The following is a 59,551-nucleotide window of genomic DNA, read 5'->3' as shown; positions in this document are numbered from 1 at the left end:
TGAATTGTTAAACTCATTTACAAGAAGCACAATTACAGAATGTAGAACAAGTATAGACAATTTTGATCATAGTTTCACTGTTATCTCTTTACCTACAATACAGATTGTCATGGGATTCTGAACAAAATCATATCTAACAATAAAAATCTTCTCAGATTTGGGTCAGAGAGACAAAATCTCATCAATTGGGGGTCCATGGCCCTAATGTGGACTAAGTTAGGGGTCCTTGAAATGGAAAAGGTTGAGAATCACTGGCTTATGAAATGGTGTACAGTGTTTTAATCCATGAGCCATGATGTTTGCGTCATAGAAATGTCACCCTGGAAACTAATAGGCTAATACCACTATTTGACTGGTACTTTTATTAAAAACATACAAATTCCTGTAATGTAGCGGCAAGAAATATCTTGAAAAGTGATCTCCATCATTTGTGAATATTTGAAAGTGGGAGCCAAACAGTTGAGCTTGCTGCCTGCCTGTTCAGAAGCAGGGCGCTGTGCCATGCTGCGTTACCATAAAGGACATGAAAGGACGGATCCTGACGACAGTGAGTGTGACTGCAACACACCTACAGCTAGAGCTTTACATCTGACTGGACAAATGCTGCATTATTCTCTTTGATACAATTGTCAGCATTGTGTTTCATAACTACGTTCTTCACATTACATTCTCTTTTATCTAAGGTACATTTTTCTTCTAGATAGTGGTTAACACTGCTTTAAGAGGACAAAAGATTAAATAGATTGCTGGAAGAAAGAGTCAAGGGTTGAGGAATGTATTTGTTACATCGTCGAGCTGCTAAGTAAAAACACTTAACAGTTTCAATTCGATTCGATTTAATGCGCTGATTGTGAACCTGAGCTGTGTGACTGGCCCTCGCAGGTGAGAGGCTGTTTCATGCTGAGGGAGACCGAGCGGGGGCCGGTTCCCAGCAGACCCTCAGCTCTGTTCTTCAAGCAGATCTGAGCGGCCCGGTGGAAAACGGCAGGAAGTGGAGTTCTGGAAAACACATCTGAGATCCAGGAGGCAGCTAAAGTGGCTGTGGCCGGGCTTCAAAACAGCTTTGTACTCCTGTGGAAACTCCGCTTGCCGCACGCTCCAAAAGGCTTTTTGCTGATATTGAGGCCAAAGCAAGTAGACAGTCATTCCTTGATGAAGATGCCAAAAAAAGAAACAACTCTGGAGAGCTTCAGCTCCAGGGTGAAGCGGATCTATTTTGTGTTTATTATCTTTCCATCAACCCAGGTGCATTCCAGAAAGGAGTATATAAGCAGTCATGTGCCTCCACTGTCTTCTCTGGTCCTTTCCATGGGTCCAGGTGACTGAGGATAGGTGGCACACACATCACTCTGAGATAAAGACAGATAAAAGACTCTTTTAGACCTCGGTAAATGTATGAGCTCCCAGATCTATACTTGGCAGAGCTCTGGCCGTCCAACATTCATCCAACATTTTTAGTCCAGTACATTGTGAATCTGACTGCTTTCTACATTACCTAGCAGGTAGTAGATCACCAGTCGACAATAAAGAGAAAGTGCTCCTCTGACAGAGAACTGCACTGACCAAGCCTCTCCCTCCGCTGGTTTGAATCAACAGAGAATTGGTCAAGGACCTTGTGATGGAGTTCATGCTGCAGCTGCACCCACTGGGCAAACATGATTATAGCTCAGTCAGCAGGGGGATGTCTTCACTGTGTGCAATCATGACTTCACGCTGTTGAAAAAGATGTGTGTCTTCGGATGACAAGGCACAAGGTCCCCGGTGTTACACTGGACCCATACTGCTGCGCTGCCACAGCACCTGGATGGAAAAGTTTTGGGCTCCACACACTCTAATTGAAGGAATCTTGTATATATATTAAGTGATGAGAATTCACCGCAGCCTGACTGCTTTCTGGCCGCAGTTTCCCCCGATATGGATGCGAAAACTGCAGCGACGACCTTGACAAGGTGCAAGATGAGCAAACTCAGGACGCAGATGATTATTCCTTCTGTGAGCGTGTCATCTGTCCACCACCAAGGCCAGAGAGAAGGCTTTGTAAAATAGAAGTGTCTTCCATGTCTGAGAGGATGCCATCGATCAAAGAGGAGGCTAAAGAACAACAAGAGGACAATCCTAATGTCGTCGTCACACAACATGAGTCATTTGAGGAGGAGCCAAAAAGGAAAAAGAAGAAAGTTTGGAGCTTGTTCCACCCTAAAAAAATGGCTTTAGAAACATGAAAACCTGCCACAATGTATTTTACATTACCACCAATTAACACCACCCAACCCCATTTATTTCAAACAGTAGATTCAAAATTATATGGTGTTTATATCTAATATAATTTAATGTCTTTAATTTTATGTCAGTGTTGATTTTACTGTTATTTGATGTTATAGTTGTTACTATTTACTGTTACTGTTGTTGACATAAAGCATAATTATGTTATTTATTTCATATATTGACTTAGTATTTGTTATTCATACCATGGTATTTCTAAAGTCTTATTTAAAAGGACAGCAGTAGCAATTATTTCACTTGAGTTTATTTGTAACAAATGAAACTTGTGTCGACAAAGAACAGAATTCCATACAGACCTCTTTTTTCGGTTTCACACACTCCGAGAACCAATGTAAGAAAATAAAAAGCACTTGTTCACTCGGAGCAGAAAACAAACAAACAAAAAAAAAATAAAGTTTACATTTACAGACCAATTGGAGGTAACTGATCCATGTAACACACCATATTTTTGTTTTTATACAATTTATAAACTCCAGTTTTATCCATCTACATGATACATCGGGGGAAAATATAACACTTTCTTGTGAAAATTTCTCTTTTGTGGTACAACAAATCCACGATGTGATGTATTGCACGTACGGCTGTGCCATAATCTGTGATTTCAGGTGCATCCTCTTATTATACCACTCCGTATATCTGATAGACTTTTATTTACTCTTCACCTTCTTCGTTCATTTCTTTATGCATTTCTCCGTTTTAGAATATTCTCGGTGTTTTGTGTTATTTACATATACACAACCATGTGAGCATTACAGGGTCCGTCTTTACTGAGTTCAAGTAAAAATTATTTTTTTGGGAGGAGGGGGGGCTATCAGAGATAATAGGATGTTAGTATTAGTGCATAGTACAAAGAGAGAAAGTGCAAGTCTTCCTGTAACAGGTGTGACCAAGGGGGGGGGGGGGGGGCATCTCAAAAGTGGTACCATGCATATAAAAACGACAACAGGGTTACTGTAAGATGGTGGACAACTGTGAACGATCCCTTACACGGTGAAGCATTAATGAAGATACAAAAAAAACAAAAACAAATGATGCTGTAGGTTCTGCGTCATTGGAGATGTAGCACCTGAACTTCTCTCATCCTTTGTCAGTAAAAGAAAACTAGATAGACATCAGGACAAGGAACACAGATGAGCAGTTTCACTGATTTGCAGGTGAAAGCCAGGGCTTCAGGTGGGGAAAACGTAACCATATCTACATGGTTTGTCATTTTGCTTTTCTTCAAACCGGCCAGGAAAGCCACCGCCGTTCAGCTTTATATAGAAGTCTACATAGCTGAGTAAGTAGGACTTGTCTGAGCCAGTTCACAGTCGGCGCCAAAGTCGTCAGTGTGGCCAAAACTTCATGGCAGGCGAGCTGAAGTCTCCATGAAAAAAGTATATACACAAAGCTTGTGCGAGAGTCCCAGGAAGAAAAAGACGACAAAAAAAAACAAAAAAACAAAACAAAACGTCAACATTGAAATGTTCCTGTCCAAAAAAGATTGTTCAGACCATCTTGCTAACAACCTACTTTTGAAACCGCTATTTTTCTCTCTAGCTGAAGTCTCGTGTAAGATTGGATTTTGGATTAAAACAGATATGATGAGCTTGTTGCTGGGTTGAAAGTGATGAGAACAACTGTCCAGCCTACACAGAGCCTTTCCATACGAAACTTCACAGCCAAGAACAGAACACACGAGATACCTTCACATACTGTCAACGTAACAAAATCATATGCACGACACACACAGACAGTCGGTTCACACACGTACAAGCATACATACATACATACATAAAATACGCAAAAAACCCTTTAAAGTAACTTTATCAAAATAGGCGTGTAATATAAGGCACTAGAAATCTAAAATCAAAATACTTATTAGATGCTGTTGAAATATGAGTCTTGAGCATTCGTCGGTTGCTGTGACACACAGGATGACATCATCTACTGGCATCGTGACATGATAAAAGATCTACTTCCCTATAAGGTCAGAGGTCATCCCTCCGGTTTTGGACACATTAAAATGGTGGCAGGTACCATATCAATCATAACATCCTTGTGTCTGGAAAAAAAAACGATACACCATCATCATCGTCATGGCATATAACTGCAGTTAGTGACTTGACACAAAAATATATAATAATACATCTACTTATTGCACACTGAATCAGACAGAGAGAAAAGTCATATAGGTGAGCATTCCAGTGAGAAAAATTATTTCACCCTCCCTCCCTCCCTCCCTCCATCCATCCCTCCAATTTTCTACAACCCTTTCTCCCTCCCTGCTTGAGAAATCTTTGTGAAGCTTATTTGGACACATAAATAGGTTTTTTTTTTTCATAGAACTATTTCGCTTTCTGTGCATACTCTGTTGTAGTTGTGGCTCGCTCTCAACCTGTGTGCAGAACTGCATGATGGGATGCGTCCTGGGGGGGGGGGGGGGCTGTTTGGTAGCAGCAGGTTTCATACTGTACTGTGGTCCCTTCTGTGGTCCCTGGCAATTCAAAATGGCCGCCCTCAGGTCTCTGCCATGAGGTCGAGAGTCTTGTAATATCTGTGTGTGTGTGTGTGTGTGTGTGTGTGTGTGTGTGTGTGTGTGTGTTAAAAAGAGAGTGTTAGAAAGAGAAGAAGGGAATACAGGAGAGTGACACTCGATGGCGGTGTTGTTCGGAGAACTGTGAACGTTTTCACACTGGATCTGATTGTACACTTTAAAACAGTACCGTATCGCTTCAAAAAAAACAAAAAAAACAACAACCTCGCTACAACTCAATGGAATATAAAAAGAAACATTTTGCGACCTTGCTTGCGTGTGGTCAGAGGGGACAAAGTCACAAGTCAGTAAAAAAAAAAAAAAAAAAGAACAATGTGAAATAAGGAATACCCGGTTTTTAAAAAACAAGATAGTCACAGATCTATATTTTCTTCTAAAAAACTAAAGTAATGTTTTTATTTCGTGGTATGCTTTTTAAACCTCTCCCAAATTTTCCCTTATCTTAAATTGTGAAGCATAAGGTTGAACTGGTGTTTCTTTTTATTACTGTATGGTAGAAATATCTACTTTTTCATTCATCGGAAACGAGAGTCTGTTTCCACAACAAAAACACTTCTTGGTGTCTTTCTTTTTTTTTGGGATGTGTGTCCTTCGTCTTTAATACTGTGTGCTCTGTGTTTCCAGCCTCCTGTTGGCAATGTCTGGTCCTCAAAGGTCCCTTGGCAGGTCACCAGGTCTCTCAGTCCACCAGGCTTCCGTAGGATGGATCTGTAGACGTTTCTAGACAGTCTCGAGATAGAAAAATCTAAACTTCCCGTGATAGTTAAATACTGTAGCCGAGTCCTGTGTTTAGGTTGGTGATGCTACACTGGTGGTGGATGAGGTGAGTTCCGCACCCAAACAATGTAAAGCAATCTGGGTGCTCACAAAAGCACTGAAAACACATAAAATCTATATTTGATCAAGTATTTTGATTGGAACAGCGGTTGAAGTTGCTTCTTCAGACTGACCAATGGGTGAGTTTGGGCTGAGGGTGCAAGGAAAAACACCCTTATCAAGCAGGTTGCTATGGCTCAGGTAGAGGTGCTCTTTCTGGGTACGGGAGAAGCCGATGGTCCCCTTTCACTCTGGATGTGGTGGCAAAGATCTCCAAAGACACCCTGCTCCCTGGTGCACTAATTGAGGCCACAGGTGACCAAAGAGAAGTGCACTAGGTAGGATGTGGTATCGGAGATGGCTGTTGGGTTTATGTTGCATAGTGGTCGAAGCTCCCCAGGTACTCCAGACTGGCCCGGTAGCAGAACTGATACTGGTCCTGGAGGGAGACAGGACAATGACAAGTCCATGAGAGACGGAGGAGACACAGAAAGAGAAAGAGACTAGAAAACAGAGACAGACACAGAATGTGCGAGTGTTTCGGTCAGAGAGGGAAAGAGGAGACAGAAAGCAACTGAAACAGAGACAGACAGAATGTGTGAGTGAGTATTTATGTGAGAGAAAGAGGAGACAGAAAGAGAAAGCAAACAGAGTGGTGATTGTGTGTGAGAGAGAGCGACAGAGTGTAAGTGCATGTGAGAGTGTGTGTGTGTGTGTGTGTGTGTGTGTGTGAGAGAGAAAAACACAGAAAGCCTGCTCACCTCTGTCTGAACGGTGGCAGGTCTCTGGGTGCGCAGCATCTTGACGGTCTGGAAGATGTCCACCACTCCCTCATACCGCATCCTCTCCAGCACGATGCTGAGGGTGATGAACACCCCGGTCCTCCCTACTCCAGCACTGGTGGTGCACAGGTGGGAACAAAAACATATTTAGAGCCTTAGCTGTAGCATTGGTGGTCAGGTTCACATTCAGATTCTTAAAGGACCACACTGTCTTTTTGGGAGTTTGGCCCATTGGTCACCTTATCCAATATGTGACGAGAGGATTGGCAGTGAAATAATCTGTGTCTCTGGTAGATAATGCTAAAGCGATATAGCATACAGTATGACTAGCATTATCCTAAAAGTGAGAAATTGTAGCAGCTCTAAGACTGGATGGTTAGTTAATTTTATTGATGTATTTAAACCTGCCAGGCTTGTTTAAGGGATTGGTAAAATAGACAAAAAATGTCCTTATTGGAACTACTTTCAATGGCAGAAAATCTCTATTCCAGCAGGAAGTGAGCGAAGTTAGCCACACAGCTTAAGTTTTTGTGCTGTTGATTCATAATGACTTCAATAATGATGAAGATTTAGACTTTGTTTTCAGAAGTTATGAATCTGCAGGCCATAGAATACCAATTTTGGATTACTAAAAGGTTTATCTTTATACTTTGGATAGTGCTAATCGCCTACAGTTACTTAACATTCTGTATGCTAAAGCGTTAGCATGCACACAGACAGCTATCTACCAGAGACAGACATGATTTTGGTGCCAATCCTCTCTTCACATATTGGGTGAGGGGACCAATGAGCCAAACTCCCCAAAAAGTCAGTGTGGTCCTTTAACAGGCATGTACACAGAATGATGTGCTTGTCCTTGTTTATACTAGTGCAGTGACTCAGTGATCACTGCATGTTAGTTAGGGGGAAGGACACTCTTACCTGCAGTGCACGGTTATTGGCCCGTCCTGGCCAAACTGCTCTTTAGTTTTGTGCACCTGGCCAATGAAATCAATGAATCCCTCCCCTGACTTTGGCACTCCTTGCTCTGGCCAATCAGTGAACTGGAACTGACGAACTGTCCGTGATTGGCCATCCTGGGGGAATAGAACGTGTGACTTATTCTTTTGTTTTTCAATTCCAGAAATAATCAATGCAAAGGACTCTCTCTCTCTCTCTCTCTCTCTCTCTCACACACACACACACACACACACACACACACACGATGACTTACCCTGGCGTCGGTGACTTTGAACTCTCTGAGGATGTATTGGGGCATGTTGTACTCGGCCATGGGGTCCACCACAAAGTACTGGTACCTGGCTGAGCGCTCTGCAGGCCAGTACTGGTGACACTTCTCCTGCAGGGGGACAGCGCACACACTCCGTTAACACCTCGGACAGATTAAATGTGCAGGGGGAACAATGTCTGGCCACTTAGTCATGAAAGTGTCACACTGACTTGTGAATTTTGCTATCCAGATGTAGTCAGCCTCGTGCCAGATGAAATATGAGGCTCATTAGAAATAACTCATATCACTGTCTCTCTGGCTTGCTCACTCTCTCGCTGTGCTCTGTGCTATACTGTATCATAGTATATTATGCAATGATACTGTTAGAATACATTTATAGTAGAGATTTTGTTGTAATTAGGGTTAAACCAATATGTATCTGGCTGATATTGGCCTTTTAATAAAAATGGGATATTGTCCAGTCAGTGTTATCTACTGTCGATATGATGGAGGTGAGGTTGTGATTTTTCTCAACGGTATCTTGGGTGTCAGTCTATAAAACCTGTAATGAAACCTGCATCGTCCTTCCTTAAGAAGCTGCAACCCACATAAGGTAATTTCATTAGATATTGAATACTGACACAAACTATCAGCTATCACCAGCTTCGATCCAAATATATCAATATTGGTATTGGCCTTAAAAATCCATATTGGTGTGCTTACAGTGTGCTTACTTCTGTCCAGCGGTCTGCTGTAGCACATATTCCTAACAGGTTCAGTTCCCAGTGGGGCCATTCATACTAACAGGTACGCCCTAAAAGTATGACGACTATGCTGCATGTGTGTCCGTACCCGTCCCATTTCTCTCAGTTTGGTTAGCATGACTACGATGGTAGAGTTGTGTTCCCACAGCATCCTCCAGTAGTCCTCTGTGGTCTCAGCCAGTGGGCCTTGGGTTGCTATGTAGGCCTTCTGCTGCCTACACACACACACACACACACACACACACACACACACACACACACACACACACGGTTTATCCATATCAATGTATCTTCCAGAGTACACAGTAAAGTCACATTCATGTGAAACATTTTGACAATTTATTCTGCTTGAGTACACATAACAGAATATTAAAATGTTTGATGTCATACATTAAGGCCACTAATGAGTGTGGCAAGCACTGCATAATCCACCTATCTCAAAGTTGACTATGGTAATAGTAGCTGAGAGGGAGTTATAATTTACCATAATTAAGGGTACAATGGTTATGTAATAGGTATGAACAGCAGCTGGGTACATTTGGCAGCATCAAAGTGTATTATGCCTTTTTATACACCAGTGGTAGTTATCAATGGATGTGTACTGACTGAAAAGTTTTCTTCAAAATTATGTACTTAACAAAACAGGAGAAAACAAGAAATATTGCGAAGCAGCTGGTTACCTGGGAAGCTTTGACCAATCAGATTGTATGAATTACATCTCCACATACAAATGAAAATTAAACTAAAGGGAAAAAAAAAACAGGAACACACAAAAACAATAGTGAACATGTTTAAATAAAATTTTTGCTTACCTGTATCCATCAATGAAGCTGGCGTTGATATAGTCGGATCCCTCCACCCCTCTGATTGGCTGCAGACAGACACGTGTCGTCTCGTACGGCATGATGTTCACCAGCCGGTTCTTGAACTTGTTACATGGCAGGTTGGCGCTCACAAACCGTGATGTGTGGGCCTTGGCACTGGCCAGACGCTAGGATGGGGAAGAAATAAAAGGATATATATTATGATATTGACCGACATGATGTGGTAGGCCTTAGTACTTGTGAGAGCAGACAATACAGCAAGGAAGGAAGGAAGGAAGGAAGGAAGGAAGGAAGGGAGGAAGGAAGGAAGGAAGGAAAGAAGGAAGGAAGGGGATGGGAAAGGAAGGTGTGATATAGATAAAAAGTAGTTCAGACAAACTCATGAACATTTAAATATGGACCTTGGATTTTGATGTAACCAAGACTTTCTGTGTGTATGTTATTGAGATGAACATTCCTTGAACGCATTCAAATGTATTTAGCACAAGACTTGGTTTTCCTCAGACATACTGGACAAGAGACAACCAGACAATCCACTTGACTGGGCAGACCTCAGGATATTTAGCCAAATGACTGAGACGTCTTCAATTGAATAAACGCAGGCAGAAGGGAAGGGGCTGGAAGGAGGGAAGGGGTAGAGAACAGTGGGGGAAATGGTGAGAATAGGGCAGCAGTGGGGATTGAAGGAGGGAGTATAATAAGCTGAACGAAAGGAGGAAGAGGAAACTGGAAGGGGGTGGGGGGGGTGAGAGGGGGGCACAGGAAACCACAAGGCCCCACGCTGTCTCAACGCACATATGTGAACTGCAGTTGATCCTGCATCGGCGAACCCCCCCCCCAGAACACACACATTCATATCCATACATGCAGACAGACAGACAGACACGCGCGCATACACTCTCTCACACATAACACCCTCTGACCATCGGCTGACACGGGTTACAGAGAGAGACAGAACAACACAGGATAGGCGGGGGGAAACCGCAGACTCCGGGGGAACAATGGGGTCTCACGAACCAAGCCGAGACCAGCGGCGGCTACCGGAGCGCTGTGGGAGAAACAAGAGTCCCTTATTTTCTTACAGACAGACCGAGCTGGAAAATCCCACACTAACCACAAGTTCGCCAGTTCATTTGAGTACTCTGAATCCAGTATCCAATGTCAACAATAGTAATTCTTCATGTCATTTGGTTTGAATTTTACTTCGGTCTTATCAAGAAAGTCTGGCATGCACAAACTCGTTCATTGTTTCGATACACGCCGTCCTTCTCATCATCTGTTATACTTGGATAAAATCATGCCCTGTTGGCAACCTCTTTGAACTCGACAAGTGAACTTTCTCTACAAGGAAACAATAACATGTGTCCTAATAGAATGTTGGGTTGCCAAAAGCTGCCAGAACGGCTTCACTTCTTCTCGTCACACACACACGCTTCAACTTTCTGTAACTCCGTTGGAGGGACGCAACACCGCTCTATGAGAAATTCCATCCTTTGGTGTTTTGTTGATGTTGGTGGAAAGTGCCGTTTCGGATGGCGCTCCAGAATGTCCCATAAGTGTTCAATTGAGACAAGATCTGGTGGCGGAGACAACCCTGGCATATGGTTTACATCAACGTAAGGCTGAACAAACAGTTCAGTGAGCACTCGGGGCATTGTCATTCTGGAGGAGACCGCTCCCATTAGGATAGGAATGCTGTAGCATGGGATGAAGGTGATTGCTTAGAATGGCTTTGTGTTTACCTTGCCCTCTGAGCGTCTGAGCAAACACAAACCAGGCCAGGAAAATGTAGGCCACCTGCTTTCAATATATACCTGTATATCTTTAACTCAATCTCTATTTAACTAGCCGGGTCAGTTGAGAACAAATTCGTATTTACAATGACGGCCTGGCAAGAGGCAAATATAGAAAAAAAACAAAAAAAACAAAAAAACTGAAGAAAATGAAAAATAAACACATTTTGAATCCCTTATTTACTTGCACTTGCCTGTGTATTCATGCCTACCTTCAATGATCTCCCTTTGAATTCTGAACAGCTCCCTAAAACCCTTCAAAACGCCCAAGTGACCTTTCCCCGAGCCTTTCTAAATTGCAACTTTCTGGCCGATATTACTTTGCCCTTACAGCTTTATGCTGCATATGCCCTTAGAACTTTCAGAACTACAGTGCTATCTAAAACGCTCAGCAGAACCCTCTTACCTTGAACTCAAAGGTCCAATCCTTTAATCCCCTAGAATCCACCTATTCATCCTGACTATATGAATCTTACAGTGGGACTGGAACTTCAAGAACCTCTAAGAACCATGAGTAAAACAGCAGGTGATTATCAAGGCCAAGAATTCCAAGTTGATCCTTGTGTCCTTGTGGAGAACGTTCTTCCCAAGTTGTGTTGGAGAGACCAAGCTTCTCAAGAATGTCAGCACAGAGAACATCTCTCCAGTTTGAGATGTTCTCTGTTTTCGTCATGCAAGCAGTTAAGACAAACAGATGTCCAGGTGTCCTGATGTTTCAACTGGCTCTGTACTGTAGACTATGATACTGTCAACTTGTTTGGACAAAATGTGTCGTTCTCGCAATGAATCTTAGGGCTCCTTGTTCGTTCTCGTCAGCCATTTCACTATCTGATGCTTCCTTGATATTTAGGGGTCCTTCGGCCATTAGATATTTAGCCTAATTCGCCTGTGACTTTCCAGAGTCTATATATTCTGATGCTACATTGGTTTTTAACAGTGGGTCGAGAACTTTTGGACTTTTACAACCTCACAGAAGTTTCTGAGGATCTCTCCTCACCTAGACCTGCAGCTCTAAGCCTGTGATGTTCTAGATACCATACATTCTGACCCTATACTCTCTTTAGGGTGGCCTAATGGTTAGAAAGACCATCCTTTGACGCTGATTCATGCTGCTGAAGTGCTCCTCCATGAGCAAGACACTGAATCCCTACCAGCTCCAGGGACACTGTTCTGAAGCTGACCCTCCACTTGTGTGGAGAGGAGAAAGGAAAAAGGTGAATTTCCCTGTGGAGATCAATAACGTTTCACATTATCACATTATCATCATCTAATTGGTTTCTACCGGTGGGTCTAGAACCTTTGGTACTTTCAAAACCCTTCGGGGACCCTCAGTGGAACCTTCCTCACCTTGAACTCCAGCTCCATGCCGGTGACGTTCTCTCCTGGTTCAATCTGCGTCAGCCTCTGGATGTAGGAGTACAGGTTCCTGGCGGGGACCTCGGTGTTCCCGCAGGCCACGGCCTCCAGCAGGGCATCGTGGATGAAGACATACTGGTCCTCCGTCTGGACCATGTAGTTCCTCTGGGAGCGCATCAGCGTCACATGGCCGTAGATGTCGATGGTCTTCTCGTGCTTGATGCGCTCCGTCATGGCGTCAATCACGATGAAGCAGCCTGTGCGGCCCACTCCGGCGCTGAGGCAAAATGGGAAGGAAAAGGGGCGGCAGAAATTGTAATGTGAGCTTCTCATATAACCTGGGGTATGCATTATTGAACAAATATTATTCTTGTGTGTGTGTGTGTGTGTGTGTGTGTGTGAGAGTGCGTGAGTGTGTGTGTGTGTGTGTGTGTGTGCGTGTGTGTGTGTGGGTGTTGTGTGTGTCTTACAACCAAGATTTGGTACAAATGCTAATCTAGTCCTGTTGCAATTTGCAAAAGCACTGAGACGAGATATTACAATAATCCTATACCTATTGTGCCTAAACCAACTAAGTATCATAAAGATGCCAGCCAGCAATATTTTGAACAAAGGACATAATAATTGACATTAGCAATGAGTCAGCAACACCGTCTCGCTGGCATTAGGAAGATGTCCTCTCCTATCGACACACAATCCAGAAATATAATACATTTTGCTGCCCACCCAAACACTTCACATTTTTGCTGTGCTGGTACCTAAATGGTGGAACACCCTGACCAAGCAGGTTTCTGCAAGTGAATAAAAACCTCTTTATATGGTTAAATTAATATCAGTGTGTATGTGTGTGTGTGTATGTGCGCTCACGGGTGTGTGTTGTTCAGGTGGAATGAGATTCAGTCCATTGAGTGATACAGAGGCTGGTAGATATGTTAAGGCACATTATGATGGAGCCTTGCCGGGATAATTTAATTTGACTGATAATCCTGTTAGATACTCCATCTGACTGCTAGGAAGATTAGGAAGATCTCCTCTCCTGCCAACCTTTACTCCCCCCCAGCTCCCATCTCTCTGCCTTTTCCATCCTCTCTCTAAGCCCCCGACGAACACTCTCACACTCAGCCACATCGCTTTTTCACTCTCACATTTGCAAGAGTGCTTTTTTTTTTAGACTCCATTTTCTCTCCCCCTTTTCCTTTTCTTTAATTCATCATTTCTATTCGCCACATCACGGATTTGACCTCACCTTCTCTCCCATTCTGCACGTACCTCCTCCCCTAACTCCCCGTCTCTTACCGACTCCCCCTCTCAATCATTGTCTCAATCCCTTCGATTCCCTACCCTCTCTTCCTCCACATCCATACCTCACTAATTCTGTCACTCTATAGTGTCCGTTCCATATTCCCTCTACCTTCTTCCCTTCTGTCCCTGGAGGAGAGCAGACAGCGGCTCCATTCCAGCTCCTGGGGCTCAGTGTGCCAGGATTGTAATGACAAGTTTCCAGAATCTTCCTCCAACCAACGCATCAGCCTCCTGCTGCTCAGACTGCAGCTTATTTGAATATAAACTTGTGAACCCAGATCTATCACCCGCTTAAACGGTAAATAGTCAACAGTTAAAGCTACTTATGGAAAATGGGGTCGGCGCAGTGGCTGCTGTTGTTGTAAAACCTAAGCGGTGATGGAGGTTGTTTAGGGAGGAATGTGAGTGTCTAAGCCAGTGAGAATGGTTTTGGGGTTTGCATAATGGCAGGTCAATCTCATTTCAGTTCTGGACCAATGAATGATTTTATACGGGAGTTCTTGGACTCCCGGCGAGTTTCAGTTTCAGGGACTCTAAGGTTTATGAAAATTACATTGCCAAGTAAAACCCAAAATAACATAAGTGTTTTCGTGCATGCACACAAACACACACAATCAAGGACCAAATCTTTTTTTTCCAATCAGGGAGCACGTTGGATTGTCTTCCTTGATATTTTTAAGAAAATATTATGCAGTGAACTATGAGAATTGTCTAAACTAAACCAAAAAAAAGAACATGGATGAGGTGCGAACATATACACAGACACACACCTGCAGTGGACCACCATGGGTCCTGCGTCTGGAGGATTGCAGGCCTTGACCCTGCGTAGGAAGGCCAGGAAGGGGGTGGGGTGTTCGGGCACCCCATGGTCCGGCCAGGCCGTGAACTGGAACTGACGAACCTCGCGCTTCTCATTGGAGCCACTCTGGAGGAGGAGACAGACAGAGTGTTAAAAGGCTGTTCGCTTGGCCACATATTGATCGTACAGTATGAACATATATGTGACCACATGCCACGAACCCATTTAACTTTACAGGGGATCCATTTTACCTCAGATACAGTTTGATCATAATGCACTTTTTCGAGTCAAAATAATAATAATAACTCAAAATAATTGATTGGCCCCTATTATGTAGAATACCAGTTTAAACCTCCATTTAAACCTCTCAATAACGATAAAAAACTAAAAATATCTTGACAATGTGCCTAGTTCCCATGTTGGTTCACATTTATGAGTAATTGCACAAGCATGCCAGACAACAACATGGACACAGACGCAAAAACACAGACTAGTATCCGTAAATAGCTGGACAGATTGATGCACACACACACATACACACACACATCACACTGCCGCCCACTCTGCCGCACACACGCCATGCTACCTTGTAGAGGGCGAAGGTCCTGACAGAGTAGGTGGCCAGCTCCACTGTGTCCAGCAGAGTGACCTGGATCAGGCCGTAGGTCTCCGTGCCCCGCGTCGGCCAGTACTGATCGCACTTCACCTACAGAGGAGGAGGGGAGAGGCTGTGAGAGATGCAGAGCAGTTTCTGTATGTGTGTGTGTGCGCATGTGTGTGTGTGGGAGTGAAAGAAAGAGAGAGAGAGAGAGAAAGAGAGAGAGAGAAAGAGAGAGAGAAAGGGTCGACTTGGGTGCGTGTGCACGTGTACAAAGGCCAAAACCGAGGGAAGTGTTGAAGCAGATTTGTGAGACAGTGGTGTGGTAAAAAAAAACGTGCATATAGAGGCAACCCTGCAGGTAAAAGGTGTTGTGTGTGTGCCAGAGCCTGTGTGTGTGAGAGAGAGAGAGAGGGAGAGACAGAGAGAGAGAGAGCAAGAGAGAGAGAGAGAGAGTGAGAGAGAGAGAGAGAGTTCTAGGTACCTGAGTTGTTTCAAACGCTATCAATCATATGACAAGAAAGGAAAGCGCCATAGGATCCGACACAGAGCTCTCAAAGGCCAATTAATACCTAATGTTCATTCCTCACATATTTGATGCTGTATGTTGCCCTATATTCCAACCCCACAAATCCCTACAAAACTGCACACAGCACACCAAATCCCAGCATGCTTAACCATCGCGACGCACTGAATTCCCCCCGCACCAAGCAGACATATTTGTAGTTCTTTAGCTCAGCCTCAGAGACCACAGAGGAGGGGGAAAAAATCCCAGTGGAGAGGAAGGGGGAGGAGGGCCTTGGCAGAATCAGGCCAAACCAAACGTTATGTGCTGATCCCTCCAGTCCTCACATCAAAGACAGCAGGGAGCTCAGCTCAGGCTCGCTCTGCATTCCACTGCTCCAGACTGGGGATTATGCGTTTTGGCCCGGGACGTTCGGGCTGTAATTACAGCTTTTCAACTGTCGTTTTCCCATCAGGCCTTGAGACACTGTGGGGCTAGTGGGGACTGGAATGGTTGTCCACGTAGGGGGGCCAGACCACTGCCAGCGACTCAACGGGATCGCAGTAAATGCCTGGTGTGAAGAATATAGTATGCATTGATATATCGGCTAACAGCATAAGTTGGCCTCGGTCTTGTGTGGTTTGATTGAGAAGAAGCGTATTGGTTTGAGTTCCACGCTGGGACCATGTACTTATCATCTGTGTTTAGAATGGGTAAATGCATAATTACATAATGTGAAGTAGTGTTAAATGAGATTAAATAATTTTCTCCAACATAAAGCCCACTACCTTCACATACATTAGAGGTAGTAGGCTGATGGATAAAGAACTTAGGGCAGCACTCCAATGTAATGTTGTCATTGTTGTGCAGTGTTATAGCTGTGAAGAATTATATTCATCATTGAATTGGGAGAATGTAGCTCAGCTGGCATTCATAAAGGAGAGATTCATCATTTTATGAGACAGCAGTCTACTGGTTACGGTTACAGTAGGTGTTCTGCAAAGCATTGTATCCTTTGAGTGGAAGCTATTGTAGAACCTGCATTAAGACTGCAGGATTTTCCATACAATTCCTCACGATGACGCAGCAAGCATGTAAAAATAGGTATTTCTACAATGGCTACATCTATACTGTATAGCCACAAGAGAGAGAAAGAGAAAGACAGTTGACAGCGTGATCATGCAAACTGTGGACACTAACGTGCCCTGTTTCTGAACTGGTGTGGTTACAATGAAAACCATTTCAGACCAAGTTAACTGTAAGTGCCTTGCGGTGAGTTGAAAACAATTCAGCATTCTCACTCAACGCACTGGCTTTTGTACAGAACGAAAAGGGAGTAAAGCAGAAAAAAGGCACTGAATAGGGAGAGAGGTAAGGAGAAAACCATGTGAGGAGAGGTTGCGTTTCACAAGGGATTAGCAAAGGAGAGAAAGAGAGGTCTTGCCTTAGAGAAGAAATAAGAGGGCATCTGAGGGTCAAACAGACACAACAGAGACAGTTGGAAAAGTTGGAAAAGAGACAGAGCTTTAACACAAAGCACAGGTTATTAGGAAAAGGAGCACAGATGAGAGGAAAGGATAATTTTCTGTACAGGGCTCTAGACATAATTGGTTAGCACTTAATCATGATTCATACCTCAAGCAATACTTGTTCATTTTATTCGGACATGACATTCTCATTACATTGAATATTTACTCAAGCGCATATTCTGTTAACTATAGCAAAATGCCTTGAAGCAAAAAGATTTTCTAATTCATTACCACCCCCCAGTTAAGCTGTACTTGTAATTCCCCGGTCTCCCTCACTATCCTATCCTGTTCTATTTGATCCCACTGATCTATTCTACTCATCAGTGCTGCTCTCTCCTGCCCCATCCTACACCCTTCTGACTTCCCCCAGTCTCGTCAGTGCTGTCTCTGTCCCCTCCTGTTCCCCCCTCTCTTAGCCATGACTCCTTTTAGCTTGGTCAACATCATGTTGATGTTGGCTGCGGTTTAGTTTATGCTGTACATCATCCTGACCTATCCTGTCCAGTCCTGTTCTGCCCTCTTCCATCTCATTCCTTCTTGTCCTGTTGAATTCAACTGGACCCGTCCTGTCCCACCACATCCATCCCAACCTAATTTGTTCTGTTTTGTTCTGTCCTACCCTATCCTACTCAACCCTACTCAGCTAACCCTACACTAGTGTCCTACCCTACCGTACTCTACCCCACTAACCCTATTCTACTGTACACTTCCCTACTCTATCCTACCCTACTAACTCTACCCTACCTTACCATACCCTTTCCTTATTTATTTTACCCTACGCTACCCCTCTAACCCTGCCATATACTACCCTACTCTACCATACTCCATCTTATCCTACCTTTGCCTTCCCTACCCTACTCTACCCTATCCTACTCTACTGTACGATAGCCTATCCAATCCTACTCTATCCTACCATACCCAATCTTACCCTCCACTGCACTACTCTATCCTATCCTACAGTACCCTATCCTACTCTACCCTACTATATCCTACCCTACCCTACACTATGCTAACCTACACCATCCTACCCTACTCTATTCTACCCTACTCTATCTTATTCTATTCTACAATACCCTGTCTAACCCTACCTAACTTTGTCCTACACTACGTTACTCTATCCTACTGTGTCATACTTTCTCCTACCCTACTCTATTCCACCCTAACCTACTAGATCCTACCCTACCCTACTCTATGCTATCCTACACTATCCTACCCTATCCTAGTCTTTCCTAATGTATTCTACTCTACACTATCCTACCCTACCCTACTCTGTCCTACCCTATCCTATTCTCTTCTACTCTGCAGTACCTTAGTACTCTGTCCTATACTAGAGTATCCTATGCTACCATACTCTATCCTATCCTATCCTACTTTGTCCTACCACAGGGTTTTTCCTGCATCAAGATTCTTTTTGGCGGCTGCCTAAGCGTAATTAGTGAGCGCCAAAGCTGCTAGAATGGAAAAATGTTAATTTGGTGCAGTTAAATGTGCTTTAGAAGTGTTTTTCCCATGCTTTGTTTTTGGTTGTTATAGGGTACAACCATGATGATGATGAGCGCTGTTGTGCCCACTCTTGCTATACAGAAGAATTCAGCAAGATGTGCGAAACTACTGCTTGAAAAAGAGATGCAAGCGACAGAACAGCAGACTCCTTTGTCAAATAATGTTCTTACTCCAAGAAGAAATGCTATTTATGCTATTGCTATTTATCAGCTAACTGGTAGGCAAAATTTCCTTAACACCTGCAGAGCCTGTGTGTGTGTGTGTGTGTGAGTGTGTGTGGTGGGTGGATGTGTGAGAGAGAGAGAGTGACTGGTGAGTCAACAACCTCTAACAGTTGCTAGGCTCAGGTGTGAATTATTAGTAATTTGTATCCAGGGTTAGAACACTAAATGCAAACAACCAAATATTTATCCAAACATGGTATTTTCCATATCTTAATGTTGTGAAATGTTTGAAGATATACAGACCTACCTCATATTCTATATTGCCTTAAGGTAGAATGTGTATTTCTGTTACTAGTATGTTTTGGTTCCTTTCAGGCAATTGTTCAGAACTGAAAAGCCTGTTAAATCACATAAAAATTGCTGCAAAAATGTAATCATACAGTTAAACAACAAACACTTAGATCAATAGCATACAGTCAAAATTATTAAGAAATTGTTTTATGCATTTAATTGAAAGTTGTTGTTTTTTTTAATCTTTTGTCAACCACCTGCTAACTATTTTCCTATAATCAGCTAAATAAGATCAAGCCACTTCTGCATTGAAAGTCAATTGGTGGTCCAAAATAACAAGGGTCCAAGTTCATGCATATAGAGTGTTCATTGATTGCATTCACTGGCCCACACAAGCCTTTTTCTGAGCCAGGAAAAACCCTGTTAACCCTACACTATCCTACCCTATCCTATTCCATGCTACCTTATATGGTGAGAGTCTTACCAACACCCAGTCCTCACCCTATCCCAAACAGACCGATCTTATCCTACTTCTTGCTGTCCTGTCCAATTCCAATTTATCATCAGGATAGCGTTGGATGTGTGCTGCTCCTATCCTGTGCTACCTGTCCTGTTCCAATCTTCCCCCTTCCCCCATCTCGTTCCGTCCCCGCTGTCTTACCCGTGACTTCTCCTCCAGCTTGGTCATCATGATGATGTTGGCTGTGTGCTGTTCCCAGACCAGCCTCCAGAAGTCACAGAAGGTCTCGGGCAGGGAGCCCTGCGTGGCGATGTAGGCGTTCTGACGGCGGTAGCCATCGATGTAGTTGGCGTTGATGTAGTCGCTGCCCGGGACACCTGCAGCGTCAGGAGGGAGCGAAGGTTAGGGAGGGTGGAGGGCAAGAAAGAAGAGTGGAAGGTGAAGGGGAGAATGAATTGTGGGGGGGGTGAATTGAATTGAATGTGCATGATGAATGACATTACGGCTGTATGTCTCTGCACTAAACACATTTCCTTGTGCAATTTACTTGAACCTGATTCTTCGTATTCTGATTCACAATGAAATCATCTATATGGATTATTCCAAATCTATTACCATGAAAGCAGGTTTATGTCCCGGTAATAAAGGGTGAGGATCATTTGAGGTCGGGCTCGGGAGCTTAATGTTTTCACAGGGCCCAGTGTCCTTTGGTGTTGGATTGTTCAGCCGTCTTGTTTTATAATACATGCTAAGACGATCATGGGCCTAATCTGAATATACTCTGGATGTGTCGCTTTGAATGGCAATATGACTGTAAGGCCGTCTCTGTGTAAGACTCGGCTGACACTGCTTGTCCTGGAAGGGATTGTGTGTATGTGTGTGTGTGTGTGTTTGTGTGTGTGTATACAGGCGTGTGTGTGTGAGTGTCTGTGTGTGTTTGATTTAGGATCAGTCCTGCTCATCTGGGGCCTAATACCATAATCCCAAAAATCACTGAGTCACAGCTCAAACACGCACACACATACACCCAAACACCCAAACACACACACACACACACACACACGCATACATACACACACATACACACACATACGCTCAGAGTTCAGCCATGACCTGATTCTGCCGAAGTGGGACACAAACCACTCTTGAGTCTTCTGAGGACAGTTTACATTTAAGAGATAGAAAAGTCAATGTACAAACAGAAGAATCACATGAAGAAGAAACTCTTTCAGCAGATTCAGACTCTAGCGGCTCATTTTACTCGAACGGCTACAACTCAGCCCCATCCAATCCTAAAACCCCAACTCCTAAAACCCTGACTGACCATCATACACACACAGACACACACACACACGGTTAAATGACAGAGGAGTATGGGATGTTTATACATCTTATGTTAAATGGGGTGGGGACAGACGGTAAGGAGAGCTTCTAACATATGTTTATCAGCCCCAGTCTTTAAAAGACAGCTTGACTGAAAGCTTTGATGTGTTGCAACTTAATTGCAAGGGAGTACGGTCGAGGCACTGTGCAGTTAGTAGATAAAACAAATACACACACACACACACACACACACATACACAAGATGAGTTCCCATCACTTGGTGGCTACACAGGCTTGGCAGTGAGAGTGTGTGCATGAATGTGTGTGTGCAAGAGAGTGGGAGCAAAAGTGCATATCTGTTTGTGTTTGTGTGCATTTTGTGTGTTTGATCTTAAGTGTATGTATGCTACGCTTTATAAGTGTGTGTGTGTATGTGTGTGTGTGTGTGCCCCTAAGTGTGTTTGGACATGCTCAAGTGTATATGTGTTTTCTGAGCTGAAAGAAAGACAGACAGCCAGGGCTCCAGGACAGGCGGGGGTGGAAGGGCTGCTCACACATGCTCTGCCCAGATAAGGCTCATCTGTTCGGGCTTGGCCTCCCACTGCCTCCCTCTCTCCACGTCGGAGCTGCCAGTTTCTCTGCCTCAGGTCTTTCTCAGCTGAGGTGGGTGAGCGAGCTTCAAAATGCACACTGAGAGCAGGACTGGGAAACACGCCGCTTTCTCTCCTCATTTTAGACCAGCCAGAAGGAGCCAATCCAGTGTGATGGGCGTACCATGAAAATATATCAGTAAAGAGTGTGTAAATAAAGTGTGAGTATTTACCTCCACAGACTTTTGCATTAGAATGGCCAAGTGAGAGACCATAGCAATTCTGTGACTGGGTCCCACAATGGGTGGAAACAGCAGCTTGAAATGCTGTGTAACCATTGCAGGCACTACTGACTTTACAAATTAGAACTTGGAAACACTGAAATAATAAATGTTTTTGCGGCTAACCTATCTGATGCAGGCACAGCACTTTGTCGTACAGCAACCGGCCATGAAACTTTGTACTACTAATATCCCATTCCTCATAGCAGCAGCTGTTTTGAGATGGCTCATCACACACTTACACATTCACACACACACATACACACACACGCTGCGCTGAGTGTCTTACCTTCGATGCTGGAGAGTATGACCCTGGAGTGGTCGTAGGCGATGACGTTTGCGTAGCGGTTCTTTGGCTTGTTGACCTCCAAGTTGGAGTTCTCCCATGTGAACTGTTGACCAGGGTCAACGGACTACAAGACACAAAGGTCAAAGGTCAATGGAACACACCGCACAGAGGCCAAAGACCAAAGATCATATAAAGACTATAAACGATAAAAATAGCCTTGCAGGGTTATTATAGTTTTATGATTCTGGATAGTTTTGGATGTTGTTTGCATGTTTTAGTTTTCATTTGTTTAATTTTTCAGTTTTGGTTTTAGTTTTTTTTCTTTTAAATTAAAGTTTAGTTTAAGTACTAATATTCAAATGGTCATACCTGCACCTATTTTGTACACATACTAACAAAGTAAATGTCTCGATGGCCATAGTATTCATTACCAGATGTGTAAGGGCAACTCTTTTTTGTTTTAAATGCAAATCATGAAATGTGAATATCATCTGTCAAAAAGACTGAGAACCAAAAATGACTGCATACCACTTTTAGTGTTGTAAGTACTGTACTGCTGCTTTACGTACTGTCTAATTCTCCAGTACTGTTCTCAACATTACAGCAGAGATAAAATGTTACCACTTAAAACTGAGACAGATGTAGCCTGGCGTGGATGTTATTAGCTCTTAAAATCTGCCCCAAAGTCAGTGCAGAAATTGCTCCCTAAAAAGTCAAGCACTGGACAATACTATAGATCCGAGCTTACAGGCCTTGTTCAGTCTTGTTGTAGCAAAACAACAAAATTAGAAAACAGACAGAAATTGCTAATTAACAAGGCGGTATTAAACTGAACCACAATTTGGACAAATACCATATCCTATTTCAAGAAAGCACAATCACGGAGGGACTTTTTGCCTTCAACAGAAAGCCTGGCTAGCAGGGCAAGATGATAAAAACGTGATAAATTCCTCTGGGAGAGAAAGGATGGTTGTGTTAGACCAACACATTAAGTTCCTGGAGGGTAATTACAGTGTAACCAGTGCTGTTAGCCGGGAGAGGCAGACATGAGGTCATTATGGGGCTGTCAATGGAGAGGGACGGAGAGGGAGAAAGCCAGAGCAATTTAGCAATTCTGAATATTTTACGACACATAATTATGGTTAGGTTGGGGAAAAAATGGACAGGAATGGGACTGGATGAGTGCACGTGTCCGTGTGTGTGTGTGTGTGTGTGTGTGTGTGTGTGTACTGCTTTCTGTTCGCTGCTCCGCCATCATGTGTGTCTGATTATTACACCGCAATCATTTCTGGCCTCTCTCTCTCTTTCTCTCTCTCTCTCTCTCTCCCTCCCTCGATCCCTCCTCCATCCATCTCTCTCACTCCCTCGTTAAGGGTTCAGCACTGAACAAAGCACACAGTCATGCAGAGAGAATGTGTGGCTCGACAGAGTGGTTCCAACTCGCACCACAATTACATACGGCTCCCCCCCCCCCCCCCCCCTTTATTCTCTCTCCCATTGCTTTCTCCCTAAAACATCCTAACTCTATTTTTCTACTCTCTTCATAATACGTCTCTCTCTTCCTCTGTATACGTATCTCTGTTGCACACAACCTCCGTCTCTCCCTCTCTTCTGGTAGCCAATTAGAGCCTTACGTCTTGCCCATATATTCTTTACCCAGAGGCCGCTGGTCTAAACAGATTTTTGCAGTGGGAGAAAAAAAAACAACATTTTTTTTACCCCTTTAATAGCTCTCTGTGGAGCTCATTGTAATGGTAGCACTGTTTGCTACACAGCAGTGCATGTTGGAAAATATTTCTACTGATGTTTTGTTTTGGTAGAGCTATTTAGCTCCACAGTTCAGCACACCGTGTTCTGGCACATCATTATCTCCAAGCAGATGTGTTTTTTCTTCTTCCCTGTTTCGCATTAAATACACTGCAAGTTTAAGGAAACTAATCAAAAAGCGGAGAACACTTACTTCCTCTATCTCTTGGTAACTCTCCGTCTCTCCCTCTTTATTTCTATCTCCGTTTCTGCTCTACGATTCTCTTTCTCCACCAGAGCGTAGAAACGAGGGCTTGATAACCATCTGGCTGTAAGCAAACTCTCTTTGAGCTTGCAATTTCAATTTCCCTGACTGGGAGTCTTCATTCAGTAGAGACACTCTTACATTTGCAGCGATAAGGACATGACAGTAGAGAGGGGAAGAGAGTCGAAAATGCGCTTTATCTTGTATCCGTCTATGAAGACAAATCAAAATACAGCTTAACTAAACCGAACTTGCATACAGACCGAAAACTCAAGCGTCAGACTTGTTCGGGACCCACCGATCTACAACGTGTCAGTCAGCCGTCGAAATCGAAATTGGAACAAAAAAGGAGGAATCAACAACGATCACGGCTGGAGAAAACCTCGTCAGAAGCCGGATGCATGTCTCGAGTTTAAAGATTTTCCGGGAAAGATAAATCTGCAGTCCTACCTCATACTCTTGAGAGAACTTGAGATTGTCGTTTGCCTTCAGGCGCTCGATGTGATCTGCCAGCTCGGAGATGGGGACGGGCGGGTGACTCGCCATGCCTGCCGAGCACAGAAATAGAAGAAAGGGGCATTTTTGATACACGTACAACTAAACCGTTTTGGAGGGAAACGTTAAGAGTTAGGATTCTCAGAGGAGGTGTTGTTTAGTGTTCTGTCCATGGTCAGCAGAGGAAGCAAATGGAAAAGTGTTTTTTTTTTTGTTAAGTGACCGTTTTCTCTCCAGGCAGAGAGAAGGAACAATGTGCGTGTTCTGAAAGTTACTGAGGCACAATAACATGTCCTCAGAGTATATGCACATTGCTGGTGTGGGTAAAAAAAGACTGTGACACAGGCGGTTAAAAATTCAGCATGAAAAAAAAAAAAAAAAAAAAAAAATTGGGATGTTTAAAGGCATATTTTGTGATCCCAGAAGTGTTTTGATGTGAGGTTATGTTGTCATTCGGAGCAGCTTTATCCTAAATGGGATGAAATGTTAGTTAGCCTGATAGCCTGGCAGTGTGAAGAAGAGATTGAAACAGAGAGAAGAAAGAAAGAAAGAAAGAAAGAAAGAAAGAAAGAAAGAAAGAAAGAAAGAAAGAAAGAAATGTGGTAGAATCTGATAGAAGAGAGGATGTAGGACCAACTAACTTGACAAACGGCGATAACCGCGGTACACTGATACACGGTAGGCTGAAAAGGGAAACAACATCGACAGTCTGATCAGTGTAAAGACAACTACAGTAATATTTAGGAAATCAAACCACCAACTACATACTGTGTGTGTGTGTGTATGTAGTCTACCTGGAGTCTGGAAGTTGATTCTGCGGAGCTCCACAGGGTCAGTGGGATGGTGGGAGGACATGGCTTTGCTACAGGGAAAACTGCCCTTCCTGCCTTCAGCCTCAGCTCTTTTCCTGGAGGAACACAACAGCACACAACCGTTACACCTCTCCACACACCTGATGACTGATGCTATGTTATGGATGCATTGTTTCAGTCAAAGGATGAGCGTTATATACAGTAGATCAGTGATTCTCAACCTTTTTCATATCAAGGACCCCTAATTTAGTACAGATTAGAGCCACGGACCCCTTTGATTTTTGTCTCTCTGACCCAAATCTGAGAGTATTTTTATTGTCAGATATGATTTTGTCCAGAATTCCATAACTATCTATATTGTAGATAGAGAGATAACAGTGGATCTATGGCCAAAATAGTCATTCTTCTACATTCTACATTCTTGTAAATGAAATAATGCTGAAGTTTAACAATTCATCAATTAGCTGTGGACCCTCTGGAACCCCCTCAAGGAACCCCGGTGGTCCCCAGACCCCACGTTGAGAACCACTGCAGTAGATTACCATGCAGTCTTCAAAGACATATGAGAGCAATGCTAAGCCTATTGGGATCTATTATCTATCTATTATGGTATTAGCTTTAGAAAGGCATTACTGGCAGAGGCGTTTGAGTGAATGCTTAGCCAAGCTATTGTACAGCCCCTGCAGGGCAGAGGGGATGATAATAGGTAGAGTTTGTTTACCTGTCAGGTTTGCTGGATCCAAACAGAGATCGGAGCAGATAGAAGAAGAGACGAAGATGAATAACATTAATGGCCAATCACAAAAGCATCAGAGATAAAAGCAAGTGCTAAGTCTTTCATTCTATTTCTCTCAGTCAAATTAATCCAGCGGTCCTCAATTCCGGTCCTGGAGGGCCGCTGTCTGGCAGACTTTTGTTCCTCCCTGATAGTTAATGAGGCACACCTGGGGCCAGATGTATAAATGATGCGTCCACACAAAAAGAACGCATACGCCACTTTCAGCACAGAAATTGGTATTTATAAAAAAAGACCGTGCCGGAGTATGCTTTATATCGTGTGTACACAGACTTTTATGAGTCAGCTGAGCTAAGTGGGATGCAGCAATATGTCAAACGGAAGGAATTTGGGCAACATTTTATTTGAAGCCTTAATCTTTTCAGCACTCCACAGCAGCCTATTAGGTCTCAATAGAGTCACATGTAATGTAACAGAAGAAGAATAAATTATGATCATAAATCATAAATCATAAATTAGACCTACTCATGAGTTATCAATCGATAGGCTATTATGGCTCACAATATACAGTAGTTGTGTGTAGGTCTACCTACCTACCAGGTGAGGCTCATTAACTATCAGGGAGGAAGAAAAACCTGCAGGACATCGGCCCTCGAGGAACAGAATAGAGTGCCTAGGAATTAATCAATGATTTATATTTAAAGGTATACTATGTAAGATTTGCGCAAAATAGCACCCCCTATAGGCGGAAAGATGAATGATGAATCTCAATCAAAACAAATTCAAAACCCCGTTTCCAAACAGCGCTGCATTCACACTCCCCCTCACCAAGCGAAAAAATTCTCCGACAGTTCAACAATGACAACACAAGTCAGTTAGAAGTAGTATATTTATGACAGGACCTGCAGAAATTACTCATGACCTTGTGACATGACTTCTACAATAACGTTCTATAATAACAGAGCTACAAGTGAAACAGTAATGGCTGGGGATCAGCATGGGTCACACTGTAGGCTATGACACATCAAAACAGACCACACTGAGCGATTGATGATGTGTGTTAACAAGGCTTTTGGCAAACGACCAGATTATTATCATAGAGCTGATGGGCAATGATGTTATCTCTCCTCTGTGCGCTGCGTTAGGTAACCTTGCTCTCTGTACATATATTTAGAGAACAGAATACAGAAGACAGGCGACGATTCAGAATTTTTCGGTGAACCGATGAGCTAAACTTAGCCACAGTTAGCATAACAGACGAACAGATGATAATAATAGCGGTATCCCTGACCCTAGTGCTGCATGTAATGGAAACACACAACAAACCAACTGCTTTGCTTTTATCAGGCTCTGCCCTGCACTGCTCCACACAGCCTGGTTCTGACAAATGGACCTGAGGTATTAGATCTAGTTAGAAGGACTCGACTAGCTTCCCCGAAAAGCAACAGTCCAGATAACAAATGCACTGTAAATTGGAGAAAAACAGCCAACTCATCAACAACAATACCAATGTATATTCTTGTTTATGACCTTGCTCTAACAAAGGCAATGTGGGAGGCATATTGTGCAACTGTTTTTGGGGTGGCAGAGCTGCTTGAGCCTGGACAGTTATAAGGGGTGGGAGGGGCTGCAAATAGGGGAGGAGCTTATTTGCAGCCTGTAAAAAATACTCTCAGCTGAATACAGCAGACAACAAACAAAACAAATGGAGAATGGATAGATTAGTAGTTCATTCCTCCACCCTATTTTTTGATTTACTGAGAAGACTGTAGGCTAGATTAAAATGAAAATCTTACATAGAGTGCCTTTAAATTATTTTTCTCTTTGAACAATTATGCTTCCCACTTCCCCTTGCCTCCATCGTCCTGTCCTTACCTCTTGAAGAGGAGAATGGCGATGACGATGCAGACGATGAAGATGACGGCCAGCACAGGCCCCACCACCCACAGCAGCCCCTCCTCCTCGTCCACGATTGGCTGAGGGTCCACATCCGATGAGGTCACGGGGTCAGAATAGGGGCTAGTGGCGTACATGGTCTAGAGGAAGACAAGGATAGGTCACACGAGGTAAATCAAGTATTCAGAGGCTCTGTGTGTGTGTGTGTGTGTGTGTGTACATGTGTGTGTGTGTGTGTGTCTGCACTCACATTCTCAGACAGGTCCAGCAGCGCGAGCACGAAGAACACGTACTCCTGTCCGTTCTGCAGCGGACGGTTGCGGAAGTCGCCGTAGTTTCGGCCGTCGCCTAGCGTGAACTCCAGGGGGAGGGTCTTAAAGTGAGCGGTGACGTAGGCCCTGGGATCTGATTGGCCGGCCTGTCTGCGTACGCGGAGGGCCCGGCTGACGCTGGTCCTGTTGATCTCTTTCAGGAGCTGGAGGGGAAGGGAACGGAAGGGGAGGATGGAGAGGGATGAAGGGAGGACGGATGGAATGAAAAGAGAAAGGTAGCAGAGAGGGGAGGGAGAGACAGCGGATAGAGAGAAAAAGAGAGGGAGAGAGAGAGAGAGGGACAGAGAAAGGGGGGAAAGGAGAGAGAGGTCAGTGGATCATCATCCTAATGTATGCTAAGTTCAAACAAAGTGCAACATCAAACTCTAGAAAGGTCAAAACTGAAATGAAGTTGTCTAATATTGTAAAAGCAATGTACTCATCCTTCCTCAACTTTTCCTAAATAAATTCCTGAGTTTGCACAATTCCAAAAAATGGACTTCGCTAAATAAAGACAGCTTTGACAGTTTTCTCCACACAAAAACCCTCATTAGCGCCGGAACAATGGGCTATAGAGCGTTTGTACCCAAGTGTGAATGTCTCTATCAACAACTGAATGGCCGCCACATTTATCCATTGAGACAGTGAGCGCCATAAAAACTCTACTGAAACTAATCTCCCACATATTATTGTGCCTTCAGAACAGTGTAATGAAGGTGATGAAGTCTTTAGAATAAGGGGGAAGTGGAATTAGACGGGAAATGGCATGTGAAAGCACCGGATTGACCAGGTACACTACCTCCGCCGGATATTCTCACAGATACAACAGCTTCGACTCATTATACAAGAACAAACACTGCCAGTGGGCTCAACACTTTTCTTTGTCTGTGTGACTTAATGTTGACACACATTGTGCTCCCATCAATCCAGGGAAGAAGACACAGTGTCTGGGTGTCTGGACAGATACACCAGGAATAAGGTGATGGACCACTGCGGGAAATCCAACCCTCCAAAACAAGCCTTCGGAATTGTGTGTGTGTGTGTGGGTCTGAGGAATAATGCAAGAGTTCATTATGATTGTTTTTTTTAAACATTTAGTTAATATCAATCATTTAACTTATTGCCTATTTGTGCTTTGTGTTTTTTTGAGCTCTTTATTGATTTTACATCATATAGTTTCACAACATATGAGGCTGCAGTGGATGCAGCAGAGTATGTATCATGCACAATATATGTCATAATTCAAACTGAGCCTGATTGAACAACACTCAGACTATTGAAATTGTCATGAAATTGCCTTTATCTGATTTTCTTTATCGAGGTAAGGTCAAAATCAGAGTGAGCATAATCCAGTTAACACCTAGATTTCTACCCAATCTTTCAATTTATTGGGGCATGTAAACTTAGAGCCCATTCACATCTAGAACAATAACAATAAAGATAACTATGAACTATAACGATACATTGTTGCTCAAGCATTCACACTACAATGATGCCTGTGATCAGTTCCTCAGCAGAGAAAGCCATCACACCCCCTTCTTTTTCAGAACTTTAATTTGACTGGTTGAAAATGTTTCAGCATCGTCTCTGCATCCACAAAATCGCTCTGAGATTGATGAAATGATTCCACGTCAACCGGGTTATTCGAGAAATCAAATTACTTGGAAGCATGTAAACACTAGAATCGAAATATTGCCTCAAGCTGATTACTCCCAGTAAATGGGTTATTGGTGCGCATGTAAACATACTCATTATCTGATCCGTATGGCCGGGACTCTGTTTACTGTTTTATCTCATTGTTCTATCCGTTTTACTGATCTGTGTCAATTGTTCATTTTTATTTTCCTTGCTTATGTAGCACTTTGTAACTTTGCTTTTGAAAAGTGCTGTATAAATAAAGTATTGTTATTGTTATTATACCCTTTCATTATAGTAGGCATCTATTTGCATATCTGTATCATATTTTATACTGTCATCATTTTCATCCTCACCCACACTATAATAAACCCCAACCAGTTTACTTCAGCCTTTTTTTTATTATTCATACGTTACTACTTCCCATTAACTACAGCCATTTAGTCATCATCATCATCACCATCATCATCATCATCATTATCACTATTCACTATCCTTTACCATTTATTAGCCACTTATTGGTATCATGACCAATCTGCTGCATGTCTCACCTCATCCAGGTTCATCTGGTCAGGCTCCTCCCAGGGATTCAGGAACTTCCCTGCTCTCTGCTTCTTCAGTGGCACCACCACCACATAGTAACCCCTAACAACACAACACACACTGGGGTGAAGACAGGAAATATGCCACAGTCTGGACACTTGAATTGTTTCGTTATTTCAGTCTCTGGAGTAAAATCAGTCAATCGAAATCAGACAACGGAGGTTCTACTTTAAAGATTGCCTATGGAGAATTATGTCATTAATATATTTGTTGTATAATAGTTGTGATGCCACAATCTAACGCTTGAAAAAGAGCGAGGCTGTTGCTGTTAGGACAGGTAGGTGAAATGTCTTTGAAGCCAAGTGCAAAAAAAAAAAAAAAAAAAATCAGAGTGGGGGAGTTTTTCAGTAGTGGTCAGACTACAAGCACCGAATTTAGAGGAATACACAGAGTTTTTGGGAGTGTGGCCCGTTATTCAGCATATCTGTCAAGTGACATAGACATAGACAGCAAAATCATCCATGTGTCCCCAGTAGATCATTCGCTCCGGTGCTGCAAGAGGCAACTAGCATTATTTCAAAAGTGAGAAAATGAGAACTTGTAGCAGCGCTATAGCTGAATGGTACGTAATTCACAATATGTGGCTAAGTCTGGTAGTTTTGTGTAGGAGATACGCTCCTAAACATAGTGTATGCTAAAGTCTATGCTCTTTTGGTGTCTATGTTCTCATCACTTTAAGTTGACCAATGGGCAAATCTCCCAAAAACTCAAACTTCATAACACAATTTAAAAAATTTGTTTAGAATATATAGATTTGATCCAATTTGGATTTGAACTTTTATTGTCTCAAATAAACTTTCAAAGTCCAGCAGACTACAATTCACTGATTCATTGATTTTTGCTGCTATCTTGGACCAAGTCAGCTGAGCTGGTGTGGTCTCTTGCATTAATACATTACTTCTGAATGTCAAAGAAGACTACAAGGTTTTTGGGACTTGAAAACCCCAAATGCCACCGATGTGATGGAGACTAGAGCAGAATGCCTGTGAGAACACGTTAGTGCTCCAGACTGCGTTTTAGGGATGAATGCTAAGGACTGCATCTATTTGTTATCTATATTTGACCATGGTTACGAACAGCAGCTGAGATTACCAGCTTTGGGCTTTCATTTGGCCTAGTGTCTGAGTTCTCAGACTTGCTTTGCTGCCAGCTCAGAGAAATCCCTCCTGATAGACTAATAAATGAAAAGCAGCAGGGAGGGGAAATAGAGAAAGCATCTCACAGGGTCTATAGAACAATTCATTCCACGATGATCTATTTCGAGAACGTCCCGCAGGAGTTAGCGCTGAATAAAAAATGTGTCAAGGAAGTTCTCACAACTCCAAAAAAAACAATAATCTATTCATTAAAATAAACTAATAACTCAACCTTATGACCAACATGTAATTTCTCTCCATCCCTCCCTCTCTCCCTCTATCCATCCGTCTGTCTCTCCATCCCCACCTGACTTTAGCTGTGGTCTGTACAGTCGGCAGCTGCACAGTCACCATGCCGTCGGCGTTGGTCTTCCCCACCAGGGTGGGTTTGGTCTTCAGGATGTCCGGGGCGGTGGTGGCGGTGACGCGGTGCTGCAGGCCCCCGGCGCTGTTGGCCCGGTTGGTGAGCAGAAAGGAGTACTGGGTGTCCGGCTCCAGGCCGGTGATCAGCTTCTGGGTTTGCTTCCCGTCCACTTCCACAGACTGGCCCTTACCGTACAGGATCTGGACAGGGCGTGGGGGGGAAAGGACAAGATAAGAGTGGGTTACATCATTTGAGAGTTAAAGGCACACTGTGCCTTTGAAAAATAACTTATTCGCCTTTTTAGCTCATTCTATCATACGATATACATTATATATTATATATTGTCAATTTATGACCAAAATGACCAAAAAATATTTATTGCATTTTTATATCAAATTCTCATTACTTTTCCTTCCTGGAAAATGGAAAATCTTTAGTGGTGACCTCATCGTGTACCAGGAAGCCTAAATACAAATTCCCAACCAATAAAACCATCACAGATTTTTGAACAATTCGGCCCCTCCCATAAAAAAAACAAAAAAACTGCCTTTCTCTCCCTAACTGATATCCCATTGATTTACACTTTAGAATGATCCATCCTTGCATTATGTCCGCCCCAATATCCTGTTTCACCAGGAAAAACATCATATTATCATATTACGGAATCCAGATGCTCTCAAAATGCGAATTTACTGTGACTTTAAATTGTACACCTAGGGTAAGACACACAATATGGCACTACAGGAACTACAAAATGCACTTACAGTGAAGGGCTGGGCGGGGTTCTTGTCTCGGATCTCCCAGGACAGGAGAACAGAGTTCTTCATGGCAGCCTTCACTCTGAAGTTGGTGGCAAACACTGAGGCACAAATAAAAAAACAAAACAAAAACAAAAACACATTAAAATGACTCCACAGTCCCCTTCAGTCTCACTATAGAACCAAACATGATGATCTTACCTGTGTATCATCCTCTAGTACCAGTCTCAGACTGGTTTAGTGCTAGTCTAGTACTGGTCTGATCAACACTCAGAGTGACTGGATAGGGATACTTGCCCAAGACTGTTCTCTTACCTTGGTTTGGGAAAAGGACTGGGACTCTAAGACTACAGTGACAAGACAACAACAAAGGACACTTAGGATGTTGTAGCCAGATTGTCTGTTTGTGTTTCTGTGAGTGTGTTTGTATGTGTGTGTGGGACTGAGTGTGCACACGGACACACATGTATACACGTATGTTAAGCTTGAAGACAGAGAATACACACGTACAAACATAAACCAGTGATTCTATGAACTGAGCGTCCTGAGCAATGAAGATGGATTGTTGGAATGTGTGTGTGTGTGTGTATGTATGTTAGCGTGTGTCCTACCTTGGTCTAGCGGCTGCGTCCTAAACTGGACACTGGGGCTGTACGGCCCGGGGCCGACAGCCGTGAACGCGCACACCCTGACATCATACACTGTGTCGGCACTCAGGCCCTCCAACAAAACACTGGACCCTGGAGCTGCCACCACAACCTCCGAGGCGTTCCCTCTACTGTTTATATCCTTGTACAGCACCGAGTACTTCACGATTTTCCCGTTTTGCTCAATCAGGGGCACCGATTTCCACGCGAGCCGGATGGAGGCGGCGGAGGCCCCCTCGGAGATGATGTTCTCCGGGTATCCCCCGGGGGCGTCTTCCGGCGTGGTCACCTCCTTCACCGCCTCCTCTCCGTAGCCCATCTTGTTGCGGGCGGAGAGTCGGAATACGTAGTCGGCCCCCTTGTGAACATCCTGGGCCGTGTAGCGGTTCTCCTTGGTGGGGAACTCCACCACCGTGAAGGGGAGTACGTCGACGCGGCCGAAGGTGAGGCGGTAGCCCAGGAGTGGGGTGGGGGGGTCGGGGGGCGGGTGCCACTGGAGCAGAGCGGTGCCTGCGTCAGTGGCGCTCACCACCAGCTTGGGCTTCTCAGGCACTGTGGAGAGGGAGAGACAGAGAGAGAGGGAGAGAGAAAGTGACGGTAAGAAAATGATAATTAGACGATAATTACAAAGCACATTATTGATGACCTCAGGCAAAATTGCAAAATATGATTAATACCACGGTGCCAATAGATAGGGATTTTCTAAACCTATTGGCCTCTTACTGGCATGACAAGGTGAGATAGAATGAGACAGAGCCCATTCAGTGATTTAATGGCCTCTAATGATCATTAGTGATGCTATATTCTCACAGATCATTACTAGGGATTAATTTTTTTTTAATATGTGTGTGCGCATGGGTTGGCCTGTGCCCTTCGGTGTTGACACTTACGCGGCAGGGCGGTGCAGACCGTCTGGGGTTTGCTGCGAGCACCGTCCCCCTTGGCAGTGTAAGCCCCCACTGACACAGAGTAGGCAGTGTCCGCCTTCAGGTCGCCAAGAACCACCTCCTGCAAGACACAACACCATGGTCACCTGCACTGCTGCACAAAGCCAACTGCTTTTGGTGCGTTTAATACACTCCGAAAAAATGGATCAAACTCTCAAGAAACAACTCTACCTAAACAACTCTACCTACCAACACTATTAAATGTTATTCTGCTCTCTTCTGTACCAACAATACTTTTTGTTGGAACAGGAGATAAACTTTTAAGTTATTTTTCTCTTTTTTATTGCTCATGCAGTTGCTGCTCTTGGGTTTGTAAGCCAATATACTATATGGGAATATCTCCAAAATGCTCAGAACTCAAAACAACTACAATATCGAATCATCTCGCAACACAAAATGTATCAATTAACTACATGGAGCTATTCCTATATAGCTCAAAACTCATTCAGACCTGCTTCCACTAAAACACACCACATTTTCTTGATTCCTGGAATGTGAAAACCATAAATAATACCAGTATTTTTTAATAACAGACCACAGCAATATCCACGGGTGACTCATGTCATCAGTCATCTATGTATCTTTCCAGGCTCCTTTATTAAAAAAATCCTGGAGTACACAGAACGCCAAAATGAGAGAGCGACCTCCTGCTGGGTGTTAAGCTCTAGCCCCAGCCTTATGAGGTTTTAATGCTACCATCTAATAAATATGACTCATCTACTCTCCATGCTTCATTATTGTTATTGTTAAATAATAGGTTTAAAAAATAGGTTTACTCACATATTGAGTTGAGTCATCGTATTCCCACTGAGTGATGGAACAGTAGGGAGGAAAGAGAAAACAAAGAGGAGAGAAACACACAATACTGAATATTTGGGGTATGATTTAAAATACATCTTCATTCTTATCTGTGCTATACTCAAGTGGCAAGTAACATCTAATATCTTGTTATTGAAACAAATATGGAGCTACAGAAGTATCACTTTGTACGTCAGTGGGTATGTTTAGATAGGTAGAAACATACTTTATTTATCCTGGAGGGAAATTTGCTAAAGTTTACATGCATATTAAAATCTGATCTCAACCAGTTTAAGGCAATATTCAGACTACAGCAGTTGTCACATACAGGCCTTAGTCTATTAAACAGTGTAAAAACAGAATCAGTAAAAGCATAATCTGGTTATGCACACCTAGATTTTTTCTCAATCTTTACACAATTTAGCCTGAGTTTATTCAGTTTCTTAAATGTGTGCATGTGTCAAAAAACAGTCACAGACGGATTGTTTGTTGGACTGTTTGTTGCATTGTGTGTTGCGTTGTTGTAAGCGCATCAACAGCAAAGACACCAAAACAATCAGACGAAAATGTTATAACATTTTTAATCTGATACCTAGATGGCCGCAGATTGGCTCTGATTGTGTCACAACCTTCTATCAAAACAAATCTATCAAATAAACCCATATAAACCCAGGATACTGGGGATAATCATGTTATTTCTTTACTGTTTTAGTCCAACTATCACCTTAATCTGATTATTCACTATCACCTTAATCTGATTATTCACTATTACCTTCATCTGATTATTCACTATAATCTTAATCTGATTATTCACTATCACCTTAATCTGATTATTCAGTATCACCTTAATCTGATTATTCATGATCGCCTTAATCTGATTATTCAATATCACCATAATCTGATTATTCAGTATCACCTTAATCTGATTATTCAGTATATCACCTTAAATTGATTATTCAAGATCATTTTAACCTGATTATTCACTATCATCTTAATCTGATTATTCACTATCACTTTAATCTGAATGTTCACTATCACCTTAATCTGATTATTCACAGTAACCAGAGTATTATGCACCCCCTGTGAGAAAGCATAATTAGGCTTTTTTTAGCAATTGATTACACAGTTCAGTTGGTAGAGTATAAGGTGGTGTCACCTGGGAGTCCTCTATGAGGATGTCCTTGATGAGGGGCTGGCCCTGAGGCTCGCCGTAGTTCATCCTCACATAGTGGACTTGGTAGCCTCGGATCTGACCGTGCTGCCGCTCGGGCGCCGGCGCCCGCCATGTCACCCTAACGGCCGAGGCGTTCACGGTCTCCGCCTCCACCCCTCGCGGAGGACCGCTGGGAACTAGAAATGCATTGTGGGATAGAGGTCAAGGGTCACAGATGATGGATACTCATAAACCTCTGGGGTAAAGGCCCTCTCTTTAGCGAAACAAGTTTTTATCAAAAATGGATTTTTGGGGGGGCAGATAAAAAAATGCTCGGAAGATGGAAAAATTTAAAAATACAACCCTACAAAAAAAGTCTAAAAGCTGCCCTGATGTCTGGAGGGAAAAAAAAAAAGTCAAAATAGTAAAAAAAAAAAAATGAGAGTGCTTGAGGAAAAAACATGGAGGAAAAAAGCAGTGGAGGATAAGAAGCAAATGTAGAGAAAGATAAGAATGGCAGATAGAAAAGGATTTGTTGCCCGGGGCAGATAAACAGTGGCAGGCAGTCAAAGAGAAAATACTGTTATCAAGAAAAACCTCTCTCATGCTGCCAAGAACTACACTTCACCCAAAAAAAATACTGTGAGAAAAACTCAAGCCACCTCTTGCAATCTGATTGACCCACGGATAAACACTCTAAACAAAGCTGGAGTCAGAAAAAGTATATTTCTTATTTGGATCGCTGAAAGTATAGGGAGTATCTTGCAGGAATATCAAAAGTACAGCTGAATATATTGCATATTACAACATATTGTATTGATTGAAGTTAGTTATGTATTCAAACAGATTGTCAGTAGGAAAAGCCAAGGTAAGGGGAAGCCCAAGGTGCAGCTACAGGTTAATACAACACTCCTTATACAGAAGTGCTTCCAGCCAAAGGATTTGTCTTGGTATTGTTAGTGGGGCTGTGGGTGGGTGGGGGGGGGGCATACTGTTCGCCCACATTTGGGATTTTCACAAGAGGATCTTTAAAGAGAGGTAATCCAACCATCCCTTTTCTCAAAAAGAGGGGGTTTTTTTTAGAAGAAAAAGCAAAATGTGGAAAAAGGTGCCAGTAAAAAAGAGGATAAAAACAGCTGCTGGAGAAAAAAAGGGTTGCTGTTGACAAGAGAAAAAGCAGCGGTGAGGGACTAGCAGGGGGAGATCTCCGGATGTTGGAGGTTCTAACAGTTTTGCGAGGGAAAAAAGAGGAAAGGTTTTCAGAATCGGAGGGTTTAACAGCGGTTTCCCTAAAATTCACCGTCCTTTTGGGTCGCAGCTCAAGACTGGGCGTGCGTTTATTGGCCGGTAGAAGCAGCTTGCTGTTAGTTTAGGATGCTTTGAGCTCATTAGGAGGTTATGTTAGAGGGTCTGAGGAAGCCATTGTTAGTAGTGCGGATCATCCTAAGACAGGCACGGGGGGGGTGGTGGTGGTTTGGGAACGTACCATCTTCCTCGGTGCGGATAAGCAGCTGTAAACTTTCCGGCCCCTCTCCGGCTTCCGTCTGCGCCCGTACCGTTACGCCGTACTCCGTCCACTTCTCTAGGTTTTCCAGCAGGTATGGAGAACTTTCCGGTGGAATCCCATCGACTCTTTTTGAGGTTTTGTTGCCCTCGGTGGTGGAGTACTGGATGGAGTATCCCGTAATGACGCCGTTCTGAAACTCCACAGGGGGCGGAGCCCAACTTACCAGGATGCTGGTAGAACTGGGACTGGTGCATGCAACCTCCTGGGGAGGTGCTGAAGGAACTGATTGGCCAGTTTGGAGGAGGCAGGGGTTGTTTGGGTAAATGTTATTGGTTGTGTGTGCAATTCGTTGTTGGGTGGGTGGAGAGGTGAGGGAGTGAGGTTTGCAGTGGAGGAATGGGGATGACGATGAGCAGACGAGAGACAGAGAACAAAAAACAAAGAAACATAAAATGAAAACAAAACACTGGCGACCCGAGGCCCTAAAGAAAATGACCCTGTGACTAGAAAGCAAGGTGACTGAACGAACATACTGAATGACGGGTGTCAACTTCCATTTGATGGAGATATTGACTAATGAAAACGAGTGAATGAGTTAAAAGATAGATGCAACACACAAACACTGACTACAGCTGACATTAAACACAAAAACATACCTGTCCATAACGTACTTGTCCTTATAGCCTAGTCAAGCCTCTGTGCTTGATCCATGACGATGTTCTCATTTCTAGCTACAAACCTTTGACCTCTTACCTTTGTTTTTTTAACTGAGTTTCTAACAGACCTCAGATTCATGGCCAACAAATTACGTATTACTGAGCTGTCAATCATCATTGAGTTGTTTAGTGCTATATTTGTTGAAATACTGAATCTGAGGTCTGTTAAGGTCTGGATTCATGATGGCCCCATTCTGACAATGCAAAAAAGCCATTCTGCCAATTGGCAAACGTTTTACCATTATACCATAGAAGTTGTGATGTCAAACTTTGCATTGAATGTAATTCTGATGTATTCTTATTTTTGCATTGTCAAAAATGACACCTGTTTCTCTCTCTCTCTCTCTCTCTCTCTCTCTCTCTCTCACACACACACACACACACACTCCCACTCAGCCGTGCGTGTGCTTGGACCTACGTGTCTGCGGCGTGTCGATGGACACCTCGTTGGTGTATGCTCCGATCCCATGCTTGCTCCTGGCAGCCAGCTGGAAGGTGTAGGTGGAGAACGGCTTCAGGTTCTTCAGCAGGTAGGAGGTGGTGGGCTCAAAGCTCACCTTCTTCTAAAGGGGAAGGGAGACAGCGACACAGGCACAGCGGACACAGATCAGGTTTTGATCATCTTTCTGCCTGCCCAGCCCTCACTCCATCCATCCACTGATCCATCCATGCATCCTCCATCCATCCAACCATCCATGAGTTTACTAGTCCAGGCCCTCCGCCCCTCCCTCCTCACCTCCTCTGTGTCGTCGGCTCGTCGGTAGACCAGTTCATATCCTGTGATCTGGTTGTCGGGGCCACTCTGGGGCGGGGCCACCCAGGACAGCAGGATGCTGGTCTCTGACTTGGCCTCGCCCTTAAAGTCTGACGGCTGGGATGGAACTAAAGAGAGTTGGGGAAAGACAGGATTAGTAAAGGCGAGGTCAGGACTTTCGTATATGCCATTTAATAGATGCTATTGTGTCTTATCTCTCAATTCAATTCAATTCAATGTGCTTTATTGGCATGAAAGTTCACAGACAATGTTGCCAAAGCATCAAGATGAATATCAGTCTAGGTGTGTGTGTGTGTGTGTGTGTGTGTGTGAGAGTCAGTGCCTGGACAGAGGAACTGGGTTGCTGCGTCTCTCTCTCTCTCTCTCTCTCTCTCTCTCTCACACACACACACACACACACACACACACACACACACACACACATACACATGACCTTCCCACACGCCCCGTCTCCTACCTCCAGTCTTGGCTATGATCTGCAGGTCCTGGGACAGGGGTCCGTCCCCTACAGAGGTGAAGGCCAGGACTCTGATGTAATAGGTCTTGTTAGGAATCAGGCCCTGGATGGTGATGAAGTTAGCGCTGCGCACCATCTGCTTCTCCCACTGCTCAGCACAATACACATGGATGCGCACACACACACACACACACACACACACACCCAGACAACACAGACCATCAGCGGTTAACACAAAGGAACAAAGTAGCAGAGCAAAGTCATCCACGCGCACACACACACACACACACACACATGCAGGGACACACCTGGTTGACTGGCAGTGTGTTGTCAGAGGTGTAGTAGACTCTGTAGCCCACCACCTGTCCGTTGGCCTCCTCCGGCTCATCCCAGTGGATGATAGCTGTTGTGGTGCTCAGCATGCGACCTCTGACCTGGAGGACGAACAGCAGGGAAAACTTCAGCAGAACTGTCAGTGATGAAATGTACTGAAACTTCACTGGAGCTAATTTTGCTGAAACCGGGGCTGAGAGACAACAGGTTAACTTTACAGAGAACGGGGGGGGGGGGGGGGGGGGGGGGGGGGGGGCAATTTGAGACCCGTGCTTGTAAATTACAGAATGTAATCAAGATTTATGTAAAATGCTGGCGTGTTAATCAGAATAAGAGGCAGTTAATCATATAACAGTCAATTAGGTGAAGCGTTTCTGAGGGAAACGGACATAATGACTCAGAGTTAAGGTGAAATCAACTTGTTTTTCTAACATTGTGTGGTTATACTTCGCAACAGGTCTCCTTCAGGACAAATGTCAAAGTAAAGATTCAATCAAAGGGAAATCAGTAGGAGGTGCTGTGTTACATTACCAGACTCAGTAATCAAAATAGATTTTATTCAAGGGAAATTATTTAATTTAATTCACTCATATACACTATACGTGTTAACATTCATTTAAAGTCCCCATGAAATTAACTCCCATTACTTTTACTTCCTGGAAAACGTGTATTTTTAATGGTGACCTCATGCTGTACCAGTAGGCGTAAACATAAACTTCTAACCAATAAAACCATCGGATTTTTGAACAATCCCGCCCCTCTGCACCCCTCCTATAAAAAAAAACTGCCTTTCTCTACCTGACTGATATTCCATTGGTTTACTGAATGATTCCTCACTACGTTATGTCCCGACCCAACATCCTGTTTCAACAGGTAATGCATCAAATCAAGGAAGTAAAGATGCCGTTTCATGGGGCGTTTAAACCTAACCATAATTCTGCTTTATCCATTCAGGCGCTCTCCCTGACCTGTCTCGGGGGCGAGGAGGGGGCCTGCTCGGCCGTGCGGGCCTCCACCACCTCGCTGGACGGGCCCTGGCCGATGGTGTTGACCGCCGCCACCCGGAAGTCGTAGTGGGAGTACGGGCTGAGGCCGCCCACGCTGTAGCGCGTCGTGGCGATGCCGTCGATCTCTTTGTAGGGGTCCTCTGAGCCTTTGGAGCGGTGCTGGAGAGGGCAGGAGAGACAGAAAGGGAGATGGAGGGAGAGGAAGGACGTATTTAAAGCTGCGCTAGGCAACTATGCATGGTTCAATACCCAGAAATCATGTAATGTGACGCCAGTAAAGTGCACATATCATGCTTGCCCAGCTGATCTCTGATGCTTTTGCTTATAGCAAAGGATACTAAAAGGGACAGGAGAAGCACAAGATCTAATGTTGGTGAGTCCAGTTTTCTATGGACGGAGCGCTTGATCGCTGCTACTTAGCAGTTTGTATTTCGCTCTAAAGCTCGTCAATTTGTTCCTGTGGGTGAAGAAGTGTCCATACTCAACAACAGAATTTCATTTGGGAAAATAGGAGGAAGCGTCTCAATTACTGGGAATGGGACAATTTTCTCTGCTGCAGCCCCACTTTGTGATTTAGGCTGATAAGATGCCTGCCTAGTGCAGCTTTAACCATCTTGTTAATGTTATTAATGTGCTTGGGTGAGTGCAAAATGTGATGTGTGTGTGTGTGTGTGTGTGTGTGTGTGTGTGTGTGTGTGCACGCGTGTGTGTGTGTGTGTCTGTAACTCACCTGTATGATGTAGTAGGACACAGGTTCAGGGTTGCCAGAGTCCCAGGTGAGAGTAATGCTCGTTGCAGTTCTCTCTGTCACCACAGGAGTGCCGGGAGCCTTGGGCAGAGCTGAGAGAGAGAGGGAGAGGGGGGAGGGATACTTTATATCTCTTTTGTAGTGGAAATTATTTTCCTTTTTCTATACTCCGGGTACACATCCACAGAAAGGAGAGGGGAGGATGAAGGTTGCGTTCTTTTTTTTCCCCCCCTTAAAAAACTGCGGTGCCCTTTCGACTAAAGTGATAACCAAAGTGTTACTGGAGGCAAGGTCAAACCGTCACTTAGTCTCTTCTACTCTTTGTTGCACATGCATGAGCGCTCTCCCCACCCCCACCCGCCCCATCCTCCCTCCCCCCTCCCACCAGCCCTCCCTCCCCCCCTCGCCTCCTCGCACGCGTGCCGATCGCCTCGCCCACCTTTGACGATGATCTGCGCCACGGCCTCGATCACGCCCAGCGTCGACATGGCGACGCACGTGTAGTTGTTGGACTGCCGCACGTCGGTCAGCTCCAGGACGTTGCGGCCGATGGGCATGTCGTCCTCGGGCGTCAGGTCCTCCGCCCCCAGCATCCACTTCACGTACGGCATGGGGGAGCCCACCGCCACGCAGGTGATGTTGACGTTGCCCCCCGGCATGATCTCGCTGTCGGCGGGGGGGATGGAGAACCGCGGCGGGACACGGCGCACTGGGACCGCAAAGGAAGAGAGGCGATTAGCGAGCGGGTTGATGTGATGTGATGTGATGTGATGTGCAACGGGTTACAATTAGGTTATATGCAGTGTGGATGACTGTAGATGATTATTTTTCGTGCTTTTGGGTGGGACAAGTTGCACGGCGTTCAGGCTTTGAAGCATGAAAAAACACAGATAGTCGCCAGCATGTGATATCAAAATGTTTTATTCATGGTGTTTTTTTTTTTAGGTGTGCACCATTAAATATTTGATGAAGTGAAACACAAAAGATACTCACAAAAAGAAAAAACCGCACAGCAAACACACATGCACTCACAGAAAAAAACACAACAACAAAAAAAAAACACAACAACAAGTACACAGGGTACAGTTTATCTCAAAGGAGCAAACTGCACAGGCAGGTTCAGGGCATCAATACGGCACATAAAGCAGAGGCACAAGCACAAATGGCAGCTTCATGGAAGAAAGGGAAATACTCGGGAGAGACAAAAGGCCCCAAAAAGCCACACTGTCGTTACTGTATACCAACCTTCTCGCAGCTCTGGAGAGGAGGGAGGGAGGACAGAGCGCGGCGGGAGGAGGCAGAGAAAAGGGAGAGAAAAGAGAGAGAGGAAGGCAAACAGAACACATCAGAGAAGAGAGAGAGCCGGAGACGCGGCGAGGCGGCAGCGGAGCGGAGAGGGAAAGCAGAGGGGAGAGGAGAGAGAAGATGAAGACGGGGGAAGGAAGAAAGGAGGAGAGAGGGAGAGGGGAGAGGACAGAGGAGAAAGAGAGAAGGCCACAGTCAGTGTGTTGGCTGAAGGCTTCCAGTTTAAGGCGGCCTCCACTGCTGGCTGTCTCCATAGACCGCCTGTCAAACACTCACTGAGCAGCACTGCAAGATTTTACTGGCCCTGCAAGCACTGTTAGACTCACATCACTGACTCTGTGGTGTTTGTGTATGTGTGCGCGTTGTGTGTGTTTATTTATGTATTTTTAGCGTATGACATAGATGTGTGTGTGTGTGTAGTGTGTGTGTGTGCGCATCCAATTGTGTGTGTTTCTTATCCCTGGGAGCGATGTTAGAGTCAGAAAAGCATGCTACGCTGTTTAAAGCTGTTTTTTTTTTTTTTTTCGCCGGGCAGACAACAGAGCAAAGGGCCCGGGGAACAAAAACGTCTCCGAGATTCAAACATTTTGGTGGGTATTTGTGTGTGTCCGTGTATGTGTGTGTGTGTGTGTGTGTGTGTGAGAAGGACCAGAGAGGGAAACAGTGCCTGAGGAGGTGAGCTGCCTGTCAGATTTGGGGAGAAACCCGAGTCTTAACCAGAGAATGATTTGGTTTTTCTCTGAGGTCTAAAGGCTAAGAAGGGAGGGCGGAGAGATTAATAGCCTGGGTGAGACATTCAGCCCTCCCTCAAAGGAAGTAAAGGCGTCTCCCATTTAAGAACCATCCTGCTTTACGACTTGGCACTATCTGGCTTTATGGCAAAGAATATAACACAGCAGGTTTCATTAATATCATTAATATGATAAATGCACAAGCCTAATAGATCATTTTTATTCACTAGAATGTAAAAATTTTTTAGATTTCTCAATTTGCACATCCAGCAACCCTAAAATTGAAGCGCTGTACTTAGAGTGTGGTTCTAAGAGAGCAGGTTGCCAGTTTGGCTGTTATCCCCCCCCTCCCTTACCTCTGACATAGAGGTTGGCTGGGGTGGAATAGCGTGTCCCATCGCTGTTGGTGGCAACACACTCATACTTCCCCTGGTCTGACTCCTCACTCAGCTCTATCTGGAGGGCACCTGGATGGATGGAGGGATGGAGAAGGAGAGAGAGACAGAGAGAGAGAGAGAGAGACAGACAGAAAGGAAGAGAGAGCAATCACAAACGTGCAAGACATCTCATAATTGTGCATAGTAAATGACACATCAACATAGAAAGGGGAAGAATTGCATAAAAAGGGTAAATGAGTCTGGATCAACTGGGGGGGGGGGGGGGGGGGGGGGTCAGCAAAAACAAGCTGAACTCTGGGCTAAAAAGGGGGGCCAAATCTATGGGGAGACATTAACAAGTTTCTACCAGTGTCAGCAAAAATCCGCCCAAAACAAGGGTCAGCTGCCTTATTTGGAAATTGAAAGAAAAAAACGAAAATGCACTGATAGAAAGCCTACAAAAAACGGAGAATGTTCTTCATGCAAGCCAGACACAAATAAACAAACCAGCCAAAAATGTTGAGAAATCCAGTCACAATACAGTATTTTGAAAAGTCTTCGCTGAAAATTGAGATACAGTTATATTAGGGAATTCAAACAAAGGATAAAATTGGACCAAGCTATTGCCATGGCAATAAGATATCCCCAACCCAGTTAGAATCCACCAATGGGATCAGGAGTGTGATGTCATTTAAAACCCACCCAATAAGGAGGTAAAGACATCAACCAACCTCCATCAAGGCCAACAGATACAAAAAAAAGGAACGACATACGCAAAGCCTTGGAAAGGGACCGATGCTTTCTCGCTCCCTGAAAATAGAAAAACTGTCAAAAAAGTCAACAAGAGGTTTTTACAGATGGTGTGGTAAGGCAAAAAAGCGCCCATAAAAAACTTTATCAAAAAAGTGGTTGTTTGGGGCTTTTTGTCAGTAATGAGACAGAAAAGAGAAAAGAATTTGGATTTTGAATGGTAAAAAAACAAGAATAAATGTAGGTTTGTGTGTGTGTGTGTGTGTGTGTGTGTGCGCGAGCATCTCTGCAAGTGTGTCTAAGTCTTCACCATCTGGACTTTTCAGGCTGAGCGCATAACAGCTGGGAGGGAAAAACAAAACTGGGGGCGTTTGATTGGGCGCGTATAGACGAGGTAGGAGGAGAGGAGGGGTCAAGATCAGGTCAAGACCCCCCTCTCCCAAAAAAAAAAAGAAAGAAGGAAACAAACTCAGGCCCACAAAAAAAAAAAAGGAATAAAGAACCAAACAAACAGAGGGAAAAGTGATAGTATGCTTCGTCACCTCAAACTCAGCAACAGAGAAGTAAAACCAAAGTCGTAAAAAACACAACAAGCCAAAGACGGAAAAACAAAGCAGACGTGGTAAAAAGCGAAATGGCGTTAAAATCAATGGAATGGGGAAACGGAGGAGAGATCCACAATATGGGGAAGGAGGGAAGCGATGGGGTTTCCGAAGTGTTACGGAGTAAATGCGGTTGAGGTTTGAGATGGAGGAATGAAGGGATGAAGGGATGACGGAAGACGAGAGGAGGGGCAGGCGATTTAAAAGTCAGTGTATAATGAATTGCTTGCTCAATTCCAATTCCCCCTCTGGCCGCTATCGCCACGCACTTCTTTCAGATCTGAAGCAGCTGGATGGGTATTACCACTATGGCCGAGTCTCAGTGTGTAACCACTGGAGAACAACAAGCCTGGACTAATCCCATATTGATTAACCCAACCACAGCTTTTCAGATCTATGAGAGAAGCAGAACACTACGGGGTTGGAATGGAATCAGGCCACTGTGTCGTGTCGGTCCTCCCAGCAGTCTTACCTCGTATGGGCGTGCCACCTGAGTGGGCAATGAATGCACGAGATTAGAGAGGAAGAAGAAGAAGAAAATGTTAGTACCACAGGAGGAGGAAGGGGAGAAGGAGGGTGGGATACTGAAAGAAGGGGGGGGGCAAAAGGGGGGTTGGGGGGCTTGGGAAGGAGAAGAATCAAATTTTAGAGAGAAAGACTCAATATACAGATCCTTAGAGAGTGAGAGGAAGAGAGAGAGAGAGAGAGGCAAAGAAAAGAGAGAAAAAGACAGAATAAATAACGTAAATAAAGGCAGAATAAGCCTGAGAGGAGAGAGACAGATACTAGATAGACAGAGTGACAGACAGTGACAGAGCTATAAGGAGATGGGTTATTGATTTGACTTCATTGACTTGCAGAAGGGGCAGATGTGGCTGTGGGAGGTGGGCGGTGTCTACGCTGCACTAGGACACGTCTGCACAGCTCTAGTCCTCCTCGGGGGGAGTTATGTGGGTCTCTAAGAGGTGGACTGGGTCTCAGTATAGGCCTACTAACTGCCTTGAGTCTCAACTTGCTCTCTTCCTCCACACAGGTCGAAAACCATGAGGTCAGTGCAAGGATGGACTTACTCTAATTCTGTTCTTTTAATTCTCTAGGATGCTGTCCAAGAGTAGTGTGGCGCATTTAGCAAAGTCAACAACACATACTAGATTGTGTAAGTGAACTCTATTCTTGAAGGAAAAATCCACCCTGAAACACTTGAACACTGTTAAAAACAGTTTTTGTAAGTGATGTACTTTACATTTCTGGGCCCATTTTGTTGTCTGGTGGTGTGTTTTTCTTATTCCCGCGGATAACCGGCCAAGCGTAGACAATGTGATGTCGTGTTGAGATACTTCCAGTGCAGCTACTTTGGAGTTTAACAGCAGAAAATTCTTCAGCTATCTGGTGCCAGTCCCTCAGAATAAAAGAGCGAGGGCTTCTATCTAGACTCACTATTTTGCACCGATGTTCAAAAACCATACAGGGAGAAATCCGTCATAGAAGAGGAAGAGAGATCAGTTTCTCTGCAGACATCAGCTTCAATAGACCAGAATGCAATGCAGCCACAAGACATGTTGTGTTTTGAGTTAAGGGCGCTACTCTAGCAGTTTCTAAATGTGAAAACCTCTTGCTCTGCTATCGCTATCTCTCTCACCACCTATATGTAGTGAATGCAACAAGTCCAGGTGACTTCTCTGGGAGTTGTTGAAAGGCATTCTGGGAAATGTAGGAAATCGCTGACTGAGGCAGGTTGAGGGAAAGTCGGTACATCACATAAGGTAACTTAAAAAAAAATAACTCCTGGAATGCACTAACAGATTGATGATTTATAATAGTGTAAGAGTATTCAAGGGTGGAATTTTCCTCTGATTTGCCTGGTTTATGCTGAAGCAAAAAAAGTCAAAATGTACATGGCCAATCGATCCTTTTCTTCTATGCAATGGTATGCAGGTTAGCAGGAGGACTCAGTATATATACTGTACAGTCTGAAACCTAGTAGCCATTGATTTTCTAACAATGGCTCCACTAGAATCCTACCTAACAGCCATCTGGAGTTGATGGCTTATTGACTGGTAACTCTATACAGTAGAGGGGAGAGAGTGATTGAGTGAGTGAGTGAGGAAAAGAGAGTGATTGAATAAGTGCACGAGCAGAGGAGTAAATAGGTGAGTGTGAGGAGAAAGTTATATTCGTTTTTTTGGGTGTGGGAAGGGTGTAGGTGCACAGGTGAGGGTGAGGCCAGCTACCTCTAGGGTGACAGAAACGTGTGTGTGTGTGTGTGTGTGTGTGTTCATCCTGTGTGCAGCGTCTATGTTACACTACTTAAGAGTGTGTGTGTGGGTGTGCGTCTGTGTGACATATTATCTGTGTGACCGTTAGTAAAATGCATGCCATGCATTTTAATAACAGCTCAGTATTGTAAAGGTGAGCAGCAGCAGCAACAGTAGCAACATTAGTGTGTATAGAGAGAGAGACAGAGTGAGGGTGTGGGCCTCGGAACAGAAGCACTTACCAAAGGACTCTGTGGTTAAAAAGATACAAAGAGAAAAGAAACAGCATAGACATGGCATTACAATCGGAACCACTGGTTACACAGAGGAGTTGACTTAGTAGAAACACCTTGAACAGTACTGGAGCTCCAAAAAGGTCAAGGATATTGATTATCTACACAGAGCTTTGTGCTAAAAAGAGTTGTAAAAGTCAAGACTAGAACATCATGATCTATTTGTGTAATCATCACATAGAAGAGCAAGACTAAAATACCAAATATTTGTGTTGACATTTTGAGTTGTAACAATTGCTAACTTTTCTTTTTTTTTTTGGTAACATAAAGGTCAAAGAGGGGAGTCTGAACAGGGTTGAGCCAGAGATGAAAACAGGGACAGAAGCAGAGAGGTTGTTATCCAGTCATAAAGAAGCCAGAGAGTTGGGTGTCCAATCACAAGGAGAGGGGGTTTTGGGGTCCAGAGTTGGACCCTGGAAGCAGGAGGAGGACTGAGGAAGGGGGGGGTCTTAGCTACAACATGTGGCGATCTCACACACTACTGTGGCTATAGGAAACAGCAGAAGGATTGAATGGCTGACTGTAACAGAATTTCTTACTTTGTTTTTAGCATTTCTTTCTCTTTGAATGCAACAAAGTCGGTCAATGTGTTTCTACAAATAACATGGATAGGATGTCTGTGAGTCAGTGTCGCGCCCACACGGGACACACTTTCAAATCCATGGAAATGAGGAAAGAGAAGTTCATTTGATCATTTAGTCACAGCAGTGAGATATCTTGGAGAGGCCATTCCTGCTGTACATGCCACCATCACCTCAGTTTACAGAGCTTTTAGAATCTATACAAATACTTTTCAATGGAGACATTTCTTGAGATATGAATGCATAGCATTCAAATGATTTTATGAGGTTTTTAAGCGAAGCGAAAAAGGTAAACTTTTCATGATGGTGATTTGCATAGGAAGACCTCAGGGAGTTCGGAGAAAAGCAGAGAGAGTTGGGAGGCGCCGGATTCGGTTTTTAAGGCCTTGAAGAGTTTAGGAGGTTGGCAACCATACACAGTCAACTCATACCACGGGAGCAGAGAGGAGCAGCTGAGGAATACAGCCAATAACCACGGCAGAAGGAGTGTGGAGCAGCAATAAGAAAAGGGTGAACGAGGGCAAGAGAAACAGAAGTATTGTGGGAATAGAAAAAGAGAGAAAGGGGTGGGAGGGAAAGATAGAAGAAGGGAGGGAGGGAGTGGATGTAGAGAGAGGGCCCAGAGAGAATAGGGATAAAAGCAAAGCAGAAGGAAGAAAAAAAACTTAAGGGAGGAAATAAAGAGCGGGGTCGAGGGGAATGGAGGGATAAAACCCGTCGGTTACCTGAGCGGAGCTGCTTGATTCGGCCGTTGTTATTGGACGTGTTGACCGGCAGGAAATCCTTGAACCAGGTGATTTCCGGGTCGGGGTTGCCGCTAGCGGCGCAGAGCATGGTGGCGGTCCGAGAGCGCTCCACCACCTTCAGCTGGGGACCCATGTCTATGGTGGGGAACCCCGAGGGCAGCTGGTCCTCTGGAAGAGTTAAATACAGGAGTCAGACACAGCTAGACACAGCTCACCTACTGCAGGGGAATGCCCTCGGGCTTTCGCCTTATAACATCAAAAACAGAAACGTCAGCCTGTGTTCAGTATAGTGGATAACATGATGCTGCAGAAATGGAGGGACACGGGTTAAGCTCTGAACTTAGCAGTTACGGTCTTTCCCGGGTGGAGGGGTAGAAAGGAAACTGGTCCTCACGAAGAATCCAATACAGGAATCAAATTTTGATTCAAAAATATGCTTCACAACAGTTTCCCAGCCCCAAGGCAGGCCTCCAGAAGAATCAAAAAGCGAGGTCAAACAGAATAAGTAACATTTTGGTCCACCTGACAAACTATCTCGCGGAAGCCTTAGGCAAACCGCTCTTCGAATAAGAATCAATTGAGAATCAAATGGTGTCTATTCTACTGGGAATCAGTAACAATTGAGGTGGGTTTTTGTCTACTGCACAGAGCCCTCTTTGGAGGCTCACCCTCTGTATGAATCAAATAGATGAGTCCAATAAAGTCACTTCCACTGGGACAGACAGCCTTTCGGGACGGCAAATCAAATGCGAATTCACAGACAGCCGAGGCAATTAAATCAAACATGAAGAGTCATTTCACTGTGATAACGGAAATCAAAGGCGGTGGGCCAACTTCATTCAATTGAAGTGGGAGATTTAAGAGTGGGGAGGGGACGAGGAGGAGGTGGTGGGGGGGATCAAAGAGGGCTGAACTCAATCAAACTGAACAGACACTATATTCTCCCTTGGTATCAAACAGGGACAGAGCAAATCAGATTCCGAAAACAAACGCTGAACTTTCTTCTCAGCTGCACTCTGAAACAGCGAGATAAAATGTCAGATTCATGAGTCATCCATAATAAAGTGGATAAAGATAGACCTGGTGAGAAAGGACAGATGGGCAGGGGGAGTGTGCGTGATCGAGCCTTTTTGTGTGTGTGTGTGCGATTGTGCTGTATTTCATGAAGGAGGCGATCTATTTTAATGTTTTTCCCTGTTCTTTTTTTTTTTTTTATACCCAGAATCCCTTGTGACTTTATCCCTCCCGACCACACAGAGCCTCATTAACGGGAAATCCTAGCGCTGAACCGCGCCAAGGAGATGCTAATTCTGGTACTAGCCCATCGAACCAAAGCCGACGGGTCCTGAGACACTAGCTGTGCGAGTGCGTGTGTGGCCTTTTAACAGCTCCGGTTTCAATCAATCACAACGCCGACAAATGGAAACACGGACATAATAAACCAAGAGAACAAGATGAGAAGGTGTTTGCGTGTGTGTGTGTGTGTGTGTGTGTGTGTGTGTGTGTGTGCGAGTGCGTCTGCGTGGGCGGGTGGCAGAAGAGGGTGATCGCGCAAAATAGAGAGACAGAACGGAACGAAATAGACAGAGGAAAAACAGACAGAACAAGGGAGAGAGAGAGAGAGGGGGAGAGAGAAACAGAGAGAAAGGGAGAGAGAGAGAGAGAGAGAGAGAGCGCAAGGGACCCATAGAGCATAACAATCCTGATTCTCTCTGCTTTCATTATGCAAACGCTCACTTCAAAGCCAGCCCCTCGTAGGCAGGAATAATGCATTCTATTTCATCTACCTGGGGTGGGACACTGGGCTGAATGTGGAGGATGCACAGTTAGACTGCTACTACCGAGATTGTGCATCTCTCTCTCTCTCTCTCTCTCTCTCTGTCTCTCTCTCTCTTCTACAAACACACACAAAAACACAAAATGAGTAGCAAACGTGGACACACAGTTGCGTGCAGGAACCTACAACCACACAAAAAACACAGGCACGCATGCATGTGAAAATGCACACACACACACACACACACACACACACACACACACACACACACACACACACACACACACACACACACACACACACACACACACACGCACACACACAGATGTACGCAGACTCAACCACATACAAATACATAACACAAAGCTATTTTGCTATTGTGTGAATATTGAGGTTGATGTGATAACCATACCACACCACAGTAGCTACACACACAAAAACACACACGCAGACACACACACAGACACACACACAGACACCCACATATACACATACACACACACAGAGCCAGCCCTCGGGGAGCTATCCATCATGGGGACAGGTGTAAATAGCACCAGAGTGTGTGTTTGGGACAAAGCTGCTAGAGTGTGTGTGTGTGTGCGTGTGTGTGTGTGTGTGTACGTGTGAGACCGAGCTGCTGAACAGTTAAGAACCCCCTGAGGTCAGAGCAGATGCGTAACTCGACACCCCCTCGGTGACGGAGCCCTCCACACATCCCGGTGTTTTATTTGGATGCGCTCCGACTTGAGTGTTTCCACTGTGAAAGATCCAGATCATTTCACAGCTCGTAGAAAAGCCTGCTCTCACAATCATGGGAACCGCTGAGCGAAACACTGTCCTCTTTATACGAGACCCAAATGTAATACACACACAGCGCACGCTGGATTTGCTGTAACACTGTGAGTCTGGCCTTCCAATCATGGGAACTACTGTATGAGCGCGGTGCATGTGCACCTGCACACGCACCTGTTTTTGTCATTCATGAATGAGTCACAGGATTAGATTCATATTACAGGGAATGAAGATGATTACACATTTAAGACTAGAAATTAATTGAAACTTCACAACTTCATCTTTTCTTATGGCATTTAAAAGACAGAGCTTACATTTAGACACAAAATACTTCATTCAGTAATTCAGCAGTACCAATTCAGACTAATTCAAAAGGACACCCATTTTTTTACCAAGCCCTCAATAATATCTCGCTGTACATTTGATCTTAAAGCATATAAATGCCTTCATTAATGCTCCCAAGATCATTATTATTTCAGCCTTTGCCAATCAGAGCCATTTACTGCAAGCCAAGGTTTCAATTAGCCTCGTTCTAATCCCCAGTAATTAAGCCGGCTGACCTTAACACCGGATCCCTCCTGTCAGTCAGTCAGTCACTGGAGCTGTCTCTGTACAGAGCCAGGGGACACGAGGAGACATGACTGACAAGACTTTTTGTGCGTGCCTACATGTGTGTATATGTGTGTGTGTGGTGTGGTGTCTGTGCCTGTGACGGTGCGTGTGACTGACATTTGGACAGACAGTATATCGGGGGCTATTAGCCGCTCCCAGGTGGCCTCTTATTCATCCACAACACAATGACTCCTCAGAGGAGCAGAAAGAGGCTAATCACTACATAAAGACTGACTGTCTTAGATTGAGAGTGAGGTAGTGTGTGTGTGTGTGTGTGTGAGTGTGTGCACGTGTGGTCATGTTCTCTATACAGATAAAGATCGAAGAAGAGGCGATAGGAGTTTCCATCCAAGGTGGCCAAAGGAAAAGTAGACACAGAGACACACAAGCAGGAGCACACACAGATGTACACACACGAGTAAGCATGCTCGGACACACACACACACACACTCGCACACACACACACACACCTACAAACGCACTCTCACACACGAAGCGAGTCATGTGTCTAAGAGACAGAGAAATTCTGGATGGATGGAGCGGAACAGTACAGAAGATGCAAAGAGTGGTCTGATGTGAATAATTTAGAGGTTGCTGTGTAGTGGCCCTAAGAGCATGTGGAGAGAGAGAGACGGAGAGAGAGAAAGGGAATGAGGGAGAGCGCGAGAGAGAGAGAGAGAGAGAAAGAACTCTGGAAGAGAAAAACAGAGACGAGACAGAGAAAGGGAGCAGAACAGAGAGGAAGAACTGTAGGCTATGTGTATTATCCCTTGGAGAGAGTGGAGAGACGGAGCAAAAGAGAGAGAGAGAGAGAGAGAGAGAGAGAGAGAGAGAGAGAGAGAGAGAGGAGAGAACAATAGGCAGTGCTTCCTTTCCCGACGAGCGTGTAAAGGCAGGCTGTGTGATTATCCACAGTCGAGCAGCTTCACTCACTAAGACACTCTTGAGCTTCAAACTACATAATGTTCTCCTAATGGACTCAAGCTAACACTAACATCGCTATCTGCATTAATGGACTCGGCGAACACTAACATCACCGTCTACCTTGGTGGCCCCAGGCTGACGCTAGCATACCTACATTTGAGGAAACATCCCCCAAGCTTCCCATTTCGTCTGTAAAAATAGTTTTGAAGTTGCAATAACATCACCAGAACAACATCGCATTAGACTCAACAGTGTGTAAAAAACAATGTTGAGTGGATTATACCTTTAATGGATCCCAGCGAACGGTGACATCCTCGACTACATTCATAATCTCAAGCTAACGCCAACATGACCGGCTACCTTCATGAACGCAAGCTACATTTTAACTTCATCATTAGTATTTATGAGGAGCCACTGGTCAGCTGATGCTAAATGAATTACATATCTATATTACATAAATCTAAAAAGATGGCCTCTATATGGACACCATGATAACATGAAGATGGGGTTTCCATCCAAGTATTTCTATGCGAATTAATCATCAAATAATTAGGACGCATCAAGTTATTTGGAATGTTAAAATCGAAGGTTTTTGTCAATAACTGTCAAAATTATGTGATAAACAGAAAACATATTTGTGTAATAAGTCATGAAATATGGCTACATTTTACATTCAGGTTTATTTGTGGCTTTTCAAAAGTTTGCATCAAAAATCAGCCCGACAGTTGGGTGGAAACACAGCTTGTGTGTGTGTGTGTGTGTGTGTGTGTTGACACCGACCCCGTAGCACATTGAGCCTGGTGGAGGCAGTGATCTCTCCTGCGGAGTTGGAGGCGTGGCATTCGTAAATGGCCTCGTCTCTGGGGGTCCTCAGGGGCTGGATCCTCAGGACCGAGCCGGACCCGTCGTCAAAATCTATCACCTGGTGATGGGAACAACAACAACCTTTAAGAAAAACCTCATCGTAAGCCTTTGCCCAGTTTTTAATTTATTAATTTAATTTATTGTAGCAGTAAGAAAAGCTGAGAGGACAGAGCAGGAGAGATATGGGCGAGAAAGTCCTGGCAGGGTTCAATCCTTGGATCCGGAGTCTGTGATCTTAACCAGACCATCACTGGGCACTTTGAATCATCTTTCAGGTAGCGCTCGACAAGCCACTCACTGATTGAAAGCGCTGATTGAAACTTCTGACTGCCTTGAAAGTGGGGAGAAGGGGATAGCGGACAGGACAGACGGGGTTGAAGGCTGAGGAACGGACAGATCCTTCTCTGCCCCTCAGTAACTGCCTGCATGTCTCCGTTTCATGTCCTTGTTCATCTTTAGGATATGCCTAATTTTGTTATGCAATAGCGTTCATGATTATAGAGTTTTCAGTACGACTAAATCGTAAATTCAAAAACCATGCTCTTGCGTAAGCTTAATACAAGCATGCATCAGTAATGCTGCAGAACTGGATTCCGAATTCGGAGAATTTTTCGGCTAACTGAAATCCAATAAAAAGAAATCCCACCAAAATCCCTGACTGACAGGACTAAGGAGAGGAAATATAGGTAGTCTAAGCTTATATATGGCGGATTAAAAATAAAATACCTCCCCCAGTTATTTAATCACAACCAGGACGGAGACCTGGACGAACTTAAACCTGGGAGGAAGCTAGACTTATTAAAGGGGAAATGCACCCTGAGCTCTGGGTGACGCTGACTGGGGAGGAGAGCAGCTGGTTCGAGATCTCCGTCTAAGAAGGACTTCTGAGGTGGGGAAATAAATTAAAGGTTAGGGCCCTCGGGAAACTAATAAGGCCGCTCTATATAAGAAGCTCATATAGCCCAAGGCATCATCTGACATATGAAACAGTTGGATCGGGCAGCATGTATTTGATTTTGTTGCCATGCTGTCTTATAACCTGTTGGGTGCAAACGAAGTAAAGCAGATACGCTGATCGAATCCATAAGCGTGTTTGGCATTATATGACAGTGATTACATTCAATTATTCCTAGGGAGACTTTCTGTTGCATTAGGGGAAAACATTTTAAGCCATTTTACTATCATGAAAACGACAAAACTGCACTTTCTTGTCAATTACTAACAGTATTCCCAATATTTCACGCAGCATCCTACCTCAAATCTCTGGTTGCTGACTTTCTTGCCTTTCTTGTTCCAGACAATCTTGGGCTGGGGGTCTCCGGTGGCCTGGCACACGAAGGAAGCCACTCCCCCCTGGACTCCTGTTTGGTCTTCTGGGGTTCGCGTGAATTTGGGGGGCGCTGCATGGAAAGATGTATTCAAATGTTAATTTATCTCCGCGTTATGTGTTTTTCATATTCATTTCATGGCCTTTCGGTTGTATTAGATGGCATGGAAGGCTGACCGAGAAAAAGAAGGGTTTCCCACTGAGCCACTAGGACACCTCTATATGTGTGTATGTGTTAAAGTGTAAGTTTATGCATGATTATGTGCATGTCACTAAATGTAAAACAGGAAGAATTTATTAATAGACATTAATACCACTTTCCCCAAAACTACTATATTAATGAGGCATCTTTAGTATGTCTCATGTCTGCATATTTATACATACAGTACATGTATGGATTCTGTAATGGATTATCATGTGTTTTTCTTAGTGCACTTAAGCATCAGAATACCACGTAATGTATTTGCCATATAATCTGTCATCTGCACGTCTGAATCCATTATGTTTGGTATTTCTGTTGAATTAAAAAAAAAAAAATCTCAGTTTGTGTGTGAAAGGGAGATGCCATGTGTGTGTGTGTGCACTGTTCGTGATAGAGAGCAAACAGAGGAACAGAGAAAGAGGATGAGATGAAAAGGGATGAGAGAGAGAGAGAGAGAGAGTAAGAGAGAGAGAGAAAGGAATATGATGCAGTCACTAGGATTGTTCCAAAAATCCAAATCCAAATAGATCAGAACATTGTTGAACACTGTGGCTGGTAGTGTGTGCCTGGAAATGTGTGTGTTAGCCTGTCAGTGTGTGTGTGAGTGCGCACAAACACACCTAGGAGTGTGTTCCAAGTTTGGGAGTCTATTCTATACGCGTGCGCCTTCTGTGTGTCTTCCAGTGTGTGTTGGTGCGTGTAGGTGTGTGTGTGTGTCTGTGTCTTCTTCTGTACATGTGAATATGTGTGCGCACGTTCCACCATGCTTTCCCTCTGTCCCTGTACCACCAAAGAAGCTTAATATTTCTGTGCCATAAAGGATTTATGAAGACTTACTCCTGACATGACCACTAAAGCCCCTCGTTCCGGGGACGCCAACAATATCATAACCGCGGCCTCCGCTGGATTGTGACATCATGACATCAAAAAGATTCGGCACGTCAGTCACGGCACGTCACCGCCAGCTCGCCTAATGGCATTCCAGCCAAACCAGAAAATCCCTACTTAAGGGCTTACCGCCAACCGCCCTGACAAAGGGAGAGAAATTGCTTTTTGCCGTTTAAAAGGAGGGAGGGAGAGAGGGAGAAAAGCTAAGCTTCTCAGAGAGAAGGAGAGAAACAGAGAGAGAGGGAGAGAGAGAGAGAGAGAGAGAGGGAGAGAGAGAGTGGGTAGAACAGAATGGACAGACAGAACATAAGAGTAAGTGAGACAGACGGAGAGAGACGGAGAGAGAAATGGAGGGGAGAGGAGGTAAGAGGAAAGAAAGGGAAAGCATGAACAAGGGAATGGGGGGGGGCGAGAGAGGAAGACAGAGCAGGAGATGGACAGTAGAGAGAGAGAGAGAGAGAGAGAGATTTACTGCCAAACATGGGCAGAGAGCACCAAGCTGCCCAGTCACCTCTTCCCCTCACTGGCCCCAGGCCAAATCTATCTGAATGACTGAATGACTGTGTGTGTGTGTGTGTGTGTGTGTGTGTGTGTGTGTGTGTGTGTGTGAGTGAATGTGCGAGTGTGTGTGGGTGCATGTGTGTTTTCCTGTCTGTGCATATCTTTGTACGTCTTTGCATGAATACCGCAATTCATACATGCCAGTGTGTTCATGTGCATGTGTGTGTGCGATGCATGAGGGAGTGAGTGACGGAGTGAGTGTATGAGTGAGTGAGCAAATGTGTGTGTGCCCATCCGAGAGAGAGAGAGAGAGAGAGAGAGATAGAGAGAGAGAGAGAGAGAGAGGGAGGGAGGGAGGGAAAGAGAAAGAATGAGGAGCGGGAGAATCGCTCTCTTAATCCTCTTGCTAATCTCTCCCCCACAAAACAAATGAAAAGTGTAAAGCCAGCAGAGCCATACTAAAAGGCAAGGTAGATCTTTCAATTGCTTTTTTTTTTCTATCTCTTCCCCCGTCTCTTTATCCCTCTAGCCCCCTTCCCTCTCTCCATGTATCTTATGTTTAATTCTGTCTTAGTTTCCTTGCTCTCTCTCTTATTCTACCCTTTATCTCTCTACCCTCTCCCAATTCCCCCCCCCCCCCTCCTCCACAGTTGCACTCCTTGCTCCCCCTTTCATCCTCCTTCTTGTTTCTCTTTCTCCATCTCCTCCCTCTATCTCTGGGGTGTTACGTAAGTCTTCCTGTCACATTGACTGACTTAATGAGGGGGGGGGGGGGGGGGGGGGATGCAACCGTATGCTCTGCTCTTCTCCCCGCTCGCTCTCTCACTTCCTCTTCTCGCTTATTTCTCTCCTCCCTTCTCTTTTCTCTCCCCCCTGTATGTATCGCTCTCCATCATTCTCTCCACCACTTTCTTTCCTCCGTTACACCCCTCTTATTCATTCTCCCTATTCTCCTCCTTTCTCCCAAGATCATCAAGGCCTGGCTCTGGATCATTAGTCATGCTGCTTGGTAGGATTATGCATTGACATTTGGAGGTGCGGGGGGGCTCCAGCAAAAAAGGGCACTCAGATATTTTTTGGGGAGGGGTGGGCTTGTCTGTATGGTTATTATTGGAAGGATACCATGTGACCAAACAAAGATGGACACAAACATTCCTCAACATATCCCAAGGTGGAAGTGAGGGGATAACCAACGAGTGGGAGGAAAGTCCACAGGGAGATAAGAGATTTAGACGGAATTAGACAGTGCCAATCTTTCCCCCTGTTGGTGTGTGTGTGCGTGGGGGATGGAGGTATGGATGGAGGGATGGACGGATACAGTGGGATCCGATCTACACAACAGATGGCGGGGATTACAAAGTCAGCGCCCCCTCTCCCGGACCGCTTTCGAGTCGCGGCGGAAGACGTGTGATAAACTTCGATGCCGGGGTGAAAGATCTCCTTCATGCCCTTTTTTTTTTTTTTTTGCCGTTTGATCTTTTAAAACGGGTGAAAAAGAATAAGGCCACCGGTTTCGAAAGGTGAGAACTGCGGCAGCGTTAAGGCAGAAAACAGAACAATGGCGCCCTAAAGTTTCCCCCGGTAATAATTCGGAATTTCTCACACACACACCTTGCAGGCACACCACTGAGTTTCTAACTAACAATTGTAATGTTTGTGATTCTTGCCAACTGGAACAGGCCCTGCTGTGCTTCAACTCCTCCAGTTCGCCCGCTGTGCCGCTGAACCTCACTTTGATTGGGATTGTAACCGGAGATAATTACAAACATCGCTTCTTTGGATAAACCGGCCGTCAAAGGAATTCGGAAATCATAACGGGGGTGTCGGGGGTCACCGGAGGAGGAGGAGGGCTTTCAAAAGGAGAAGTGGCGAAGACAAAATGACGCTAATGGGAATGTGTAGGAGAGTGAAGGGACTTAGTGTGGCTGGCAGATGCTGCCTTAACCTAGGGGGACGGAGAGAGAGGGATAGAGTTTACAAGAACAGATGCTAGCACAGAGGCTTCAGGGAATATAGGACGATAGTGTATCAAGATTAGGGGAAGCGTATAACAAAAAATGAAACTGAAGAATGGAGAGTGCATTTTTGGGGGGAGAGAAGAGACGGAGCTAGAGATGGAGGTCCGAGGCTGTGAGGTGCCAAAGTAGAGAGCTGGGAAAATATGCTGAGTCAGGGGTTCCC

The 59,551-nt window shown here is 44.4% G+C and overlaps 1 protein-coding gene across 17 annotated transcripts; it reads right to left on the bottom strand.

Annotated features, from left to right (window-relative positions):
* Positions 1-5,895: 5,895 nt before the first annotated feature.
* ptprdb (protein tyrosine phosphatase receptor type Db) lies at positions 5,896-54,510 on the bottom strand. Of its 17 annotated transcripts, none has more exons than XM_071532051.1 (38): positions 54,369-54,510; positions 49,463-49,651; positions 48,106-48,114; positions 46,081-46,098; positions 44,236-44,346; positions 43,089-43,100; positions 42,283-42,552; positions 41,826-41,935; positions 41,057-41,254; positions 40,064-40,189; positions 39,756-39,903; positions 39,260-39,405; positions 38,942-39,086; positions 37,787-38,089; positions 36,304-36,497; positions 35,130-35,156; positions 34,293-34,410; positions 33,367-33,954; positions 32,762-32,856; positions 31,941-32,197; positions 30,446-30,539; positions 28,199-28,423; positions 27,928-28,088; positions 26,574-26,576; positions 26,038-26,049; positions 25,269-25,411; positions 24,460-24,557; positions 21,999-22,122; positions 19,717-19,892; positions 15,052-15,171; positions 14,437-14,591; positions 12,356-12,641; positions 9,204-9,382; positions 8,480-8,606; positions 7,631-7,756; positions 7,339-7,493; positions 6,397-6,532; positions 5,896-6,074 (listed from the first exon to the last, which is right to left on the bottom strand). In XM_071532051.1, the coding sequence occupies exons 2-38, from the start codon at positions 49,614-49,616 to the stop codon at positions 6,006-6,008; spliced, it is 5,418 nt and encodes a 1,805-aa protein (XP_071388152.1). In that variant the 5' UTR covers positions 49,617-49,651; positions 54,369-54,510; the 3' UTR covers positions 5,896-6,005. The 17 variants fall into 17 exon arrangements, with proteins under 17 accessions (XP_071388152.1, XP_071388155.1, XP_071388151.1 ...); XM_071532054.1 differs by having other exon boundaries at positions 25,299-25,411; XM_071532050.1 differs by lacking the exon at positions 26,574-26,576 and having other exon boundaries at positions 25,299-25,411.
* Between the last annotated feature and the right edge of the window lie 5,041 nt (positions 54,511-59,551).

The sequence above is a fragment of the Centroberyx affinis genome, unplaced genomic scaffold (assembly GCF_046629955.1).
Source record: "Centroberyx affinis isolate AG114_WGS23_722 - 3 ecotype Tasmania unplaced genomic scaffold, CSIRO-AGI_Caff_v1 ptg002161l_1, whole genome shotgun sequence".
Lineage (NCBI taxonomy): Eukaryota > Metazoa > Chordata > Actinopteri > Beryciformes > Berycidae > Centroberyx > Centroberyx affinis.
The sequence above is the reverse complement of the archived record's forward strand: the minus strand, read 5'-3'. Positions and strand labels throughout refer to the sequence as shown.

Excerpts from the sequence above, each read along its gene's own strand:
- ptprdb (XM_071532051.1), bottom strand. The coding sequence starts at position 49,616 with ATGGGTCCCCAGCTGAAGGTGGTGGAGCGCTCTCGGACCGCCACCATG. Across the intron at positions 40,190-41,056 it reads CCTCCTCGCCCCCGAGACAG|GTCAGAGGTCGCATGCTGAG; the intron begins GTCAGGGAGAGC and ends TTCGTCCTCCAG. Across the intron at positions 38,090-38,941 it reads CATCGACACGCCGCAGACAC|TTCCTTCAGCACCTCCCCAG; the intron begins GTAGGTCCAAGC and ends CTGGCCAATCAG.